At 46.5% G+C, this 69,564-nt stretch overlaps 6 protein-coding genes across 12 annotated transcripts in view; 3 read left to right on the top strand and 3 right to left on the bottom strand.

The window, feature by feature from the left end:
- Positions 1–1,831: 1,831 nt before the first annotated feature.
- On the bottom strand, positions 1,832–26,240 carry hipk3a (homeodomain interacting protein kinase 3a). The gene is made up of 17 exons (XM_047014423.1): positions 26,006–26,240; positions 22,922–24,003; positions 22,411–22,592; positions 16,848–16,971; positions 12,965–13,084; positions 12,646–12,732; positions 11,933–12,117; positions 11,204–11,363; positions 10,852–10,975; positions 10,514–10,626; positions 10,060–10,169; positions 9,378–9,545; positions 8,755–9,135; positions 8,024–8,176; positions 7,719–7,927; positions 6,024–6,145; positions 1,832–5,792 (listed from the first exon to the last, which is right to left on the bottom strand). The coding sequence occupies exons 2-17, from the start codon at positions 23,984–23,986 to the stop codon at positions 5,313–5,315; spliced, it is 3,783 nt and encodes a 1,260-aa protein (XP_046870379.1). The 5' UTR covers positions 23,987–24,003; positions 26,006–26,240; the 3' UTR covers positions 1,832–5,312.
- A 249-nt stretch (positions 26,241–26,489) lies between these two features.
- Positions 26,490–30,688, bottom strand: tcp11l1 (t-complex 11, testis-specific-like 1). Of its 2 annotated transcripts, none has more exons than XM_047014424.1 (10): positions 30,360–30,688; positions 29,937–30,050; positions 29,703–29,835; positions 29,451–29,571; positions 29,108–29,334; positions 28,791–28,927; positions 28,409–28,587; positions 28,024–28,205; positions 27,704–27,876; positions 26,490–27,574 (listed from the first exon to the last, which is right to left on the bottom strand). In XM_047014424.1, exons 2-10 carry the CDS (start codon positions 30,025–30,027, stop codon positions 27,363–27,365), a joined length of 1,455 nt encoding a protein of 484 aa, XP_046870380.1. In that variant the 5' UTR covers positions 30,028–30,050; positions 30,360–30,688; the 3' UTR covers positions 26,490–27,362. The 2 variants fall into 2 exon arrangements, with proteins under 2 accessions (XP_046870380.1, XP_046870381.1); XM_047014425.1 differs by having other exon boundaries at positions 29,703–29,831; positions 30,360–30,682.
- A 397-nt stretch (positions 30,689–31,085) lies between these two features.
- Positions 31,086–34,652, bottom strand: LOC124462780 (DEP domain-containing protein 7-like). Its single transcript, XM_047014418.1, has 10 exons — positions 34,586–34,652; positions 34,161–34,332; positions 33,794–34,042; positions 33,459–33,577; positions 33,056–33,245; positions 32,542–32,831; positions 32,152–32,294; positions 31,825–31,950; positions 31,384–31,459; positions 31,086–31,291 (listed from the first exon to the last, which is right to left on the bottom strand). Exons 1-10 carry the CDS (start codon positions 34,650–34,652, stop codon positions 31,086–31,088), a joined length of 1,638 nt encoding a protein of 545 aa, XP_046870374.1.
- A 2,617-nt stretch (positions 34,653–37,269) lies between these two features.
- Positions 37,270–46,237, top strand: LOC124462779 (coiled-coil domain-containing protein 73-like). The gene is made up of 16 exons (XM_047014417.1): positions 37,270–37,360; positions 37,660–37,746; positions 39,386–39,457; positions 39,595–39,666; positions 39,770–39,805; positions 39,920–39,994; positions 41,416–41,551; positions 42,299–42,378; positions 42,537–42,656; positions 43,670–43,774; positions 44,423–44,533; positions 44,911–45,051; positions 45,153–45,297; positions 45,586–45,630; positions 45,706–46,152; positions 46,194–46,237. Exons 1-16 carry the CDS (start codon positions 37,313–37,315, stop codon positions 46,235–46,237), a joined length of 1,764 nt encoding a protein of 587 aa, XP_046870373.1. The 5' UTR covers positions 37,270–37,312.
- Positions 46,120–48,811, top strand: LOC124462781. Its single transcript, XM_047014419.1, has 4 exons — positions 46,120–47,037; positions 47,200–47,324; positions 48,250–48,341; positions 48,635–48,811. The coding sequence occupies exons 1-4, from the start codon at positions 46,305–46,307 to the stop codon at positions 48,786–48,788; spliced, it is 1,104 nt and encodes a 367-aa protein (XP_046870375.1). The 5' UTR covers positions 46,120–46,304; the 3' UTR covers positions 48,789–48,811.
- Positions 48,812–64,934: 16,123 nt separating this feature from the next.
- Positions 64,935–69,564, top strand: part of wt1a (WT1 transcription factor a) — a 14,544-nt gene continuing 9,914 nt past the window's right edge. For 5 of the 6 annotated variants that reach the window (XM_047014410.1, XM_047014415.1, XM_047014411.1 and 2 more), the window contains exons 1-3: positions 64,935–65,343; positions 67,814–67,936; positions 69,359–69,461. In XM_047014410.1, the coding sequence (XP_046870366.1) occupies positions 64,935–65,343; positions 67,814–67,936; positions 69,359–69,461 (635 nt within the window). The remainder of the gene's footprint in view (positions 65,344–67,813; positions 67,937–69,358; positions 69,462–69,564) is intronic. The other variant, XM_047014412.1, reaches the window with a different exon arrangement.

Here is a 69,564-nt window from a genome sequence, read left to right on the forward strand (position 1 = left end):
GATATTTTGGGGGTAAGGGAATATCCACTTAGCGGGTTGTAATATTGCATATTGACTGAACAGTTCACAATAACCGATTTGCAAATCGGCTTGCCACCTCAGGGCATTACATAAATATATCCAGAATGTTTTCTCCCGCTTGACATTGTGTTCATTTTATACCGGTGTCTAGTAGGGGACTGTTGTTCCACCATGATGCTCCAATAGTACAGCAGGTTTACTTTAGTTAATACGATACATTTTACACCATGGCCTAAAATTTCCCAAGTCATAATGCGAGGTCATAGTTTGGAATCTGTGATTTAATTAACAAAACAAAAAATGACTCGAACAGGTTGTCAACAACAACCAAATGTAAAAATCTTACCATCAGCCGCCGTGGCCGACTGCATCACCAACAGAACTAAAGCGACTGGCAGAAGCCACTTGGACAGCATTCCATCGAGCCCCAGTGTCTTTCCGTGTTTGGGAGAACAGAAGGTGGCTCTCATCCCCACAACTATCCATTCAGTCGAGCCAAGCGCGCGAGCAGCAGCATTGTTTTTCCCACCAACAATCAAATCGCCGGGGCTGTCGCGCGCATGTTTCAGAGCCATTGGTCGTCAGGTTAATCCTTGATTCATCTAACGGTCTTGTTTTGTAAAAGGCATTTGATCAATCCTTCACTGCGGACTGACTGATTCTTCTCCATGAGCCCGTCTCCTCCGAAGGAGGCTGGCAGAGGAAGACAGCAGTGGAACTGGGTCCCTAACGCGCCTTCAAAGCGCACTGCATCTCCACCTCTAGTGTAGCAGCGCGTTTATTATTTGAGGTCTGAGGTCATATTACTTTAGCAGATCTTTCTTCTGTGCAGGGATGATTAATTCCGATGGTCACCGCTCCACCGCAGAGAGGTAGTGTGATAAATAAGATTTCTCCCCCGTTTACTGCCTGTACAGTTATTTCATTATGAAAAAAGATCACGTCAGAGACGTGCAAGCGTTGCTTCCTGACTGCAAAAAAATATTTGGCAAAGCTTACAGTGCTTTGCGACCCCTTGTGGATAAAAATGGCGCATGGACCCTTCCAAAAACAACAAATTTGTCCAAAACCTAAAATCGGTTTGTAAATGAGGCTGGTAAGCCAACTGATAGGTCTACTGGTATCATCAATGTTGCTCTTGCTGACCCGCCTCTTCGCATAGTTGTGTTGATTTATATTTAAATCGTCAAAAATGCTCAGTCAGACAGACCCAAGGCCTATCTAATGTCAGACCCTACACACTAGCCACCTTCAATGAAAGTTAGCCAAGTGACTACAATAAATGTTAAAACATTATGCAATTCAAATGAATGTACAAATGGTGGCCACACACTTTCAACAGGTGAGAGGAGTCAACTTCGTTTTTATTTGTTTAGCCTTTTTTACAACCGATTCTCACATATGCCCATAGATCTGCCCCTCAACAAACCTAAACCTTCAAGGACGACGAGGAAAAACTCCCAAGAAAACTCATGAGACAAAATGGATGAAACCTTAGGAGAAGTAGCTCAGTGAGGGATCCCCTCCTCCAGAGACGGTTGGTGAAAGAGAGGTGCAGAACACAGGCTAAACATAGTCACACAAGTGGAGATGGATGTTGAAACACAAATCCAAAGTTCAACTCGGGTCAGAGTTGTCGAATGTCAGTTTAAGCAGTGTTAGCCACAAGGCTGGGGGCGTGTGATCGGCGCAGCACTACAGGACAGCCAGGTCGATGGATGGACAGGAAGGGACCAGGAACGTCAAAGGAGACCGATGTCCGCGACTAGGTTCATGACTAGGCCGTGTTTACCAAGTAATAACAAAGATGAATGAAGCAAGGCTTTTTTTTTTATTCAAAGTGAATCTTGACAATAGTACACCATCAATTCTCAATTTGACACTCACCAATATAGTCACCAGGAAAAACCCGCTTTTGTGACAAAGTACATAAGGCTTGGTCACATTGAAATCACTGAGAACTACTAGAGCAAAATACAGCCGCAAACTGTAAGAGACATTACATCCAAAACATTTGACCCCAGTCCTCATATCATATATATTGCACAGTGCAGTTGCTACATGGTAAACTAGCGTAGCATAAAATCAAAAGCAAACAAATCATGATCATAAAGCCACAAAAAAATACACATTAAAACAGTAACAGGTCAATTTTAGCAATCAAGTCTACATGTTTGTGTAGTCTACATATATTATCCAATACCTGAAGAGTGTGGTAGCTATCACTTTCACTAAGCAGGTGAAATTACTGCAAACCAGATCCAAAAGCAATCAAACCAAGTGGTAAGGATTAATAATTAATTCAAAAGAGCATATTAGAAAGATTCATGAAAGACCCTGAATTAAACATAGCAAATTCAAATCGTAAAATCATAATACAATAAAATAATACAATACAGATTACATACGGAGACCGATGAATATTGAGTAACTTTGGACCTAATCTTTGTGTACTTCGATGGTTGAAGCAAGACACCAACAAATGTTACCTCACCCGAGCGGATGTTGCTATAGCGACAGCTGCATACACTTACTAATAGTTGTCTAAATACAGAAATGGATTATCGGCTTAGCCATCGATCACAGCAACAAGACACGAAGACGCTTCTGAAAACCCAACACAGTTCAACTTCAACAAATACATTCACAGTGTACATAAAGCATTTGCATTTGTGTAAAGCTGGGTTCACATCCCCACAGTCTGGAAAGGGAAGCAGTTCTAGAATCTTTCAGGTTTTTAGAACGTCTCTTGGGAGTCTTGATTCAAACATCCCGTTGTAAAACTGCTCAAAAGACAGACGTGTTGTGTGTGTGTATATGTGTGTGGAGCATAACGTGTCTTTAGTAAGGAGTGTACAAATATTCCCTGACTTTGTATCTGTGTAGGAGCCTATAGAAAAGTCATGTGGCATCATTAAGACCTCATGCAATCTAATTCGTCTCAACGGGGGGAGGGGAGACAGATGATCGGCAACTAGTCTGAACCAGTCACCTTGAAAGGCACTAGGTTAGGATACTGTGGGAAGGTTTCTGATGAATACCAGTCCTGGCTGCTGGGATGACAGGTGGGATGGAAACCAAGACCAGCCCTGATCTGGGTTTAGGAAACATGCTCCTGAGGGTGCAGCCAAGTGCTTGTTATGTCAGGTGAAGGCATCTCTGGAGCCAGTTTAAAGGACAGGTCCAGCTGGAGAGGTGCAGCTCTAGAAACGGCATGGCGTCAAATGTTCAATTCTGCCAATCACTATGCAAATGCTGCCTTTTCTTCTTTTTTTTTACTATCTAGAAAGAACTGTCACTGAAATAACTAAAAGCGACATAGGTCAACACATTGGGTACTGTATGCAAGGATGAGCCCAACTTATAGTCAAGATAAAATACTGATGCTAAATTAAATGCACACACACCAAAACAAAATAATAAGATAAACAAATAAAAAAAAACACAAATATGTCAATAACTTGCAATACAGTAGTTACAATCACACTTCAAACATCAAAGCAAATAGAGGCACTAACATCCTAATGCCTTTCAATACTAAAATAATACCCACTTCTATTTATTAGATAATTACGCGAGAAATAAAGAAAATTAAGAAAGCACAAAACAAACTAGATTCACCCCCTAAATTCACAGCTATTAGAAGTGGCAATCAGTATATAGCAGCTCATCTATAATAATACATTCCAGATACAACTCACCAAAAAGCTAAAAAATAAACCTCAACCATTTTAAAATATATTTCTCTTAATATATTCTGTCTACAACTACAGTATACTTGAGGTCAATAGAGAAATAAGGATTAGCTACCACCTTGCTTAGGAAATGATTTACAGTCTTTGGTGCTAAAACAAAGCATTTCTGTTTGACATTTTCCTACTGCTCAAACACTAGCAGGCGAAATAAAAACGAATACACAGAAACACAAACATTTCCTCCCTGACGGAATGTATGAAATGAGCAGTTGACGTGGACTATAAGCGATGGTGATAGTACTGCAGGCAGGTCAATAGATGATCATTCAAACACTGAGGAGATGGGAGATCAGAAAGGCATTCCGCTCAGGTATGAACACGATACCTGACACCAGTCAAACTAAACACGGGGAGCAGTAGAACATCAACACAGCAAACCAACGCCCGATCTAGATTGTACTGCAGTTTCAATCAACAGTGTCAATACTGTTAGTAATTAAGTACTCATAGTGACTAGAACTATCGATTATCAAATATGACGGCGTTCATGTTTCGTTTATGTACACAAAACTCATGCGGGGGAGTCAACACCCAATCATCAGGTTGCCGAAGCGCACCATCCCCAAACAGTGACATTAAACTGTAGTGAAGACCCATGTCTTCTCAAACACAACAGGCTGAAGGAAGAAGGGCTTGGGTGGGGGGGGGGGGGGGAGATTCTCAGATCTTGTCTGAAGTTCAAGTGCTGTAGTACAGAGCTGTTCCATACTGAACTTTATACCTCTGAAGTCATCAACAACAATCCCATATATAAGGCACTAGTAGGTATAGGGACAGGTGTGATGCATGTACAGATAGCTGTGTGTGTCGGGGACGACGACTCATAACGTTACATTTACAGATAGCTGGTAAGGGGGGGCAGGTTATAATGTTGCACAGAGATAGCTGTGGGGTTATAGGTTACAGCGTTGCACATGCAGTTCGCTGGGGGGGGACATGTTACAACATTGCACACAGATAGCTGTGGAGACTGGGATGAAGAGTGGGATGGAGTAACAGAGGATGGAGTGGGCAGAGATGTGACTGGGATGAAGAGTGGGATGGAGTAACAGAGGATGGAGTGGGCAGAGATGTGACTGGGATGAAGAGTGGGATGGAGTAACAGAGGATGGAGTGGGCAGAGATGTGACTGGCTAGCACAGGTGCTAGAAGGCAATACAGACAGTGATGACCGACAACACCCCCATCACACATTTAAAATCAAACCCTATTTATAGGTGGGGCATTTGATCGAATATGACAAAATATAGCAAATGTGTAAAAAACACATTAAAGTGATTCTCTCCCTCCCCCCTCATTCATTCCTATTTGACGATGGATAGTTTTGTTTTAAAGCTTCTGATTGAATTGATGGTTCCTCTTGCCAGGACAGACATGTTTGTCAAACAGTCCTGTACGTTCCACACTTGCTGTGTCATGTCCTGACTCGGACATGATGGCAGATGAGTATGCCACGTGTCCTTGTCCTCCATCCTCCTCCTCCCCCTCCTCCTCAGCGCTGGCCAGCCAGCTCAGCCCAGGACCTGAGCTCTGGCCTCAGATGTAGGAGTACTGGTGGTGGGTGAGCTTGGTGGGGCTGAGGGGGAAGCCTGTATATCCGGGCGAGGCCATGTAGGAGTGAGGGGGAAACAGGGTCTTGAACGGGCCCTGCGGGGGGGGATGGTGGTGGGGGTGGTGGTGGTGGTGGGACACGGTGGGCGAGGGGAGCAAACGGTGGGGCGCGGTGAGCCCCAGGGTGACCTGGTGCACCATGCCACCGGGGTGGGAGAGCCCGTAGGCGTGCTGGAGGAGGGGCCGCGAGCCGCAGGCTGGAGAAGCCAGGAGGTGGGCCAGGGCGGGGCCGGAGGGAGGGTAGGACAGCAGGGTGTGGGAGGGGGGCGGGCCCGAGGTGTGGGTGGGGCTGGCGTGGGGCAGGGTGAAGGCGTGGCCGTGGGCCGTGGGAGGGATGTAGGCGTGAGGTCGGCGGGGGCCAAAGTTGCCGTTCCACTCTTTGTGACAGGAGCCGTAATGCTGCACCTGGAGAGAAGGAGAGACGCTTAGCCTCCCCCTGACAACATAAACCCAGACTGACTTCGCTAATAAGACTTTCTGGCACACTTGTCTTACACCATCGACGGCTGATGAACCCAGACTGGCTCAACTAATAACCCTTTCTAGCCGCCTTCTCTGCCGTGCTTTCTATCAGCACAGTGTGTCACTTCCGATCGGAGCACGGCTAAACGACCCTCGCGTGTTTCAAGGACGCACCTGGCCGAGGCTCGGAGGCTGCTGCTGGAAAACCATCTTCTGCTGGCGGGGCTGGAAGAGGGCAGGCGGGGGGTTCTGTCTGGGGGCGCAGCGCCCTCTGGACTGGGACGAGGATTCTGAGGCTGGGGGAGAGAGAGGAGGGTCAGATGTGGAGGATATGGAGGGTCTAAGAAGAAGATATTCTGTAGGTCAAAACAAGAACGGGTCAACGGGACACCAGAGCATGCCTTGCTGAAAGCATTGTGGAGATACAGAACACACACACACACACGCACGCACAAACTCTCAGGCTCTTTGGTCGATGCACAGGGAGGGGGAAAAAAAAAAGCTGAAAATAAAAGGTCATAGGTGAGAGCAGTTCATGCTGGATGAAAGGACTGGGCAAATACACAGAAGAGACAAATCCAACCGGCTTGCTGGGAAAACAAGATATAGGTCACACACGCAAGGATTTGGGGATGTTTATGCACGTCTAATGCTGTGACAAGTCTGGAGGTGTGGTTCTGTATTCAGGGCTCCTGTCTAGCGTAGAGATGGACCGTCCTCATAGCCCACCAGAGACGTGCTCTACTTGGCTGGGGATTCCAGGCTGGGCATGGGGGGATAGCATATGGATATGGCATAGCAACCCACGCATGCTCCTCTGACGACAGAAGTAGTGGTGACATATGGTGGGTGTTTTTTGTTGTTGTCGTTGCACAGGGCCAATTTGATCTATACAATAGGAGCGATACTTGGGTTGCCGAGAATAGAATTCTTAGGACAGGCTGTGGCTGCCATTTTAGGAGACGGATCCCCATGCGACTCCAATATGGCAGTTGGACAGTCAGTTTCTGACACGGTGTATTCACACAACAAGGTGGAGAAAACAGGAGGGATTGGTTTAAAGAGATGTCCTTCAGTACGGGGAGAAGACAGGAGCAGACAAGAGGTCACTCAGCTAACTGGACTCCAGCAGAGACACGAGCTGGCCAGGGTGTGTGGTTCTCCATGCTGCCTTCACGTCTCCCCAGAACCCCAGGAAGAGAGTGACTGGTCGATAAGGGGGCAACTTCAGGTGTTGCTGGTTTATCTTCTCTCGTAGAAGCTCTGAATGCTTCAAACCGCATTCAAACCCCTGGAATACATGTGATTCCGGAATGTTCTGAGGAGTGTCCTGGGGTTCTGAGGAGAGCGTGTGAACGCAGCATCACCTGTGATCACCTGTGATAGCCTCTTTGATCAAACGGGGAGTGGAACTCCCTGGCCACACCTACATGACCTGTGGAGCAAACAGATGACAGACTAGACTGCAGACGGCAGGGCTGTCTAGACAGACTAGACTGCAGACGGCAGAGCTGTCTGGGCATAGAGGAATCATCATGGCCTACTGGGGAGGTCACATGTTTTGGCTCATACAACAAATTACACACTGCATGCTTTCCATGGGCACAGCTGTAAAGGGGAAAAGGTCTCTCGTATTAGTGAATACCAGCCCGTTGCTTGAATGACAAATTCAGAGTACAGACTGCACTAGTAGCATTCCACAGAGCAAAAAATCAATAATGGATCGAACTGGAAGCAGACTGAATCTATCTCGGTATTTGCATGCAATACCTACGTACTTTAGCATGGTTTGGGATACACATTCGTTTGTTCTTCAATGGCACACAAGGGTTGCGACATTTCATCGCGGATTCCGAAAAAAACGCTGACCTGTTCTGGAGTTCTGCACCCTCATGGGTGGCACCACCATGGTCCTCACGCGGGGTCTCCCAGGCTGGGTGGAAGGGGCCAGGCGTGCGATGGCCGGGTGGTTGTGGTTGCCCAGGTAATGGGGGTCGAGGTAGGGGCTGTGGGACGAGTCCGGCGAGCCCTCATCCACAGTGTCACAGCCGCTCTCGTGCCCGTCATCCTCTGACATGCTGGGAGAGACAGACAAGGCGGGAGCCGAAGAGTCAGGCGGGCAGAGACAGGCAGACACAGACAAGGACGCAGCTACAGCCCCGGATGTGTCCTACCTGTTGGGCCTCTTGCGGAGCTCGGGGCTGGACTGCAGCGAGGCGGAGGCGGACGAGCCGGAGCTGAGGGTGCTGTCTGGACTGCTGAGAGAACACACCCTCTCCATGTCCAGACCACCCTTACACGCCTCGCAGTCAGGGCTCTCTTTGCACCTGGGGGGGGATGAATACACACAGGTCGATACAGAGATGCAGCGAGCGCAGATAGATAAATGTTGCTCCTGGTAACTTGACACGTTAGCGTCTATGCTGACAAGGCTATCACATAGGCTGGAACACGCTTGTTGTTCCTCTGATTGAGCTACTGTGGTCTGATTCCTCCCCCTCCTCCTCCTCCTCCTCACCTGTGGTATGACTCCTCCCCCCTCCTCCTCCTCACCTGTGGTCTGACTCCTCCCCCCTCCTCCTCCTCACCTGTGGTCTGACTCCTCCCCCCTCCTCCTCCTCACCTGTGGTCTGACTCCTCCCCCCTCCTCCTCCTCACCTGTGGTCTGACTCCTCCCTCTCCTCCTCCTCACCTGTGGTCTGACTCCTCCCCCCTCCTCCTCCTCACCTGTGGTCTGACTCCTCCCCCCTCCTCCTCCTCACCTGTGGTCTGACTCCTCCCTCCTCCTCATCCTCACCTGTGGTCTGACTCCTCCCTCCTCCTCCTCATCCTCACCTGTGGTATGACTCCTCCCCCCTCCTCCTCTCCACCTGTGGTTTGACTCCTCCCCCCTACTCCTCCTCACCTGTGGTCTGACTCCTCCTCCTCGTCTGTGTCGCTGCTGATGCTGATCACGCTGGGGGCGGGGCTGGGCATGTCACCGATGACAACGCTCTCTCTCTGCTGGTGGTGGTGGTGGTGGTGGTGGTTCTGTTGCGGCTGCTGCTGCTGCTGATGGTGGTGATGATGCTGGTGGTCAGAGTCTGGGCTGGTCTTACAGCAGCTTACATCCTCCTCCTCGCCGCGTGGGACAACCGGCTTCACTTCCTCCTCCACAGCCAGCTCCACGGCGGGCCCCGCCCTGTGAGGTAACTCCCCTCCGGCCTGTGGGCCGAGCCCGTCGGCCGTCTTGGGTGTCCGGCACATGGAGATGTGGACGTCGTTATGGTGGGCGGCGTTCACACTCCTGCAGGGAGGGAAGCAAAGACAAGAACTCGTACAATCCTCTACGTCATTCCACTCAAAGTGAAGCAGCCGTTCGATGTCATGCCACTTCTCCCTTCAAAAGAGAGCTCTTTAACGGTTCACACCAAGATCTGGAGAGGGCTTCTGACTATAGTATAGGCCAAGCTCTCTCTCTCGACGACTGTTAACTTGGCTTATGATTCTACTTTTTCAAGCTGGGTCAGGTGGTGGAGGGCTCCTGACCTGCTGTGACTGGCTCGGTTCCTCTTGTTGGACGAGGGCTGGGGCCACACCACGTGTGCCACGCCAATGTTGATTGGCTGCGGCGCGGACATGGCCGTAATCTGATTGGTCAGGAGCGGCTGCTGCTGCATGACAGTGTTGTAATGGCTGCTGTGGGTCCGGACTCTCCTGTAACAACATGGACGCGTTCAGCAGGCCTGCCGGCTACAAACCACCGCTCTACTCATATCCGTGCTGGCACGCCATCGGATCTGCAAATATCAGCCTGGTGCAAAAACATTTAGTCCCTAATTTCCCTGTCAGAACTCGAGAGGGTGAACTTGAGAGGGTGAACTTGTAAGGCGGGAACGTTATTTATAGATTAAGGAAATGATCCCCTACAGGCTTTGCAAAGACGTGGGAAATGACCAACATTTTTGAAAACCGCAATGGAAATTTGTTATGCAAATGAAAATGCTACTTAAAAAGTGTTACGTTTTCCATTTCACAACTTGTAAATGTACTCTTTAAGCAAGTTTAACAATACAGGTTTAATAAAGCGTTTATTCAAACAGAACAAAAAATGGTCATGAGGGTCCTTGGTGCTTCTCCTATTGTTCCAGGTTAACTCCTCTACCAGGTAAAGAAGAAGAGCACATAGCCCCAGAAGAAGAGCAGGCCACAACAGGCAGCTCCAACTCACCCCCAGTCGCTGATTCTCTGCGGGCCGCCGTCTGAGGCCAGGGAGCTGGGAGGGGCCACCTGCTGCCAGGCCGGCACCAGGATCTGCTGCCCCCTGCTGGACCACGGCTGCTGTGGACAACATCAGTGCATCAGAAAATACAGTGAAGTGAACATTGCTCAGGCATTACTGTTACGGCAGCTTCGTATATACGAGATGGGACGTGGCAAGGCTGCTATTGCTACTGTTTACATGTCTAGAAACCGGTTCAAGGACGCACACTTCTCTACAGGAGGTGCATTGGCTATGGGTGCATTAAACTCAGGTAAGAGTGTCACGGTTGCCTTAAACAAATCAAATCTGTTTCGAGAGCCTGTCCCGCTTCACCAATCACATAGAGCAGGAGCTTATCAGCTGAGACCAAATCGGGCATCTTAAAGTTCCACCAGCCAGCTAGCTCCAGCAGGCATCTCACCTGTGCAATGACCCCCGGCCTCATCTGTAAGGGCTGGATGGGGGGGGCCTGGGTCACCAGGGGAATGGTGTTCTCCATCCTGACTGCATAGCCTCCGGCCTGGGTGGGGTTTCCTACAACACACAAGGTGGGGGGGGGGAATGTTTTTATGTAGTATGTTTCAAAGCACCATGGTGTAACCCTGTACAATCACCTGATTCACAACAGCCAGTTACATAACAAACGTGTTTTGTTCATTTGTGGGAGCCTAATATTCCTCATTAGGACAGTGGTAGGAACTGAGTCGTGAAGAAAACATGGTGTACTTTGGTGGTTTTGATGACTGTGGTGCTGCCTACCTTGCAGGGTCGGTGGGCAGAGAATGAGGGCGGGCTGGAAGGAGTCGTTGCAGCCAAACTGGGCACTTCCTGTCTGCAGAGATATCCCAGAGTGCATCACCGAGGGAGCTGACTGCCTCATGGCCTTGATAGAAGGAAGAAGCCGTTTATAACCCAGACATTAAATTAACAAAAGTACACTAGGGAACTCAAGTCCAGTAGATGGCAATATCGATCATATCCCTACAGCGACAGGACGTTATGTAACCAGAGACAAAAACAAAATGTCTAAATATATCCATTTCTTTTGACTTTGCTATATTTCCCTCTTGGAGTCCCCAGGGAGTGTTGGAGCAGGTGGCGTGGGGCAGACCTGGGAGTGGACAGGGGCCATGCTGTTGAAGGCCAGGGGCAGGCCGGAGGTGGAGGAGGGGATGGGAGGCCTGGAGAAGGAGGCCTTGTTGCGGTTCAGGGTGTCGTACGCGTTGGGCCGGGCCTGGCACGCATCCATGATGTGGAAACACAACTGAACGCTGGAGAAAAGGGAGGGGGGGAGAACCAGTCAGTGTCACAACCCAAATCACAGGGACGGAACTGCCGTGACAGTCAAGGAGGCTGTTGTTAATGTACTTGTATGTTTAGTCATCACACAAATATGGGTTTCTGTGTGAAGATGTGTGTATGGTAATGAGGAGACAACATACTGGTTGCTGTGTGTGTGTGTGTCAGAGTGTGGTAACAGGACTCCATACTGGTGTGTGTGTGTGTGTGTGTGTGAAAGAGAGAGAGAAAGAAAGAGGGTGCATGTGTGCGGTAACAGGACTCCATACTGGTGTGTGTGTGTGTGAAAGAGAGAGAGAAAGAAAGAGGGTGCATGTGTGTGGTAACAGGACTACATACTGGTTGAGATGTGTGTGTGGTGACAGGGCTCCGTACTGGCTGCTGTGTGTGTTTGTGTGTGTGTGTCTGTGTGATGACAGGGCTCCGTACTGGCTGCTGTGTGTGTGTGTGTGTGTGTGTGGTGACAGGGCACCGTACTGGCTGCTGTGTGTGTGTGTGTGTGTGTGTGTGTGTGTGTGTGCGTGGTGACAGGGCTCCGTACTGGCTGCTGTGGGGGAAGTCCAGCAGGTGCTGCATGGTGGTGAAGGGGTGGCTGAGGGCGTCAGAGGGGCAGATCCGCTGCTCGGCGTCCACCATCAGCATCGTCCTCAGCAGGCTCACAAACTCCCTCCGGTCGGCCTTCTCAGCCTGCAGGTCCGAGCCCTCCATGTTCAGCAGCAGGTTCACCTGTGGAGACGGGGGGACGCGGTCAGTACAGGGTCAGGACAAACAGATACAAGACAGCTGTGAAGTGGGCAGAAGCTACGTGACGGGCTATGCTGGCTAGCAGAACAGGACAGGTCATGCTGGCTTGCAGAACAGGACAGGTCGTGCTGGCTAGCAGAACAGGACAGGTCATGCCGGCTAGCAGAACAGGACAGGTCATGCCGGCTAGCAGAACAGGACAGGTCATGCTGGCTAGCAGAACAGGACAGGTCATGCTGGCTAGCAGAACAGTACAGGTCACGCTGGCTAGCAGAACAGGTCATGCTGGCTAGCAGAACAGAACAGGTCACGCTGGCTAGCAGAACAGGACAGGTCACGCTGGCTAGTAGAACAGGACAGGTCATGCTGGCTAGCAGAACAGGACAGGTCATGCTGGCCAGCAGAACAGGACAGGTCATGCTGGCTAGCAGAACAGGACAGGTCATGCTGGCTAGCAGAACAGGACAGGTCATGCTGGCTAGCAGGAGGATCTCGTCTCATGGCACTCACGTGGGCTATGTCGTCCAGACAGCTGAAGATGTACTTCCTGGCCTCTTTGGACTTCAGCCTGGTCTCTGTCTCGTGCTCCTCTGTGGTCTGAGGGGAGAGAAACGGCGGCGTGTTCACGAGGCGTGATTTCAGAAGGGAGATATGTGCTGCGTGCAGGTGTCTGTGCGTATTGACGTCTTTAGATTGTAGGTGTGCACGTGTATTTGTAAAGCATGTCTTTAGATTGTAGGTATGTGTGTGTGTGCAGTTATAAAGCAAGTCTTTAGATAGTAGGTGTGTCGGAGTGTGTAAGTGTGTGTGTAAGTGTGTGTGTGTGTACCTTGAGCCTCCAGGCAGCGTAGGGCGAGTCGGATTCCTTGCAGAAGAAGCGAGAGGTCTTGGTTCCCACGTTGAGCAGGTGCTCCCCCGGCAGCCCCTGAGTCTGGGAGATGTAGCGGATCTGGGGGGGGGGGGGGGGGGACAGAGCAGGCGACACCGTGTGAGGAGGAAATCACTGCTACGTCCACGTACAGACCTCACAACGACACACACTCCTCTCCTACAGGCTGGCCAAGACAAAGACAACGTTTTGGGGCCAACAGAATGCCGAGCGGTTCCAGTTAGAGAGCAGCTCGGGTCGTGTCTCAGTGCTGAGTCGAGTACGGCACGGGGTGAATATATCTGTGCAAACCCCGAACCGAACAGGTTGGGGGTTTGCTTTTGCTGTCCAAACACGACCCAAACCCGTTTGACACACGTACAGAAGGGATTTATTTTTGACATGATATTGTCAAGTTGAATGACCAAAGAAGGTTAACCACAACCTTTGTCCTGGCCTCCCAGTATCCACACGGCACAAACAGCAGCACCTTGTCTAAGCCGAACGAGCCCAACTTGACAGGTACAACATGACTGATCGAAGTGTACAGCCAATTAACTGAGTCATCCGTTTTTGGGAGGCGTCAAACCAAATCTCAAACGGGGCCAGCACGCTGTTCCTGGAGAGTAGTCAAGTCTACTGACTAGATGTTTGAAAAGATGATACAGGGAGATAACAGGTAACTGGTTGTAAGGAAGACACTGCAAGCCTTTCGCAACAGGGTTGTGTAACCCAGATCCATTCGATAGCAGTATAAGACGAGGGTGGAGCAGTAGAAGACAAGGGTGGAGCAGTATAAGACCAGGGTGGAGCTGTATAAGACGAGGGTGGAGCAGTAGAAGACAAGGGTGGAGCAGTATAAGACCAGGGTGGAGCTGTATAAGACCAGGGTGGAGCAGTACAAGACCAGGGTGGAGCAGTATAAGACCAGGGTGGAGCAGTATAAGACCAGGGTGGAGCTGTATAAGACCAGGGTGGAGCAGTACAAGACCAGGGTGGAGCAGTACAAGACCAGGGTGGAGCAGTACAAGACCAGGGTGGAGCAGTATAAGACCAGGGTGGAGCAGTACAAGACGAGGGTGGAGCAGTATAAGACCAGGGTGGAGCAGTACAAGACGAGGGTGGAGCAGTATAAGACCAGGGTGGAGCAGTACAAGACGAGGGTGGAACAGTATAAGACCAGGGTGGAGCAGTATAAGACCAGGGTGGAGCAGTATAAGACCAGGGTGGAGCAGTAGAAGACCAGGGTGGAGCAGTATAAGACCAGGGTGGAGCAGTAGAAGACCAGGGTGGAGCAGTACAAGACCAGGGTGGAGCAGTAGAAGACCAGGGTGGAGCAGTATAAGACCAGGGTTAGGGTGGAGCAGTAGAAGACCAGGGTGGAGCAGTAGAAGACCAGGGTGAAGCAGTGTAAGACCAGCAGAACAGCAGGCAGCAGCAAACGTCTGCGTTGCTGTTTCCAAGCAGACGACACAAGAGCACTCCTGACGTGCCCGAGACAGATGCACAGGGCTCCAAAGACGTCATGGCAACCCCTTCCACCCTGCCATGCGAGCACAGAAGCCTTGGACGAGTGAAACGCAAGCACACGGATCTGCACCCCCCCCCCAGCAGCTGAGACAGCCTTGCAGCCCTGATCGCCTCGAATCTCGGAAATGCATCACCATAATCACAAACAGAACACGCACATTTGCATGGTTAACTTCATATTGACTGGGGCTTATCGTCGACAGATACATCAGCTAAGCTGTGTAGGCATTTCCACACCCAATCTAGCTCCTTCACTGATATCCCTTCTCCCCGCGTGTGATTAGAAAACCAGTCTCTCCAACAGCTGATCGCTATCTCGGACACACAAGCTACCTTGCTAGCATTTGCTGCTGACAGTTGAGCCCTTCAGACTTGTCAGCCAACTCAACACACTGTTCCGCGTAGTGAGCACCCTACCCTGAACCATAACTAGCGCACAGGACCAGGCATGCACCCGGTGTGGGTTCCACCCTCCCTCTGTGCCGTGAGGCGGGAGGGGACCACAGACCAGGACTTGGGAACCGACTTGAGAATGGGCAGGTTTTTTTTTTTCCGTTTGTATTTCTTGCGCTGGGCGTCTCTGTGCGAGCGGGTCGAGACCGCCGTTCACAGATAAGGGGCTAAAGTAACAACCACATCCGAGTCTCTCCCTCTCTCCCTCTCTCCCTCTCTCCCTCTCTCCCTCCCTCCCTCCCTCCCTCCCTCCCTCTCTCCCTCTCTCCCTCTCTCCCTCCCTCTCTCCCTCTCTCCCTCCCTCTCTCCCTCCCTCCCTCCCCCTCTCCCTCTCCCTCTCCCTCTCCCTCTCCCTCTCCCTCTCCCTCTCCCTCTCTCCCTCTCTCCCTCCCTCTCTCCCTCCCTCTCTCCCTCTCTCCCTCCCTCTCTCCCTCTCTCCCTCTCTCCCTCTCTCCCTCTCTCCCTCTCTCCCTCTCTCCCTCTCCCAGCCTCAGGGGAGCCGTCGTCCGCCTGGCTCTGTTTATAACATGACGATGTGGGTGTTAGACAGAGCCGACCACGTTGCCACAACGCTGCACAAACACACAGAGAGCACTGGACTGAGAACATGCTGATGATGCACACTCAGGAAGGCAGAGTTGTACAGGACACACAGAGAGAGACAGAGAGAGGGGGGGGGGGGGGGGGCAGAGAGATAGTGTGTGTGCGTGTGTACACTTGCAAGGCATTTTTATTTTTTCCCCTGTATATATGTGCACGCTTGTGTCTGTGTCTAGTCACGTGTGAAGCGTGTGTTTGTGTGTGCGCACACGTGTGTTGAGAGCGTGGCAGCGTCTAGCATCAGGCTTTGGTTTATAAATACATTTTGCTGTGCGGAGTGGAACTGGGCCCAGGCCGGCCATGGTGCAGCCCTGCATCAGTAAAGCACACCCCGGTTTACCGCCTGGTCTCAGGCCAAAAGGCCACACCAGCCAACAAAATGTCCTGACTGCTCATCCAAACTCCCACACCGCCCGGAACAGGCCGTGTCCCGGAGCCGACACCCAGACACGGGTCACACCGGGCCAGGGGTCGAGTTCACTTTGTCGGGGCCTCGACACTACCTTGAAGACCTCCTGTGGAGGTTGTGCTGTTGCTGCCCCACGCTACACCTGATCCGAACCTGATCCGCTCTCTTGCCCCGTGAGCCCTTCTGACTGGCACGGCTTCCCTACTTCTTCAGCAGAGGGTCGGTCAACCGACACTGTAGGCATAAGCACCAGGGGCTGCTCCAACTGTCCTGATGGTTGTTTAAGGAAGGGAGAAATCTGAGTCTGTCTTCTACTTATAGATCAACACAAGGACCTGGGGTGGTGGTGGCGGTGGGGCAGGGGGGGGTTTGAGAGATGGGGGTGTGGGGATCAGAGATAGGGGGAGCTGGGGGGGTGGGGCATGGGAGGGAGTTAAGAGACAGGGGGCTGCGTCTAGTTCCCATGGTCCTCTATCCTGTCCTTCGTAATCTCACGGGACTCGAAACTCAAATCCCAAATAAGTCCCTCGCCCCGTGAGAAACAATTACACATGAGCGGGTCAATTTCCTGTTCCTGCAAAGTCTAGATTAGACTGTTTCGTATCTCTCGGGTGCTCACAGAGAATTAGGCGCAACAATAAGCAGGGCTTCGAACTGAGGCGGGGGTGAAAGGAGAGCTGTAAGCATCCTCAGACTTACAGTGTCAACAAAACAACAAACACTTAAGCACCAAGGATCATGACATAAGGACCCCCCACTACTAAGTCCTGCACCCCCCCCCCCCCCCCCACCACGAGAGCCCCCGGCCCCCTGTGCCGAGTCCTGGCGCCCCCGCCCTCGAGTCCTGCCTACCTGGTCGTACTCCAGGGCCCCAGGGTAGAGGGGCCATCCCAGGAAGAGCTCAGCGATCACACAGCCCAGCGACCACATGTCGATGGCCTCGCAGAACGGCAGACCGAGGATGATCTCCGGAGCCCTGGGGGAGGGGGGGGTAGAGAGACAAAGGAAAGAAGGAGAACGACATGAGTTCTTGTCCCGGGCTAAGTGGCCACCAGTCTGCAGGCTCACGAAACAAATCTCCGGCCTGTGCAGGCATGCAGACACAGGAGCCTGCTTATGCAAGAATGCGCACACACACACAGCTGTTTTCATGTCTTACACGGAAACACAGGGAGGGAAATGAGCTAGCACCCCGAGGATCACATGACCCATGACACACAACACTGCTCTGTAGCCAACTCCGTGGGAAAAGATTTCACCAGTCAGACTCCTATGAAACCTAGTTATTACATCACAGCATTTCAAATTACAGCAACAACAGACTGGGGGGGGGGGGGGTCTAAACCTGGAATTAGAGCAGTGGGGGAGGGATAAGAGATTGTGCTCGTTACTTTTCGCTATTGAACGTGTCCAGTGTCACTATGCAACTTAGCCCTCGGAGATCGACAAAGTTCGACGTAATCTAATCGGATGTAATGAAGGCCTGCGAGGCATTAAGAGTAATGAGCATGACTAATTCATGGCCATCACCGTACACGGCAGCAGTGGGCTCGTCTAGGTGTGCCGGGGAATCACAGTTCGAACGGCGTTGGGTCACGCGGGCACAGGTAGCAGTCGTCCTGCAGGTCGCCTAGCAACCAGGTGAGTGTGGAGTGTGACTGGGCGCCTGGCTGGGACAGGCCCTGGCCTGCTCGCTGTTCCAGGCTAGGTATATGATAACATGTCAGGGTGGAGTTCCACCATGGGTTCCACAGACCCCCCCCCTCCCACCCCCCCGTCTTCAAAGGACAGTGTAGCCACGGAAAACTGACGAGACACTGTGAAACAGGGCCTAGCTCGGCCCTGTCTAGCTCGGGCCGTCGAGGAAGAATGTTGCCGTGTGAACAAACGAACAAACTCAATCCAAGCGACGGATCAAAAAAAGGGGAAATGTGCATTTCCTGACTGCATTAGCAGAGGCTAGTGTTACAGACATGTGGAACACGTCATGGGGGGGGGGGGGGGGGGGGGGGGCGGGGGACGACAATCCAATCTCAGCCAGTAGGCTTCAGCTTGTCTTCAGGTAACTCAATCAACACACCCACCTGGCCTGTCGGGTTGAATTACTAACCCAGCGCAGCGCTCCGTTCCTCTATAGGGCGTTGGAGCTCACTGACAGAAGCCCCTCCCAGTGAGTCCTGCTACAGGCACATCTGAGTGATGACAAGCTAGCTGCTCCCTCAACTCAGCTACTCAAACCCTGGCCAGACAGATTCCTGTCGGCAAACAAGCCACACTTCGAGGCTCACAGATCCCAGCATGTCTGGCCAGGGTGTTGGTGAACCAGAAATATGGTTGAGTTGATATCGAGGGTAATATCGCTACTACTCTGCTGCAACAAAGATAAACACACACACAATTGTCAATAGATAACAGCATTCTTACAATATTGTTGATGACAATGTCAACAACATGAAAGACGAGTCGTGTGTGTGGATTTACGAAAGCATAAACTGACCCTTGTGGCACAGTTAAGGGCAGGATCTGGACGCTTTGCCAACTTCGGCTTTCGTTTGAAAGGATTCAAACCCAAACATCCCACCCTCTCCCTTCAAAGCCACCCCCAAAACAAGTGATCACGCTGCCTGACTACTGCTGGGAAGTGGGTAGACAGACAGCGTTAGTTCCGAATGCCATCCAATCATTATTCCTTCATGGTCGTGTTTATGACAGTCCTGCAACGCCCACAGACATTGGATCCATTTCCTCTTCCTGTCAAACCTTTCGATGTAGCGGTTGATATCAGTATGTGAAGTTTACGTCAGCAAATACAGTGCCCTCCAAAAGTATTGGAACAGTGAGGCCAATTCCTTTATTTTTGCTGTAGACTGAAAACATTTGGGCTTGACATCAAACGATGAATGTGAAACCAGAGATCAACGTTTCAGCTTTTATTTCCAGGTATTTACATCAGGATCTGATGCACAAATTAGAAAATATCACCTTTTTGTTCGAACCCACCCATTTGTCACGTGAGCAAAAGTATTGGAACATGTGACTGACAGGTGTGTTTTGTTGCCCAGGTGTGTCCTATTACATACATTATTCAATCAATAAATACCACTGAATGTCTACACTCAGGTTCAGATTGGGTAAGATAGGTTTTGTCTATGCAGACTGTATTCAGAGGTGAAAACAACATGAAAACCAGAGCGCTGTCTTTGGGTGAAAAACAAGCAATTGTGAGTCTTAGAGAAGATGGAAAATCAATCAGAGCCATTGCAGAAACATTGGCCATAGCCAGTACAACCATTTGGAATGTCCTGAAGAAGAAGAAAACTACTGGTGTACTAAGTAACAGACGTCGAACAGGTAGACCAAGGAAAACATCAGCAGTTGATGACAGAAACATTGTAAGAGCTGTAAAGAAAGACCCTAAAACAACTGTTAGTGAGATCAGCAACAACCTCCAGATGGCAGGAGTGAAGGTATCACTATCTACTGTTCGCAGAAGACTTCATGAACAAAAGTACAAGGGCTACACCAGAAGATGCAAACCACTCATTAGCAAGAAGAATAGGAAGGCCAGGCTGGAATTTGCCAAAAAGTACAGAGATGAACCTCAAAAATTCTGGGACAAAGTTTTATGGACTGATGAGACAAAGATTAACTTTTACCAAAGTGATGGAAAGGCTAAATTTTGGAGAAAGAAAGGAACTGCTCATGATCCCAAACACACAAGCTCATCTGTGAAACACGGTGGAGGTAATGTCATGGCTTGGGCTTGCATGGCTTCTTCTGGGACGGGCTCATTAATCTTCATTGAGGATGTAACACATGATGGCAGCAGCAAAATGAACTCGGAAGTCTACAGAAACATTTTGTCTGCCAATTTAAGGAAAGATGCAACCAAACTGATTGGCAGAGCCTTCATCATGCAGCAAGATAACGACCCAAAACACACTGCCAAAACAACAAAGGAGTTCATCAGGGGCAAGAAATGGAAGGTATTAGACTGGCCAAGTCAATCTCCAGACTTAAACCCTATAGAGCATGCATTTTACCTGCTTAAGAGGAGACTGAAGGGAGGAACCCCACAAAACAAACAACAACTGAAAGAGGCTGCAGTGAAAGCCTGGGAAAGCATCAAAAAGGAAGAATGCAAAAGTTTGGTGACGTCAATGGGTCACAGACTTGCTGCAGTTATTGAAAGCAAAGGATTTGCAACTAAATATTAAGTCTTATTCACTTAAATATGTTTTAAGTATATCTGTTCCAATACTTTTGATCACATGACAAATGGGTGGATTCAAACAAAATGTGATATTTTCTTAGTTGTGCATCAGATCCTGATGTAAATACCTGGAAATAAAAGCTGAAACGTTGATCTCTGGTCTCACGTTCATTATTTGATGTCAAGCCCAAATGTTTTCAGTCTACAGCAAAAATAAAGGAATTCGCCTCACTGTTCCAATACTTTTGGAGGGCACTGTATGACAAAAAGGGTGTCAACATTAGCGACCCTGCCTTTAATAAATGAAGAAACACACACACTCGACTGGGTTATGCTACATGTTGTGGTTCAGTATACCACACACACCTTCACACGCAAGCGTTAACACATGCCTTCACACACACACACACACTGTGGTTTAACCACATGTACTCGTGAGCTGTACCCTACCAAGGGGGATTCCCATTCTGAACAAGAGAAGAGCACTGACAGTAAAACCCACTAGAAAAAACGAAGAGAGGTCACACTCTGAAAGGCGAGCTGGAATCTCCCCGAATCTACAAGTCCGGCTCCGCCACGTACGAACCACAGCGAGCGTCGTCTCTGCCCCCCCCCCCCCCTCTCCAGCGTCCCTATCCTCCGCTCTGCTGATAACACACACCCTTGTCAGCACACGGTCACAGAGACGCACTGTGCCCCGGGACGGGAAGACAAACACTATCTCTCCAGCCGATAGCTCGACCGCCGTGCGTGACCGACCAAACAGACAGGTGAGCAGGTGTGTGTTCACGCTGTGTGTGTGTGTTCACGCTGTGTGCTGGTGTGTGCCCTGCGTGAGGCACACGGCGTACAGGGCAGTGGACTATGAGCTCGTGGGTTTCTGCAGCTTGTTGTGGCTGCGGGGAGAGTGCACTGCAGAGAGAGCATGCCCAGAGTTTCCTGCATGTGCACCATGCTTGGAAGACATGCCACATGGTCTTCATAATAAAGACATTTAGTCAGGCGCAGAATCTAGAGAATCAACTACAAGAGAGGGGGAGGGGGGGGTAGAGGGACACAAACAGTTTTTCCTCCAAAAATGCGTCCTGCAGAGGAGGGAGGCTGGCGTTGGTCACCATTTGGAATGAAAGGAAGATATCGCTCATTTACAACAACAACTAAAAAAACCTAGTTAAGGCTGCAGGCGCGTGTTGCTTGGGCGGCCGCCTTAACTGCAAAGTGCTGCGGGAAACCCTGAACTACGACCATGGAGCCTGCATCGACTTTATGGGAGGGAAGAAGATGCCTGAACAAACTGGAGAAAAAAAAAAATACCAATAGGAAACATGGCAAACGATTTGGAGTAAACATAGGTCTTCTGTAGACTACCATAGAGTCCTGTGTCTCAAGGTGTCTGAAGGAGACGACGCGTCCAGTAACAGAGTACATGGCTCGTGCACAGTGCAAAGCACTTTGTGGGTTAGGGCGTTCACTGTGTTATGGCTGACGGGATGTGAGGGAACCACACGCAGGAATGAGGGCTGGGCTGCATGTTATGCAACGCTGGTTCAATATTTCACATACTTGTCGGCGAGGAGGCGTACGAGCGAGCGGCGCTGCTGGGGGACTGAGACGGCTCAACTCGCTGGCCCCTCACACCTTTAGAGGCCATCTGCCTCGTCTCAACAAACATGCTAGACGTTAGAGGCATTCTTACTGGTGTAAACACTTCCACCAGAGGCTTACGCAACGCGGGCCTGTTTGGGTGCGACTGGGTGATGGTTAACAGAGAGAAAGAGAGGAAGGGCGGGCGGGGAAGAGAGACAGAGAGGACGAGAGAGGACGAGAGAGAATCAGGGAGGGACAGAGGGTTGAGAGGGAGAAAGAGGAAAGGAAAGATTGAGAAAGTGAAAGAAAGTGGGAGGGTGAAGAACGTTTACATGCCACCATTGAGTTTGTGGTGAGAACCTGCTGGTTAAAGTGCTTTGTTCACATGCAATGCCTTAATGGCATAATGGCGTGACTGTTTCTCGATTCAAATCCCATTGTGAAATTCACAGGCAATCCTATACTGTAACGCGTGTGCTCTATCTGAACTGTTCTAATGCACTCCACATTAAGCTAATGCAATGATGTCCCAAATGAATTATCATAATGTGAACAACCGTAACGAACCAACACTCAATCCCTTGACTCAGAGCCTGTAATCGTTTTCGTCCTCACCTGTAGTATCGTGACTGCAGGTAGGTGGAGCACACTGCCTTGGACACATGGCTGGCCGAGCCAAAGTCGATGACCTTGACCCTGTAGGGCTGCCTGGAGGGATCCACCAGCATGATGTTCTCCGGCTTCAAGTCGGCGTGGATCAGGCCCAGGCTCTTCAGCTTCCTCAGCGCTGTGGCCACCTGGGGAACACACACTGGCTTCAACTCAACCCTCAGGCCAAAAACACTCAGGAGCTGGACTGTAGCCCATCTCAAGCTCTATTCATTTTAAACAGGAAGTAGGGGGAAGGAGGAAGAGAGAGAGAGAGAGAGGGGGGGGGGGGGGGGTCCTCTCTCCTTTCTGTTTGTACACCCAGTATTAGTTTGAAACCGAAGGAGATATCCCTATTTAATCGCATGACCGAGATTTAGTCATCTCCCACTTCCATATTCTGCGAGCCCCCCCCCCCCCCCACTCCTATCCCAGGAACAGCGCCTGTAAACGGCCACAGAGGATGTCTTGGGGGTACCTGCTGCAGGATGGGCCGGATCACCCTGAGGGGCAGCGGGCTGAACTTGTTCTGCTTCAGGAAGTCGTACAGGTTCTGCTCCAGCATCTCGAACACCAGGCAGGTGTGGCTGCGGTGCTGGAAGCACTCCAGAGCCCGCACCAGGTGGTGCTCGTCGGCGTTCTCCCCGCTCAGCCGCGCCAGGATGCCAACCTCGATCTGGCCCTGCCGCGCGTACGACGGGTGGTTCTTCAGGATCTTCACGGCCACCACCTCCCCCGTGCCCCTCTTCCAGCACTTCACCACCTGGCCGAAGGTCCCGCGGCCCAGGAACTCCAGCACCTCGTAACTGTTCTTGGTGGAGCATAGCACCTCGTGCTGCACCAGCTGGTAGTCTCCGTCCCCGGCCCCGGGCCTGGAGCAGACCCCGGTCCCCGGCACGGTGCCACCCTGCTTGGGAGCTCCTCCTTCCACGTCGACAGCGTTCGTGTTCCCAGCGGTAGTTTGCAACATGGCAGCAGGTAGCATGGACACGTCCTCCACTATCTGCATGGCTCTCCCTCCTGGGCAATCAGCCTCACGTTTCCGCCCACATGGCAGTAGGGAGCAGTCGGACAAGTATTTATCTCCGCTGTCCTCCTTCACGTCCTCCTCCCTCCTTCCTCCGTCTCGAAACTTATCTCGCTGCCAACAGGGACTTCCTGGGGCACCTTCTGCCTTGCTGGTGTCCACCCACCGCCCCCTCTCTTCTGGGCTGTGGTCTTCCCTCAGCTGGCCTCTGGCCTGGTTCTCCGACGGCCCTCCTGGTAGCTCGCGGTGCAGCTCTGTCAGAGCGACCGAGCCCCGAGGCAGCAGTGACACTTCTGCTTCCTGCTCACTGAGAGTTCCACAGGAAGTGCGGGTGACTGCTGGCCTGAATGTGGGGCTGATAGTGGAGGGGTGTGCAAGGCCAAGGTTGACTCCAATTACATAGGTCTGCTGGTAAGGGGGGGCTGCACAGCTGCTGCTGGGGTGCTGGTTGCCAGGTTTGTTAGCGTTGCTAAAGGCACTTGTTTGGCTTTCGTCAACATATGTTGAGTAGACCATAACTTATAAGGCCATACCTGCATTGAGATAAGAATATACATAAGGTTAGTAAACTCATTAAAACTTGAATGCTTAAATGTTTAGCACACGAAACCTCATTATTTATTGTTAGTCAGATTTTGTCCCTCCTGCTCTACATTAAACACATATTACTCATTAAAATTCAACAAATGACAGGTCACCTAAATGCTACGCCCATTAAAACTGTCACGTAATTCATGCCTTTCCATAGTACAGTACACAGGTCTGCAGCAGTAACGGGAACTGACACGATTCAGCCTATTAAAGGGAGAGTCCCATTCCATCATGGGGCTCTCTCTAATGCACTGAACTAGGTCTGTTTCAGTCTCACTCGAACCATAGCATCCAGCAAAACAAACACACAGTAGAGCAGCTACATTAGATGGCTTTATTCAACCATACTCGCTGTGCCAAATTGATCTGAGACACACACGGCAATTCATCATCTGTGACAACGTGTCACGGCAGAGAAGGCACATAGCCAAGTTGTTGTTTGTTTTATTAAGACTAGTGTTACTTTGAGGAAGTAAGCTGTGTTCTCTCACACACAAGGGAACTCAGTTGACATGCCAGCTCATGCCGCAGGTGTGTTTTCATGTATAAAAGAAAGAAAAAAAGAAAACTTGACATTCTCTCTGAGTTCTGATCCAATCAGAAACGGAACATATGTCTTCAGCAGTCTGTGAACTTGTCAGGTCATTCGTTTAATGCCAACAAGCAGGGCCAGCTGTGAGACCAGCTCTCTCTTCCTTTACCAGCCTGCCTGGCCCTTTGGCCTGACAAGCCCAGTGTTGAGTTTCACAGCCTGCTAACCATGACAACTTTGTCAGAGCGCTGGAGGCAAGCAGCTTTTTACACCAGTTAAGACCAGTCTGGTCGCCGTTACAAGTCACACCGTAAAAAGACGAACACAACGAACGCAATGACGTCACACAAGGTGAAAATACATAACTATAAATACACATAGGCATATCTAGATTTGTTATTATAACACTATGTGAGAGACTATAAGAGACAATCAGCCATGTAGCTGCCTAAATTTAAACCACTCATTCCAAATCTGTGATTAAAAGTGAGGTATATTATATTTCTACTAAATATGCATGCAAATTCGGCTCATTGCTGCCATTGATGCTCGGACGCAACACAAAAATGATCTGGAAAAATAAAAGACAAGCGAGTACTGTCGCTAAGCTACAACTGTAGCCGAAAACTACTGACCATTAGCTCCCTAAATAACCATCAACAACTGGTTGAACCATTATCCAGATCTATAAATGGCTAGCAGTAGAATATTCTGGTGCATGCAGCTAATGACAATTAGCTAGTGGCGTAGCTACGTTTAAGAAGTTAACTAGTAGATAAGCTAGCTAATTATTACATAACTGCTGCTAGCAAACAACTTTGTGCTAGCCAAACCCAAAGTCTGCTTCATATTCTGATAGGAAAGTACTTTGCTAGCCTAGCTAGGCTCACTAGATGTAGCTAGCCATCTTGCTAACCCAGCTAACTCAGCACTAAGTTTTTCTACATAAATAGGGTGGATCAAAGGTGTGCGTATACTGTGTTAAACAGATAACTTTATATTGTTTTAACTTTTAGCCGGGTAGAATCTAGCTAAACCTATATTGACAACAATGTTTGACAGATAGCAACAAAGACTAACTTAGCCTAAGTATTTGGCTACTTTAAAAGAGGGCATCCGTTCAAGATTCTATACTCTTACAAAACAAACTTAGAGCTGTTTATAATGATATAGCATCCCATTGTGGTATACACGCCTTTACATACTGTGCAGCAGTAAATAAAATACACAGCTTATCTGAACATTAGCTAGCTAGCGACTATACGGTATACCACACCATGCTCAATTTGCTTGCGATGCTGCCATCTTGTTCGACTAGAAAACGAGGAACATTGCATTCGATAAACCCACTACTTGCTAGCTAGATAGCACATTCTCAATCTCATATTATCAACTCCTCGTAACTCACGTACCGTATTACACCATCTTATGAGACCAGTCTTCGTTTAGAGCGTACTTAAAAACTTTCCGTGTCCGAAAAAGTTTCTCTTATATTATTTACATGGGGTAGGAAGCCCATTTTTCTGCACGCGTCGAATTCGTCTGACTCGCTGCTTCCACACTTTGCTTGCAGTTCGTTAGAGGCTGGCTGTGAAGTACAAGCAACAGTATCGTATGGCTATTTTCGTTTTGGTTGCCCGGGCCACACCACGGAGCATTAAGGTGCTGATTGTATTCGACGTTTCCTATTACCTGGGTTTGGTTTCCCTCTGCCGATACGATTTTCGCACTGCACTGTGCTTGACGCTTAGTTATTAATCCTCCTTTGATACACAATTTGTAGGTCACTTAGGAAAAAGAGTCGGCTAAATTTATAAACTGTAAGGTAATATTCAGCTGTTATTTGTGTGTGCCCCCCCCCCCCCCCAAATACGCATTCACACATTGTGTTCTGGCGATGGCTTTATTAATTTAAGGTTATCATTAGTGCTAAACACTTTTGACTAAACATCGAATAAATAACAGTAGCTGGCTTGAGTCAGAGGGTCACATATCCCTGCACCAAAAATCAATAAATTCAATAGATTGCGCGACAACATTTATAACTCATTTAGCAAACTAGTGACGTGTGACGTATTTTAACAGCCTTGAAGTGGAATACAAATAAATTAAAAAAACGTTTTTGTTAAAACATTTACAAAAATATTGGTCCTCAACAAAATGCTGTTTTCTCTAACATCATCTTAACTCTTTGTAAGGTGCGTCATTCATCAAGGAACAATACAGTGTCGAACGTGTTTCTTCTCTTGCCCTTAGCACTTGATCTAGGAGGCACATCTCAAAATTGTGTAGGATTAGAAAACACATACACTAGTGCATTTGGACACAAACCCGACTAAATCTGTTGTAGAGATGCCTAATTTTTAAGACATCTCTATAAGGATCCTGGTTATAACCATATACTAGCATCTGTATCTCACAAGTACAGGCCCCTATTCCTGGTTTTTCTCAAATTGCTGTAGTCATACCAAGACAAAGAAACATGCAGTTGCTCTACTAGTTGCTGTTTAGGCTCAAAACATTGCTCAGAATGGGTGTGATATGTTTCTCATACTGGGATTCTGCAACTGTGTGGTACACCACTGGGGATGGCATTCATTGACGGCAAGGCTAGGGAGAAAAGTATGCTGATCAATCTTTTCAATTATTTATTTCAAATGCAGCTGAGGAGATCCTACAGTTGATTGTGAACGTATGTAATACTACTAAGGTACATTTACTAATAACAGCCACATCCTTATCCTGGTGTCTGAGGCATCTGTTCAGTGTTTAAGCTGTGACGTCATCTTTAAGGATTTTTTGAAAGATCTGCTGGTAGAATGGAGAGAAAACTAGCTTGTTGAGGTTAACCAGACGACCAAACTTTACAGCCAACTCTTCCAGCTCTTTGCTGATAGGTGCTAAACCTCCGGGCAAGGAGGGGGCGCTCTTGTGAACGCTGGACTCCAGGACCCCCAACAGGTAAGTCTGGATACGAGAGTCTAGAGGAGAAGAGTATGAGGCGAGGGGAGCAAAAACACAGGAAGTAAAATTAGATACTTAGACCCTACTCTCTAAACATGATACCGTGAGTTTGATTTCAGTAATGGGGAGCACTCCAGGTGACTTACCTATGACCTTGCGTACGGCGTTGTCGGAGTGTGCCACTGCAGAAATCTGTCCCTTCAGCACCCTCTGACGGTCAGAGGAGAATGGGGTGAAGCCATGTTGAGCCAGAACCTCACCCAGATCCACACACAGCCGTTCTGCTATGGTCGCTAAAGCATCGGCAGCCCTGAAGGAGCTTCATACAGAGGACACCGCTAGTTAATGAAATGCAACACGTTCTCCACCCGTTCCCTTGAGAACGTTCTCAGTCACACTCATGTTTCAAGACACACATTTCCATTGGATATGAGGGAAACTACATAACATGGTGTTTAGTTCTTACGGCTGGTGGAGGTCAGTGAGTAGGGTGTGGATGGTGTTCTTCAGGGTGTCCATGAGGCCCGGTAGACCAGCAATGGCCTCTCCTGAGGTGTTGTACACAACCAGCAGCACTGTGGCCACCAGTGCCAGCCTGTCCACATCCCTCTTCATCTCCTGGAAACGCACCTGGTCCATCAGCACTGTCTGGAGAGCAAAGGGGGGAGGAGAAGGGAGGTATGGGATTTGAGTATTGGGAGAGAAAGGGGGTGATAAAAGTCATGCAGAGGGGGGAGTAAGAGTCAACCATAGACAGAGAAAGGGAAAGAGAACACAGTCAGAATGACCTCAAGACACAAACAGCCTTTTGTTTTGGCAATTGTGTGTGACAGACAGACACCCATGTATACCTCAGGGAATGGTTCTGAGGCGTGGTCCCACTTCAGTAGACAAAGGAAGGCATGGTTGTGAACGTTCACAGGGAGAAGAGGGAGAGGGTTGGAGGCAGCCATACCAGAGCCATCTGCCCCACTCTCTTGTAAAGACCTCACCACATCTTGAAGCCATTTTTCAGTCAGATCTAAGGCATCTAAAAAATAACGTGTTTTCTTTTACTATCAGTGAGTTTCTCTCCTACAAGACCGTAATTGTACAAAATAATAACTTAACAATATTCAATTCATGCATATTTACACACACCAAAAAATGAGGATGCTAAACAGATAAACAAACCATATGATAAACAAACAGAAGCTGAGACAGCTTGAATGTCAAAAGAAAAATTCTTCTTACTAGGTTGTTTATCAAGAAACTCCTGGAATTTGTTCCTCTCGTACTCTACCGACTGCTGGAGGAGATGTGGTCGAATACTGCTGACTGCAAAGTTGGCCATGTCAATCTTCATCTTATCCAGGACTAAAAATATTTCCCTGAGACACCCCGAAAAAAGCAATCAAGTCACAAGTCACAATTACTAACACTGGCCTTTTAGGTTTACAGGAAGGTGCATTGCATGAGGCAGGTACTTGATCCCATACAAGGAGCACAGACATTAAGAGGTAGCAGCTGTAGATAGCACAGACCAGCCTCATCCAGAGTCTAAAACCTACCTTAGCAGTGGCACGAGATCAGTGATATCCTTGAGTGCTCGAATGTCCCCATCCCTGGAAGGGGCGCAGAGAGACCCCATCATTCCCACCACAAACTCCACTACTTTACGGATGTCCAGAGCGCTGTTCTCTGCCTGCTGCTGGATAAGCTCCAGGTCCAGAACCTCCTGGATGAGGGCGCGGAGCCGCGTGTGACCCGGCCCGGTCAGCAGGAAGGAGAGGAGAGTCTACACGAAGGACAGCAAGAGTGGGGGGTGAATCTGCTACATACTTTCCTTGAACACATGCATCTGGAACTGATGACCATAACAGTGATTCATGACAGACCGGCTTCTGTCCTCACTTCTTTGATTTCCGCCAGGAGCTTAATGGCATGGTGATATGATGGCGGCTCCTCTCTCAACTGGCCCTCCAGGCAGTCCCAGAATGCTTTGTGCATGACATCTTTAATTCTTTTCTCCAAACTGAAAACATTTACAGATGGCACAGTCAGCCACATCTTTCTGATTTGTAGAACTTTCCAACCTACAGATCATAATCCCAAAACCACTTCCATTTCTCACTGGAATTACAGTATGTCTTTTTCCTGCTTTACCTTCCCTCCAGTGGCTCCACTGGCTTCACCTGGAAGCCCTGGTTCACCACGATCTCATGGGCCAGCGCCATGTTGGTCACACCCTTGGCAGTCTTCATAAGCTCCTCCACAGACACAAACCTTGGTGGGCTGGCTAGGCAGAGAGGAGGGACAATAATGTGACAAATGCCCATGAATGGAGGATTTAGGATGGATTTGATTCGATCCAACTTCTGATGGATTATAGATCATTACTTCTCTCCATTAGAGAGTCGTCAGATATCTCAGTCCTGTCCTCTGTGTTGTTGTCCTTGCCACACCCAGGCTTGTCGGAGTCCTTAGGCATGATGGTGGGACCAGTACGTGGCTCTGTTTACGGATAACGGGTCAACATTACGGAAGGATGAACAATAGCAAACCTACGCACCATCAGATGGAGTAAAAACAAAGCAAAAACATGGCAAACATCGCACATGCAAATACAGCTTTCACTCTGGGCACATAACGCTAATTGATTATACATTTGATCATACGTCAGATCACATATAAATATGTTTACCAACCAAAAGTGTCGTGTTACAACAAAAACAGCTGACATCAGTTGCCTAGTGCTACACCCTTTTACCTCCGGACATGCACGACATAACATGAACTAGCTTGGTAAAACTGTCGACTTACCTTATATAGTGACTAGTTTGTGACAAGCTACCTACAGTAGCCAGCATTACTTGATCCAAAACTGTGAGGCGATGGAGGCTAGTAGTGCTTGTCGTGACGCAGTTATTTACAAGTAGTCTTGCTAGTCCAAATCGGGCTGTACACGCGTGGTTTATCCAAGTTAACCAACTTGCAGTGGCTGGAAGTACATAGAGCAAGGTAAAATATTTCCGTCCAGATTTGGTTTAATGTGTTCTACGGGACGTACTGCTACTATATTATGCATGGAAGATTCTTCAGGTGTACCAGCGAATTCAGTTCCCCCTTTCCCCTTTGCGCATGCGCATCACGTTTTATCTTGTTGCTAGCAGAGCCATGTAGAGCAGAGCATAGATGTAGAGCAGAGCATAGACATATATACATGTCTATGATGTGTAGAGATTCTCTTTACGGCTCTGGTTGTTAGGTTGAGATGAATGTGATTTATGCGTGTGTTAGCTTTGTTCTGTACAGTTCCTACTTTCCATGAGCATAAGGTACATTTATTGTTCTTAGTTAAATCCAATAAAAAGGCATTAAAGTATAGTATATTAAGTTGTATTTCTAAATCGTTATGTTGGTCGGATGTACATGCAAATTCTAGGCAACGGCAACCTGCCTTCAATATTGTACTTTATTTAAATTTTACCGACAGACAGGGACATTTAAACCATTCTTAACACCAACAAAAAATATTATTTCTCATCTTTACAACATAGTAGACACAGAATCACCAAAATACTGCACAAATATCTCTGGGTGGCCTTGATAAAACTGGCCGAGGAGCCGTTTCTTTTTCTTGGCCGAGTGCATTGGGTCCTCATGGATGCTTTTCAGCAAGGCATGCAGCTCACTGGTGGTTGTAGCGGCGTCCTCAAATGTTTTAGTGGAAATTTGCTGACAGAACACAGAGCCTCAAAGATAACAGAACAAATTATCAGTCAAGGTGGTTTAAACAAAATCAATGAAGTAGGCTGAAATTATTGTTGGTATGGTTGGTGCTTACCAGTGACATCAGGTTGCTTTCCTAGGATGATGCTGGAGAGTTTGTCACTAACCAGCTTGTGAAGGGCACCGGGTATCTAGTAAAGACTGGAGTGTTAATGGCTTCGAAATAAAACCTTCCTTAAATCTGGCTGTTGTGGTTGTTTACAACTGGGTTGACACATGTTTACATTACATTTATGCATTTAGCAGATGTTTTTATCCAACACGACTTCCAAAAGAGAACTTTACTAAAGTGCATAGGTCACTGATCATAACAACAAGACAGCCCCAAACATTGCGGGTACCCGAAACATGAAGCATACATTGTGAAAACTAAATAAGTCCCAAAGGGACAAACCATAAAGGCATGTTGTGTCCAGAAGGGGAACTGTAGATTGGTTACCATCAAATCTCACATGCCATTATGGTTTAGTATTAGTAAAATACTGTAGCAGGTTACCTTAAATATGTCCTCAAGATTGTCCATCATGAACCGCAGAAGGAGATCCACCTTCTCTTTGGAAAGATGCTTGATGTGGATGATAGCTCTGGAGAAAGACCTCTTCACCACCAGTCTGTTCTCAACCTGAGTAGGAAGAACCATGTCAGGTCAAGTGTGACTTCACTCAATCGCTGGGTCATGAAACGCTCAAGTCTCTTCAATTCACTGTGCATCCCTACATTTGCCAACAGTGCATGGCTTAAAGCTCAGCTGAATTACAGCCTTTTAGAAGGGTGTGTGTTGAGAGAGATACTCCTACACACACACACACACACACTCTCTGACCTCCTTATCCAGTGGGAGCTCCTGAGGGTGGGCAGCCAGGGTCATGAAGCAGAGCAGTGCCTGCAGCTCCTCCCTCCTGTGCTGCTGGAGAAGCTTGAGGCTCAGCTGCATGGCCTCCAGAGCCTGGTCCAGACGGCCCTGCACTGCAGCACACAGCGGCCATGCACAACAGATGAATCAATGTGTGTGCTGGTGGTTTGTCTAATGAGCTACATTGTGGTCGGCGGAAGGGGGATGCCCAGTAGATGTGAACGAATGACACAATTAAAAAGAGAAATGGCTATCCAGCTCGGTTTCATTCTACTCACACAACAAGTCATTGTTGCCCCCACATGGCCCATTTACTCGAGTAGGTGAGCATGATGCATCATCCTAGGTCAGAGCTCTCACCCAGCAGGTCAGTGACTCCAGTATAGATGTCTGCCATGTGAGGGGACAGCAGGGGCTGGCGGTCTGGATGGCTGTAGTATCTCAGGAGGGTGTCAAACAGCAGGAGCTTGCACTGCATCATGCCTGGTCTACGAGGCCGGGCCTCTGGGCTCACACCTGGGCAGAGCCCCGGCTCGGTGTCGCCCACCTCGAGGGAAGCACACCTGGGCAGCTCGCGGCTCACCTGGACCAGGTACTGGTCAGGGAGGACGTCCAGACAGTCCAGCGCAGCACAGAGCCAAGGATCCGTCCTGCAACAGATGGAAGATTCATTCGTTGTTATACATCTTGCTCATCTGTCATGTTTTGGGTTGATCAAGGAATTGGGGCAGAATGCTTTTATACTGACAGAAGCCCTTGCACCAGACCAGCTTCCAAAAGTATCAAAAGGGGATGAAATAAATGAGGATTCTGAACACATGAAACAAAAACAGGGCATAATCACGTAGAGGTGATGAACCACCATGCTACGTACTGTGAGTCCCTGAAGGCGCGGAGGACTTCTCTGTCCAGATAGTTGCTGGTGTAGATGAGGTCAGGGTTCCCGTTCCCCAGGCGCTGGGGGGAGGGGGCGTTGACGCTGTGGAGCAGAGTGTCCAGCAGAGGGAGCTCCAGGAGCTGCAGCAGGCGGAGCATGGTCTGCTCCTGCCACACGTCATCCACCACTGGGGGAACAAAACATGGAAGCCCGTCCTTAAAACGTTACTACATCCCTTAATGCCCTTTCATTCATTCTTTGAACCATTTCTCCTTCACAGTTTCGAAATTAAGGACCACATGGGATTGGATGTGGGTGGAAGTATTTGAACTGATGGCTTGGTAGTCTCAAGACTTCTAATTGGTTGGTTTTCCATGGTTGCTTTTGGCCCCGCCCTCACAATACTGTGGTAGTGTTGAATCCATTGATCCTTTGCTTGGGCTTATATTCTCCTCCAGTGTCTTCAAGGGTAGGTTTAATTTAACAGGTGTACTGTGGGTAAAGCCAGTCTCATCTTGACTGATAAAAGAAAAAACAGAAATGGATGAATACATTTACAATGGTATAGGCATGCATCATTATACTGGTCCTGATATATACTGTAACCTCTCAATCAACACTTCCATATAATTGGAATCAAATACAAGTTCATGACAGTGTGAACTTGCATTTTAGGCATGAAAGTTATATTCTATTCCAACAGTGCACATAGGACCAAAACAAGTTCCTTCGTACATGCTGGGTTTAGTCCTGCAGCAGAACATGGTCTGGATCCCTGGATGAAGGACCCTCTCTATCTCCTCCAGAGACGGGTTCTGTGCGTTCAGGAACCTGTAGAGGCTGCTCCTGCCATCATGGAACTCAAGACGTTTCTTCTCTTTGCCGAACACCTTGGTTCCCACTGCCTCAAACACATTGCAGTCCAGGAGTGCCTGACAAACAAACACCACTTTGGCACGCTCAATTTCTACGCCCTCAAAGAACCTGAGGGGAGGAGGGAGTTGATGTGAATTGTAAATAATAAAATAAATTTGTCAAGTTAAGAAATAAATAAAATCAACCAATGTGCCGCTGGAATGTACATAAAATAGGTTTTGAGCACCTGCAATGGAGGATGTGGGTGGATACGACATCCACCGCGTCAGACCCCAGGAAACAGTCGTTGTGTGCCTTGAGATTGACGCGTCTCTTCTTCACCTTCACCGTGGCTCTGAGGTTAGCGATGATACTGCTCCAGATACATGCCTGAAACGGCTTACTGGCCACCCCCTGACCTAAAAACATACAGTATTGGGGGAGGAAGATATTAATGGTAAGGGTAAAACAAACAAAAGGGTTGTTACAATGCGTGATGCACAACCTTCAAAAGTTATGAAATGTAGGCTAGACCTCGTCAATACATTGGACCTACTCTGAAGGGAAATCAAATTAGCTTAATTGACACAACACAAACAATTTGACTTAATTACGTTGTGTAAATGTATATTTAGACATAAAATTACTACCCAGTAAAATCTAAGCCATTACCTGAAGGACGCAGGCACAACTTCTCCGCAAGATTTAGCGCTGCGGCCAACTCCTTTACTGAAGCCATTACTCAATTAACTGTGGTGACGTAATCGATGGTATGGCAGACAAACCTTTTATAGCCTCCCGTGAGCAACAAATGACACAATTAACTCCAGTAGCCTCATATATGTAACAACCTAATACCAGACAAAACGTACTCTCAGTTATCTTTTAAATGAACGCATTGTGTACATTAATAAAGAACAAAGTTCATTTAGTTTGGCTTGCATGGCTTTATCTAAAAGGCTGTGCAAAATTGTATTTGTGTATTTGTTCACCTCTAGATGGCAGCAAATACCCTTAAACTGTCCTCCCAGAAGTCAGTCTGGCACACACTGGCACAAGCTTAAAATTATGTTAAATTTAAGTGGTAGGCCTTTGGAATATTTTAACAGACAATGCTTGACATGTAGCATTTAAACACTATAACACGCATATTGGGCGTGCTGTTTTAGCGCTAGACTTATTGAATCCCCGCCAGTTCATCCTCTGCGCGAGGCTCGAGACCTGTCCGACCCTAAACGCTTTCCCGGTGTTGGGCCATTGCAGGGCTGCTGTACGACGGTTAACCACTGCTGTTTATTTAGCCTACTTAAAATTGGTAAGTTTGTGTCACCGTCAAGCTTAGATAAAGGTTGCTGATGTCATACTTAATTTCATTCAAGTTTGTTAACAATATAAAGCTGTGCTGGGGCTATCTGTGCTGACTAGGTTAACTAGTGGAATTGTTTTAATTTGCCTTGTTAATCGACTACATTATCATCAGCTAAAATTAGACAGCTACTGTACTGTATATAGTTTAGCTAGCTGTCAGTCTCGTTTTGGCTAGCGACTCTCCGCAAACCGTTTAACTAATGTCAGTGACATGGCATTATCGTAATCTTCAACCCATCATGACAATAATGTCTGTAGGCCATATCAATCATAGTGAAACATGTTTTATATCTTACCACTGGTGTGGGCTTATCAAGTACGTTTTAGTATAACGTTGTAGGCCACTACAAGTTGTTGTAGCCTTAAAGGCAGGATAGACGCTTTACAAACCTAGGAAATGTAGCGTAAGTTTGAAAGGATTCAACCTAAAATATATCACTCCCTTCCTTCAAAGCCACTACTCCCAAACAAATGAAAGCGCTGCCTGACAACTGCTGGGAGGTAGACAGACAGACAAACAAGCAGCCCGTCCAATCATTGCATCATTGCATTCGTCCAATCATTGCATCCAATTATTAAGGTCGGTCTAAACTTAATGATTGGTTGTATTTATTACAATCCGGCGACATGCACAGAATTCTGATTGATTGATTTTTTATTGTTAAACCTTTTGATTTATTGGTTGCTATCAGGATGTGCAGTTTATTTGAGCAAGTATTACAAAAAGTGCTGCTCAACCACATTGCTTACCCTGCCTTTAATTGAGTTGGGGGGGCATTCAGTGTAAAGCTAAATACCTGTTACAATAGTAGCTTTTTTGATGAAGGGAAACAAACACATATCAACTATATGCTGTGTTATTGAACAAAATTGTTTCTCCAAATTTAGTTATGAGTTTACCTCTTACAAATGCATTAGTCTGCAATCATTACTGTGTTTTCAGTTAGATCAATTTCTTTTTTCCATTTTAATTGTAATGTTAGTTGCTAGATAATAGTGCTGCAAGCACCAAAGTCAGCCTAGCTTCCATTATAGATGGCTTTGTGATTAAACCCATATTATCATCACCTAAGGGCTAAACTAGATTTCAGTAGTATGTTTCCTCAGAGCATTACAAAAACAATAGTCATATAACTCACAAAAGATAATACAGACATCACCCTGCTGATGGGAATTATCCCGTTTTATGGATGGTGTCCTTTTAATTTTGTCTTTCATGGCTTCTAGAATTGTTTAATACCTGCTCAAGTGGATCAGAGGAGAGGGGAATAGAAAGGCATTTTGAGCTCCCCCACCTCAGCCCCCCTCAGGTCACAATGTCAGTTTATGATAGTAGCAGATTCTAACGGGATCATTTAATTCCTGCACATGATTTATAACAGGGCAGGTTAAATGGAGAAAAGGCACTCTTTTATGAAAGGATCATTGGCAGTGGAGACCTCCCACTTAAAAACCCAGTCATGATGATAAGGAGACTTGGGGGGGACCATCCACAGGTCAAATTAAATAACTTATATAATTTAAGCCAAATGACAGAACAATTTGTCCATTCAGCATTATGGCCCTGACCCCTATTAGACTCTAAGGACAGCTCCATATTCACCTTGATGGGTTGAAGATGTTATGTTCTCGCTCAGAAGTAGGGAGACACTACGGACAGAACTGCCGCGCAAGACCCCCTCACATTAGAAGACTTCTGCTAGGATCGCCTTGGCTTTTAGTCATTAAAGGGTAACGAGTATCTTTTTTTCTTACTAAAATACAAAAATTATCGACAGTTACATGCTTGTGTTAAAGATAACTAACACGCAAGTAATCATATTTATTGTATGTTAGAATTATGAATGTGTGAACATTTTACAAATATACTGCATATCGCTTTTCACGATAGCTCTCTGAATGCACAATTCTAATTTAGATGATATATATTTATTTTAATTGTTGCTTGTATTGCTGTCTCAATGCACAGAAGGTAAAAGGCAGTGTAAGTAAAGGTAGCAAAAGGAGCCAAGCCCCACCCTAAACGTTTTAATGAACATTCAAATGGATCTCGCTGCAGACTCCCCTATTAAACCAGCAGTAAGTCAACTCAGGTTAAACCTGCCTTATCAAAGTAGCGTCTAAAACTGTATCAAAATCAAATTTTGGTATATTTAATTAAATATAATTTTGACCTTACGCACCAGTTTAATAGACTTCTATGTGGCTGTACTGGCCTTGTCCTGAAATCTACATAACCTTAAAGAAATTCGAATGTAATAAAATATTTTATGCAGATGAAACATATAGTAATAATCATGCGCTATTTTTGTAGCATAATTTCCCAGACAGGCAGACATGATGTTGAGTGTGAATATCCGTTGTTATACATCCCACAGGAGGTGGACAGTGGAATCATCTCTCTACAGCTTCTGGAATTTCAAACCATGCTGCTGGAAGCAGTGGAGGAGCTGCACATTCACAGGGTACACTATCATAGATGCTTACAGATCAACCTGGTAACAAAATCATCAACGATAGGAACAAGGAAACAACTTCAGCAACTTTTTTCAAAATGTTCTATCCTTAAGGTACTCACAAAAATAGGAATACAGCGTAAAAAGCCATCTTTGGGAATGTCCACACACCATTACAACGTGCTCTCTCTGTAGTGTGTCACATTATTGACCAAGAGGAGCTCAGACACTCTGGCCCAGTGAGGGGGAGGAAGGGAGGGTCACGTCCTAGAAAAGGAGGCATATTATGGGTTTCACAGAGGAAGCTCCGAGCCCTTTTTGGCAATCGACACGAGTCATCTGTAGTTGCACATAACATCAAAATGGGGGTCATGCAAGCTGAGCACCCTATGAATTCATGTATTTCCTTGTAAAAATGAGAAAATAGCCCCACTACCCTGAAGCAAGCACTTTAAACTTGACACTTGCTGGACATGTTTAAAGGTTATAGGAGAAAAAAAATAAACTATTGTCCATCCTGGGCTTTTATTGTTACGGCCGTGTTTCTGAATCAGAAACACAGACTTTAAATCAGTGTGATCCCGGGGCTCATCATTAAAGTAGCACTTTGTAGTTGTAGCTGTTTATTGGTGTGGGGTTAGAAGCAAGAGGATGTCATGATGTCAGACATTCTTGCTCAGGTCAAATTCCTTAGCTTTTCTTTTGGTATATGTTTTTTTTTTTAAAGCATGGCCCAACATCTTCACTACCACAAAGGGCAATGTGAAAGTCATATTCTCTCTCTCTCTCTCTCTCTCTCTCTCTCTCTCTCTCTCTCTCTCTCTCTCTCTCTCTCTCTCTCTCTCTCTCTCTCTCTCTCTCTCTCTCTCTTGTCTTTGTCTCTTAGTGTCTTTGTCTCTCTCTCTCTCCCTCCTTCCCTCTGTCTCTCTCAAGTAGTCTTTTAAGCCTCATCATTTATCAGTCAATTATAAACTAACGAAATTACAGTAGACAGTGTTTTTTGGGACTTGGTTTTGTATAAGGACGGCTGATTCTAGATTTTCTGCCCTGCCCACACCCACTGAGACACTCGCTTCATTATACCTCTGCTGCAAAGTAACAGCTTTATCTTCTTTCTTGAAGTGTATTCTAAGCTAGTAGCATAGTTTAATGGGAACTTATAAATAAGCTCTGTGAACTGACTCCCACATGCATATAAAAAGTCCCCTGGTTGTAGAAAGCAATTGACTTTTACCTGCCTTCTCTCAGAGAACAGGGAGGATAAGGGCGGCTTTACTCGGATATCACCAGTCTAATGTTCCACAGCTTCTCCAAGATATGCTGGGCTGCACTACTGAAACTTAATGCATACTTTAGTCTCACTTCGGGCAATTTATAGACTTGAGAGACAGAGGGGGGGGGGGGGGGGGGGGGAACTCTGCTGGTGTATACTTCCTGGACTAGAGTTTAATGATGAATGGGAATTGATAAACAGGGATCTGGTTATGAGGACATTCATAAATACCTCTGCCTAGGCCGCTTTAATAAGCACTTTCGGTTCTGTGATGTTTGTAAATCTCATATTTATCGAAGCGTCTATTAAAGTATACATTTCTTATTCCATAAACACATTTAGTGTGGGTTATTGAATTGTCTTGTTCTCCCCCAGGATGCAGAGACTCGAAACGAGGATCAGATGAGCAAGCTGGTGCTGGAGAAACAGGAGTTAGCATGGCAGAAGGTCGGTGCCTGCCTGTTCAGTTTAGTTTACTGTCTATATCGAAGCAACAACAGCAGATCCAAAATGGCGAGGATTGATCTGTCACCTTTGTAATACTTGAAACAGAATGATGTGGGATTCCTTGTGTTTTGTGGTAGGAATCTCTTCAGCGTCAGATGGAGACCCTGGCTAGCCAGCATGCGGAGGCTCTGGCTAGTGTGAACAAGCAGGTGTTTGGTTTCTCTGTCCCTTCTGTCTGCACTCTGGGAATATGCCCTGAAAAGTGAATGCTGTTATTTGAACGTTGCGTTTGATTTCTCCTCTTGAATTAAGTTTCAGATCAAACTCAGGGATGTTGAAGGAGAGAAGGTATAAAGAAACATTTGATGTATGAATGCAGATTTGGAGATCATTTATAAAAATGTATATTATTTGTCCCAATTATGGCATATTTACAGTCTGTTGAAATGACTAACTTTAAAGGGAAGGTATCAGTTGTCTACAGAGTTAAAAGACAAGGAGACCAGCAGTCTAAAGGAGGAATTGAAACAGTTACAGGTATTCAAAACCCACAGAAACACACTTCCACGCGCACAAACCTAAACACACAAGCCTCAAATCCAAAACTCCCAAAAAGCAGACATCAACATCAAGCCTTCGCTCTGTGACGGTTGGGCCGAGCATATCTTATCAGTGTACCAGTTATGTTCTGTAGTTTAGGGGTGCGTCTTATAATGGGAACAACTACCCCCCAGTTGACCTTCTGAATGGGGCTAGACGAGGCTCAGTTTGGGGGGTGACACCACCATGGTGATATATGGCTGCCTCCCTACGCTCCATTGATTTAACAGCCTAACCCTGGGATTGAGACTGGTTTAGAAAGTGGATTTTGATATTCTATCCTGAAAGATACACAATGGAGTCCTCTGGTGATGCATACTAGGGTCATTGTGTTTGACGCCGTCTTATCCCAGAGAAAATGTTTTATGTCTTATTTGGATTGAGTTCTTTTTGATCAACCGACTTTTAGGAACTGCTTTGCATGCTTGTGTGTTTTACTACAAATTGTTGGATGTCTACATTTCTAAGAATCTTATCCCCTAAAAGTGTATATCTTTTTTGTTTCGGTTGCTTACGGCTTAAAGTTTTACTTTGTACTGTTTTACAGTTGTTCAAGTACAGTTTGGAGAAGAAATTAAGCGAGCTGGTAAGGATTCCAATTATATGAATTGTTGACAGAGGATAGTGGGAGTGGGAGTGGGAGGAATTAAAGAGGAGGACGAGGGGGATGGAACAGCTCATCAGGACTAACGGATAGGGAGTGTGTGACACTTGAACCGGCTAGGCCACAGAGAAAATATCACTATTAAAATATTTTATATCTGAGGCTCGCTCTGTTTAACCTTCCGCTGTGGTTAAAGAAGAAATGGGGAGACAAGAGAGAGGCGGAAAAGGAGAGAGAATTTGCTAGATACAGACAATCAAACAATAACGACAGGCTTGACCAATAAAAGGCCGTGAGGCATGCGCTGAGTTGACTGCTTATCTCAGGGAGAGAGCAAGCAGCCAAGATGTTAAACAAAGGTCCCTTCAGCCCAAAGTGACAGCAGACTATACACTGGGATCCTACTGTTCTGCATGTGCTGGACAGAGCATGCTGTTACTGAGAGAAATCACACCAGTTTCAACAACCCCCCCCCCCCCCCCCCCAACCCCTTCATGAGAAACCACATGTTTAGAAGGCAGTCGTAAACTAATACTGTTTTTGAGGGCAGGGTTTGTTCTTTAATGGAGACATATACATAAAATTTGACAGCGGTCTTATAGGACATACTGTATTTGGGGTTTGTTGTTTTTATGTGGACCTATCAATGTACCCCCCCCCCCCCCCCCCCCCCCCCCCCCCCAAAAAAAAAAAAAGAAAAAAGAAAGAAAAAAAAGAAATTCCAAAATGTAAAAATGAAATGTTTTTGCATCAGGATCAGAAGCTGCAGCTGCAGAGCCAGAGCAGGGACAGACACCTGAGCCAGCTGGGCGAGGTGGAGAAACGCTTCGGAGCTCTCTCCAGACAGTGTGCTCTGCTCAAACAGGCCCACGCTAAGCTGGAGCAAAATGGTATCGATCGCATTATCTATTTTATCGACACATGCTCATTTAACCATTAGAAATAGATGGCTACCATTGTAGATTATTGTGGTTGCATTCCATTGCACGGTGCTTTGAATTTTTTCGAACATAAGGCTTGTTTGCTTTTGCAACTAGAATTGTTTGTCACATTTTGTGATAGCTATGGTCTTTGTAACGAGGGACATTGCAAATTGTTATGTTATTGTGAGTGTTGATAACAATGGCAGGCCATACATTATCAGGTAGCCATGTCTTGTCTCATGTTTAACCATCAACAGTGTTGTCATTTCATTGCCATGCTTTTTGTAAATTGGTTTATCGGTAGCCACTAAACCGTTCTATCGCTATTTATTTAAAGTGTGGTGATAAAGTTATGGTTGTCTCTGCAGCTCTGCAGCTGCTGTTAATTTAAAGAAGATAGGACACTTTTTCTTTTTTTTGCTCGGCTTTCATGTGGAATTTGTCTGGAAAGTGTTTTCCCCTTTTCCCTGTACCACATGTAGCTAGTATAGAGAGCAATACATTTAAATACATTTTAATGTCTAATACATGCTGCATATTATACATTTTGACATGCAGTATTTGCAAGATGCTTTGGATAAAAATTCTGCTGAGTAAATCTAATGTATTTGTAATATAGACATGTGATGGATAACATTTTTATATATCGGGATAATGAATGAGTTCAAATCAAAACATTTTAACTCCCACTACCGTTGTATCATTCTCTTACAGTTGACGAGTCCATGAGACAAAACAAGAAGCTGTCTTCTTTAAACAGCAGAAAGGAGTCAACCATTAAAGCCTTAAAGCAGGTGAGCAGAATCTGCTCTGTCATTCATGTTTGGGAATCTTCTGTTAAAGTATGAAGTTGAGGTGGGCGTCACACCTTTGAAAAATGATTTTAGTCAGTTTATGTTCTATCCATTGAGGAATCAGAACAGCTGTGATGTTTCGTCCTCTGTCCATCCAGAGCTTGGAGGAACTGAACAACAAACTGATCAAAGCCAGAATGTCTTCCATGGGCAGGTCTGAGAATAACCACACAGCCAAAGACCAGCTCCTACAGCAGCTTCAACACAGACTGCATGTGGTAGAATAACTCCTTTAATCATCACTGTTCCTTTTGTATGACAGATTACAGATATATCTGCTTTACATATTTGTATAAAAATGTATATATCCATTATTCATATAGATGTTTGTATAATTATGAATGAATGAATGAATTATATGTCATAATATTCATTGTTATGAGATAACACCCGGTTATTTTAAAGGTACAATAGGTATTCAGTTTTCTGAAAATAAAATAAAGGTTTTGTCCCCTGTAAGCATGTTGTGTAAGCTAGCCCTCTGAGATTTGTTTAGCAACACAGACAGCTCAGTGACCGTGGAATGTCAATTACTAATTTTTGCTGCGGCCCCACTACTGTCCAGGTTATGATATCCCAAGTATAATCTTCCAGCTATAAGCCTGGTTGTTGTAAATCCAATTTCAATCAAACTCGAGCTGGAGGAAAGCACGGAAGTTCAACAAGAATTGGGGGCTCTGCTTGGCATATTTTAATTGATTTTATAATGTTTATAATTTGTTACCTATTGCAGCTTTAATTTGTCTTTTTTGTAGGAAATGGAAATGAACAGAAAGCTGGGAGAGGAGAACGCAACTGAGAGAGCTGCTAAGCAGGCGAGTATCATCCTGTACAGTACAGTACAGGACAGTACAGGACAGTACAGTACAGGACAGGACAGTACAGGACAGGACAGGACAGTACAGTACAGTACAGTACAGGACAGTACAGTACAGTACAGGACAGGACAGGACAGTACAGTACAGGACAGGACAGTACAGGACAGTACAGTGTAACTCTGCTGCAGGATGGAAACATGGATTTGTATGAAACGTTGAATACAATTAAATTAGAGGAAGTTGACGTACAGGGAGTCAAGGATCATAGTTGGAGCTAAATATGTCAGAATGAGAAGTGCGTGCACACTTGTTTTTGTGTTGGTGTGTGTCCATCTGTGTGGGTGTGTCCATGTGTGTGTGTCCCCGTGTGTGCGTGTGCCTGTTTGCTTGCGTGTCTGTGTGTGTGTGTTCAGGAGGTGATGACTTCCCTGCAGCACACCCAGCAGCTCCTGCTGGCCCAGACGCAGGCCGTGTGCCGAGCAGAGCAGGAGCTCCGCGCCCAGACAGAGCAGCACCAGGTCCTGCTGCCTCTCTCTATGTCCCTACTGCAGCGCAACCACCGTCTGACCGGCTTTTACCTCCATGTTTTGATTTCAAATCAACCCATTCATTTTGTGATTCGTTCATTTCATGGCTGACACATGGTTTAAATCCCAGGCCTCCTTGGCTCATCGTGGTACAGGCGTTTCCTGGGATCTCTCCATTTGGAACAAAGATTTCTCAGCCTTATTTAAATGATTATAAGGCAAATTTATACAAGGACAGGAGTAAATGATGATGGTGTGCTGCTCATAAAGATGATGGAGGGCATTGTATATCACACTCTGCACATTAGTGCAGTTGTGAAGTGCAACCTGAGGATAGTGTGTTTATTCTCCCTTTACAGCCTCCACTCATTTATGGTGCTCTCCACACTGCCCTGCCCCTACCTCGATGTAATTCACAATCACACTTTCCATTCATTAATTAAAAACATTATGAACACGACACAGCCAAACTGATTTGTATGAGCAGCTCTCTCTCTCTTTCTCGCGCTCTCTATTTTTCTCTTTATCTCTATCTCGCTCTCTCCCTGTGCTGTTTAGAGCCCTCAGTCGAGGTTAAAATAAACACATAAAAATGTATTATTGCATTAAAAATCTCCCGGATGATTAATTTTACTGCAGAGCCTTAAAGGAGAACATGAAGTGATGCGAGCGAGGGTCGATGCTAAAGAAGACAGATCCTTGGTGCTAGAGGAGCAGAGCAGGAACGCCAGGATGATCTGGGGAAACGAGGTAGAAAGCTAGCTAAACCTAGAAGTAAAAAGAGAATTAAAAGATTTTTAAATAATGCTGTCTAAAATCCATAGTTGACACCAAAGATATATTTTGTGTGTGTGTGTGTGCGTGTATAATATGTGATCAATGCTCTGAACTGTATGACAGGCTTTCAAACAAAGACCTAGTTTCAGTAAATTCGGGTACAAAAAGTGGCTGACAAATATTTGAACTCTGGCAGTGTACTTTGCAGATAAATTCTGATAAAATCCATTCAGCGAATCATAGGTTGGATTCAGTTGAAAACTCATCAGCCTTGCCATAACACATACATCTGCAGATCTGCCAAATCAGTTGTGTGATGGTTGGTTTGGCCTCTCTGGGTGTGTGACCAGAAGCTGGAGTTGCTGGAGAGGATCCGCAGTGAGCAGCAGGACCTGAGGTGTGCGCGGGAGGCCTACGACAGCCTCCACCACACGCACGCTGAGCTGCTCTCCCAGGCCGCGCTGGCTGCTGAGCACACACGGGGAGCACAGGTAGACCAAGCTCAACGCCACACATCCACTTCCTCCTACACAGGGAGGGGAGCATTCAGCGAGCGAGGCTTCCTCTATGACCCGTACGTTCCCCTGTAAAGGAGGGGGTTAAAGCCAACCAGAAGGCCGCTGCTGAACGAGGAGGCCTGTCCAGTCACAGTAGTGACGTTGCAGCAGAGGATGTGTTTGGAGAAAAGACTGTGGATCAAACCGTACTATTTCAACCGACCCAGAATGATCGGCAAGGTAAAGATATACTTCGAGGTACATGGATCCACAATATTAACATTTACATGTATTCATTTAGCATTTAGCATTAACGTTTTATGGTTTGGGATATCAAATATATTTTCTCCTGGTGAAGAACGCAGGCAACCTTAAAATCTATTTAAAAATCTATTTTTGGGGTGGCATTAAATACTGTAGTAGAAGCAAAGAGTATCTGTCTCACCATGAGTGTATGTTGTAACCGTAGATGTCAAATCACAAAAGGAGCACAACTTCTTGGTAATGCTAATCTATTGACCCGCATAGATAAACCCAGTGACGCAGTCTCTTCCATGGAATCCCAGAGTGCAGGTCAGACAAGCTCCAGTCAGGTTATCACCCTCCCACAGTCCCCCAGTGTTTACAGCCCAGGCTGTTCAAACCCAGACCCAGGGAGGACCGGAGAGGATGGACGTCACAACGAGGACAAGCCCCGCCCGCAGCTCCCCAGACCAGGCAGCAGAGAGGGCCTGCCCCCCCCACAGGCTGGAGGCCAGCCGGGGGTCACAGACAGTCTGGTCACAGAGACGGCCGCCGTGGTGGACGTGCTAACGAGACCGATCTGCGGAACGCCGGGAGGTCAGCCGGGCGAATCAAACCCCGAACCCAGACGCAACTCGGCCCAGGGAGAGAGACGGGATTCCCATCCTTCCGTGCTCTGCCGATTGCTCGATCGTGCCTGCGGGTCTGGCGACGTGGGAAGCGGTGAAGGTGCTGTGTGGACGCGGCTATCCTGCTCAGACAACAGGTCTGTTTACAGTGGAGCAGAGGGCTCAGGGGCCGCCGTCAAAGGAGCAAAGGATGAGAGGGAAGAGGAGGAGGGAGGGAGGGAGCGTAGTGAAGAAACAGCAAAGCTCCAGACATGCTCTAAACAGGAACCCAGACACAGAGGCGGGTTATCCTCACCCGAGGACGTTGACCGGCGCGATCCCGAGGCTCCAGTGACTGGTCCCCAGAACGCACATCCACACGGGGACGCCAGCCACATGGAGAGGGATAGTGAAGTCAGACTGCATGCTCGTGATGATTCATGTAGCTTATCGCCAGTCGAGGCCCAGGGCCACAATGGGGCTCAGACTCAGCAGGCTGATCCACTGCAACATCAGGAGTCAAAAGACAAGTCGGAGAAACCAGTGAGAGAGAGGCAGGGCGTTGGGAATTCGTCCCAGCATGAGCCCTCAGCATGTCAGAACACCTCACCCGAATCTGTTCCTGTCACTGGAACCTGTCGTATTGGGACCAGCGAGGCCCCCGCAGAACCCACAGACGCAGAATTGGACCCTGACCGACCACCACCACACCTGGCCTCCACATATGTGGACCCGGCTAGTTCGGCAAGAGAAACAGAGTGTGCAGTGATAGTGGCAGGAGTGACCAGACACCAGCATGCTGATGTTGACCAACAAGCTACATCCACCCAGGCTGAAAGTCCAGTTCCTGACCCTGAGAGTGAGATGGTGGACATCCCTCTCCGTCTCAACCAGCCCACAGAGTTGGTGTGCGCGAGCCCGTGTGGAGACATCGACCACCTCGCCAGCAGCAAGAAGTATCGCTCAGCGTTTGATTGGACCGCTCAGAATCATACCAGGAACAGGCTAGGCCCTCCAGACAAGGACCACGGTACTCCAACATCCCAGAAGCCCTCATTGTCTGACCTCAACATCAGACAAGCTCTCCTGGGCCTTCCCACCCTCCTCCAGGGCAGACAGGACTGCAGAGGTAAGATGGTGTCTCCAGAGGACAGTGTTAAGATCTCCTATTCATATTTAAAAATGCATTTGTGCCTAAGACTTGTATACAGCACTGTATATGTAAATATGTCTAGTGCCCAATGTCCAATCCAGCTAACGTCTGATCGTCCCATCTCCCCCGGAGATGCAGTCATGATGCAGTCCGGAGCAGCAGAGGTGTGTCCTGCTGCCAGCCCCCTGTCCTCCCTTCGAGGGCACCAGCAAGGGGAATGGAAGGCTATCAGAGAGGCCTTCTGTGACACCTCAGCGGAAAAAGTATGTTTACAAAACTGTCAAAAAAAATATATAAATGTGCCCTCGCAAGGGAAGAATATAAAGGAAAGAAAAAGCAAGACTTGATGAAAAAGAAAAACTTGCCAAAAAAGAAAACCACTATTAAAAAAATAAATACAACTAACAACTAATGAGCTCACCTCTGAGCTATGCGGAGCGATGAATAGGTCTACAGAAGTGAGCTTCCACTTCCACTTCCAAATATATTTCAGCGCCCCAAACTGCAGCATTTTTCTCAATTAGAGCTTGATAAAGACCAGCAGGAAAGAGTCACAGTGTATCCGTCACGGAAATGGATCACCGACTCCTTAAGGGATTACTGCTACAAGAGGGATCAACCCAAACTTGCCAGAGATCCATTGACCTGTTAACCTCAGAGCATGTCTTTCATAAAATCTCCAACAGTGGGGTGAATTCTTTACCCTAGTACAATAGGGATCCCTCTGATAGCTCCCCCAAATGATAAACACAGGCACAATTTCAAGAGAGCGATATCTGAACGAGCACTTCCAGACAGCCATTTTTCCTCGCTGTCAAGAGGTTGTGGCGTGCGTAGCTTCAGGGGTCACAGGGAAGCTTCCTTGGCGTTGCGTTAAAGGGTGTTAGACGTGTGTCCTGCACAGAACAGGCTCGCAGACAATCGCAGAATGGATAGGCTGTGGGAACAGGTCTACTAATGATCCTGTGCTACCTCTCCTCACTCACACACTCACTCACTCCTCAGTCGCCATCGACGCTGGGAGACTGTCCGCTTGCTTATTGATCCCAGGTGCTTTGTGTCGAGCGAGATGCGAGTCGACGGGCTCAGAGCGAGAAGAAGAGATATCCAGAAAGAAAGAAAAAAGAGATAAAGATTTGAACACGTTGTGCGTCTGTGGTCGAGGCTAACGCTGGTGCGTTTCTGCAGGAGGGCAGAGTCTCTATCTCTGTCAGTTCTCCTCGCGTCCCTCAACACTCGACCGCCACCAGCAGGTTGCCATGGCAGCCGAATAACTCGAGGTATGTTCACCCACCCTACCTGTCACCCGGGGTCAAAATCTAGTCACTGACAATCTTTTACAGAATATCTGCGATGTTTCAGCCTTATAGCATTAAATAGCGGATTTAGTTTTTGTGTGTTCAGTTCCCTGCTGATTGTGTGTTGGTGTGTCTCCTCTATCGGTGACAGCTCTGCCTTCAGGGGGTGCGAAAGGATATGTTCTCTCTTTCTCAGCGTACCTACTGGGAAAAAGGATCGAATCGAAAGCTTAGACTAGTGTTGAAGACCTGTCTGTCCCTCCCTCTCCCCCCAGCTCTGGAGGAGGTTCTGGGCTGGACCTGTCCTCTTCCCAGGACGTAGAAGACACCCAGCAGTCTGACATCCGAGCCCAGATCACCAGGATAGAACAGTTCCTCTCCTCCGACCGGCTCCAGGCGCCCAAGAGACGCAGGACAGACTGCCTGTAGTCCACCTACAGCTCAGCGAGTCCAATGACAAGGATGTTTGTTGAATGATTTTTTTAATGAACATGTTCATGTTTGTGAAGTTATACGTTTTGGAGTGTTTACTGTTTGTGTTGTACTGCGGTTTTTCACTGTTTCACAAATAAATGTGAACTTGACTTGTACGTTGACAGTCTGTGTTTTTACACGGCTTTCAAACTTTTTGTTCTCCAAAAAAGATAATTGAGGCTCGACAGTAGAATGGAACATACTTTTAAGGACAACAAATAAAGTGACCTTAATGTAATGCACTGTGCCGCTGTTCCATGGCATTAAGCCAGGCTGGATCTGATCACTATCAGAAGGAAGGGGAAAGTGCCACGACTTAATTGTTTACAAGCTAATTAATGTTAATTACTCCTGTGCCAATCTGGCTGGGGTCTCGCAGGGACTTTAACGACGGCGGCAGCGCTCACCTCCAGAGTGGAGCTAGATTCACAGTGCGGGGCCGCTATAACTTGGCGACTAATTGGAGTGTACAAGACACGGGAATCAATTAGCGCACATTAACCCAAATTAACAAATGCAAATGAGCCTCTCATTAAGTTTATGTCCCTCCTTATTTTGTGTGGAGGCAAAGGAGACCATATGGACATGTGTTGAGGTGACACAGGCAGTGACATGTGCTGCTCGCAGGCCTTCCACAGTCGTTGGGGCGAGTGGCTGAGTCACAGAGCAGCAGACACACTGCAGCAGGAGGGTTGCATGGGAAGCTACAGGCTCGGGTTAGACAGCAGAGCAGGGGTCCTTTTACCGTTATCGTGTGACTGGCTTAAGGGATCTGTGACGTGATTGATAGAAAGGTTTGCAACCTGCGACCGTATTGTGAACGGAATACTGCTGTTATCACGGTGGTATGTTATCATGCTGTGTTACTAATATCAGCAGAGGTTGAGAAGTCTTGGGGCAGTTGCACGGTTCACTACCATGTACTGTATGTTCCCTTTTGTACTCAAGCTGCAGTTCTCAACTCTTAACATTATTCATCGCTTGCCCCAAATTAATGGCACACCTTTTGATGGTGGCACAAGGTCCATTGAGGTCCATCTTACTACACTTACTCATTATGAATACGTCACAATGTTAATGCCCCCATAAAGAAATCTGATGCGTTTGAGTGTCTCTCTACCCGCGGTACTGACCCTTATCTTTGGGAGGGAGGGAGGGAGTTTGGGAGGGGGTGTGGGGGATACGAGACAATATAGAGAGCAATTTTAATACACACACACGCACACCAATACACACTTGCTCTCTCTGTTCCTCACACACACACACACACACACACACACACAGGATTATGAAGTAGTGGTCCTTTGAAACAGTCAATTACACTTGGGTGCGGGAGGATACTGGGTGTTAATTAGCAGAGGGTTTTTATATAGCGTGTAAATAAAGAGCCTGCTGACATTCACATTCCATCAGCATGTCCTGAGACCCCAGCAAATTAGTGTGTGTGTTTGCTTCAGTGGGTTCTGTGTGCATTCACCTCACTTTAGAATAACACACTCTCCCAACAGCAGTGAGGTATAGATGGTCTGGGAATGAGGGCTATCTTGACCTTACCACTTGGCTGACAAGCTAGGTCTGATGCTCAAGTGTTACCACCCAAAGGCTGTATCCCTAAATTTGTTCTAGATTCTCAGTATTCTACATTTTTTTGTAATTGTAAATGATGACCCAAAATAGATGTATAGATGTATTTTTATTTTTAGACCTGATATGTAATATTCATACGTGGCTAAACACATCAGTCCTGTTCTTGATTCCAACATGTCTTTACTAAAGAAGAGGGTTGGAAATTTGGTGGTAAATGTTTTATTAATTTTTTGCCTCTGGTGGATGTGGTGTTTTTGGTGAGTGGAGAAGGAAGGAATGCCTGTGCCCAAAATAGTCTTTGTGGCTCTGCTCAAGATGCCAGAGCAAGCCTTGGTGGGTAACTTCAAAGTAATTAAAACTGACAAAACAGAAAACGATTTACGCATACCATAATATTGTTTTAAACCATGAAATTAAATACTTATTTAATGAATGTGCATACAGTGTTTTATTTGGCAACTAGCACTCGCAGCACCAATCTATTTTGGCATTTTCCCATCGCAAATAATACATAGCCATGATATTTTGAAATGGGATTAAAAGGTACTGGCGAAAAGGCAAGGGTAGCTAGCCTTTTCACTAACCCCACGTACCTTTTCACAGTGGTCTAAACCATTTCAACAAATCTGTGAGCTACCTTTAAAGGTATGTTTTTTCTCAATGCAGGGAGGGATAAAAAAAACTGGGTTATGAATCGCTTTCGGCATTTCAGAATGTCCCAAATAAAACGTAATAACCCCAACCCTAAACCTTTCAGCTGAAATATTTCTTTTCACAGCTAAAACTGGTTTGTTAACACATTTTTTAATTAGGCTTTTGGTAGTTAGCTAATGCAACATTTCCGGGTTGTCCTAAACAGTAACTCTGCAATAAAGCCACTACTGTGAAGACGACACCTCAACACTACTTCTTCATCACAGGGAGTTACGAGTTAAATTCTTGCCTGATTTACTGTCCCATGTTATTGGAAATCTGTAAAAGCTAAAAATAAAAAAAGAGAAAGAAAATAGTTTTATTTGGCATTTTTCTGCAACCTTCAACTAAACGATGGAGCCTTTTAAATAAATGTCTGATGCTTGTTGGGAGATATATCCTGAGGTTATAGAGCAATGTTTTGTCATATTATGCCTCTTTGCCTCAAAAGCCATCACAGTAAATCTAACAGGAGAATCTTATTAAAGTGAAGAGAAAGCGTTGTGTAAGAGTGCAGTTCTGCCTCTCTTAGAGCCTCATAAAGAGAAATACTGCAGCTGCTGAACTATGAAAACACTTACATGAGTGCGCTACACTGTTGATTCAGGCAAGATGGCTCCCACTCGCCATGTACAGTAAATACATTTTTTGAGCAGTTTCTGATGAGTAATCAGCTTAAAAAGCCTTGACTAGAATCATTAGAAATGACTCTATATAAAACCAAAGTGGTTTTACCTTTCCGTCTATCCCATAGACTAAAGTATTTTATGTTTGTTTGTTTTTTGAATATTTTGAGGAATATTATGAGTTTTATTTTATCGGTCCTCCACTTTTGTTTTACGTTACAGTTGTTGTACTGTAGCGTATGCGGCCAGAAGTGTTTGCAACAACCACGGTCTCCTAAACATACTAACTTTTACCACCTGATGAATAGATGGCTTTACCTTTCCTCACCGGGGCTTTACATGACTGACTACACTTTTTAGTCCCGCTTGTGCCTGTTCACAGCTGTGAATCACTTCTGTAACCCTCCACCCCTACATACATACACACGCACACACACACGCACACACACACACACTAACCCACCATGGAGAATTGAGAAGACAATCTCAGAGACGTCCCCCACTGTCAAAGGTCACCAGAGTTTAAAGTTCACACTTCACATCATTTATATGCTCTTAAATAAGCCCTGTACCCTGGCCCCTAGTGTCCCCGCCGCCTCGCATTTTTTTCACACAGTTATCAGACTTTTCAAATTATGAGGTACTGTACCACTGACCCCCCTCCCCCCTCCAGCCCCCAGCCCTCTACAGATGCGGCCAGGGAGAGATAGTGAAGAGAGGGGGGCTAATACTCTCCGGACGGTTCGCTTGATTGAATTATACTCCTTCAGGACCACCACAGCAGCCAGCATACGTTTCTGATTTCAGCTGCGAGGTTGTGAACATCACATGGGGTACATGGTCCTCCCACAGACGGGCGGTATGTCACTGATGCCTGTATATACGGTGGTGTGTGTGTGTGTGTATGTGTGTGTGTTTGTGTGTGCGCTGTCTGCCCCGTAAATGATGAATTTTGGGGTTGTGATTGAGGGCTTGGAACTGGAGCTGGGTCTTAACCTGTACGCCGTCTTGCATTAGCTGGGTCCCCCCATTGAGGTGTCAGCCCATATGTCTTTCACTGCGGTTCAACACACACACACATACCATGAATTGGCACATACACTGTTTCAACACACACCATATCACATACAATACATATACACACACACACACATACCATGAATTGGTACGTATACAGTTCCAACACACACAAGCTCAAATACTTATATATATATACACACACACACACACAAACACACACACACACATACTAACACATCTCCTAAGCCCTGAGCACGTGCAGAGACACACACACATGATTGAAAACACTTTTGCACTCCAGGGGATCTAGTAAAAGTGCCCTGATCCTCCCCTCCTGGCCTGGCGTCCGCATCACACACTCTGCATGCTCCACACAGGCCCACTCCTCTAAATCACTCCCTCCAAATGGCATGCCAACATCCATTAGGCTACAAATGTCTCTAGTTACCAACTTGTAAATGTTGTAGAGTTAGTGGTGTTGTGAAGTTAATGGTGTTGTGGAATTTCAGAGTTGGTGGTGTTGTAGAGATAGTACCGTTGTCGAGTTGGGTTGGTGTAGAGTTAGCTGTGTTGTAGAGTGTTTAGACAACAGTGTGTTGATGCTGGTAATCGCAGCATGGGGATTGTAGGACTGCAGGTTTCATCTACACAATGCACTGTGGGAAATGACCTCAATCGTTGACCTTCTGCAGTTTTAAGACATACATTTAGTTATTTAGAAGACGCTCTTAACCAGAGCGACTTACAGTAAGTACAGGGACATTCTCCCCGAGGCAAGTACGGTGAAGTGCCTTGCCCAAGGACACAATGTCATTTGGCACAGCCGGGAATCGAACCAACAACCTTTTGATTAATAGCCCCTACTCCCTAACCGCTCAGCCATCTGAAATGTAATACACATACAGAAAGGACAGGGATTGTCTGCAGTTTTACTGCAGTCTACCGTATGAATAGTGATTGTTGTATTGTTCGTAAAATTACGCGCAGCATTTCAATCTGCTACTTATATCTCAATCCCCCTTAGGTTAGACAGGACTGTATTTACTGTAGTTATGTTGCCCTTTGACTCACTGTAAATACACGTAATCCATATAATCGCTGTTCTATGTTGTACATCACCGCCGCTAAAAATGTCTTTCTCGAAGGCTTTGTGGAGAGTGTGTTTGTGGTTGCAGCCAACCAGAGCGCTCCCTGATGAGACTTCAATGACACGCTCCATTACCCCCGGCCCTGCCACCCCAGCCCTTACCTCTCTGACTGACGGATGGAGCCACAGAGCAGGGGGGAGGGGGCTGTGGACGAGGTGGGGGGTGGGGGTTGGAAGAGGCGGATGGGAGGGGGGGGGTAAAGAGGGGGAGAAGGGGGGGGGGGGGGGGGTAGGTGGGTTGCCAGGTTTGCTTTCCCTTTTTTCTCCTTTTCTCACTCTGTATTCTTGTTTTTTGACATTGTCATTGTGTTTGTGTCTCTCTCGATATCCTACTCTCTCTCCCATCTTCTTCTTTCGCTCTCCATCTTCTCTCACCATATCCTCTCCTCTTTCTTCATCTCTTTCTTCCCTTTGTTATCTCTCAGTTCTCTCATCCTCCCCCCTCCATCTCTGTTAACTGTCCGGGTCTTTTTCTCACCCTGAGCGGGGTCTGTTATTAGCAGGGCTCGTGTCGGTTTTCATCCATGTGGCCCCGCTCCTCTGGTTCCCACTACCCAGGGAGGAGCCCATCTCCCTGGGACATGTCTGGCTGAACAGCTGGTATGCTTGAGGGAGAAGCACCAGAGATCCAGAGACCCAGGCTGCTCTCTGAGGGTCGACATCAGGAGGGCTCAGTGGTGAGGAACATGGATCCATTGCAGGTGGTCTCCATCACTGCCCAACCCAAGCGTTCACACACTCAGTCACATGCCCCTGCCCCAGACCTAAAGCTCCGGACGTCTTGTCTCCTGCTTGTGTCCATGGCCCTGCCCCTGATCCTACCCCTGCCCCTGCTCCTACCCCTGCCCCTGATCCTACCCCTGCCCCTGCTCCTACCCCTGCCCCTGATCCTACCCCTGCCCCTGCTCCTACCCCTGCCCCTGCTCCTACCCCTGCCCCTGATCCTACCCCTGCCCCTGCTCCTACCCCTGCCCCTGCTCTTACCCCTGCCCCTGATCCTACCCCTGCCCCTGCTCCTACCCCTGCCCCTGCTCCTACCCCTGCCCCTACCCCTGCCCCTGATCCTACCCCTGCCCCTGATCCTACCCCTGCCCCTGATCCTACCCCTGCTCCTACCCCTGCCCCTGATCCTACCTTCGACCCTGATTTGTATCTTCATCCCGCTGGCCTGTAATGATCGATGTTTTGAATCAAACATTAAGACAAACATTTTTTATGAGGAAATCAGGCCCTGCCTGCCTATTCTTAGCCTTTCAACCTATGCAGAAAGATGTTAGTGCAACAAAGCTATCGGGTGATTGTACTTGATAAGTAGATTTGTTGATTAATGCCTTTTCTGTAAATAACTTTCTTGTAGAAACAATGATCAGATTGTTATCCTTTCTCTCCAGATTGATGATGTTCAGTTCAGCGTTTAATGACCTGTCAGATTGGAGGAGAAATGGGGTCAGAGGTCACCAGATAGGGATCAGTGTAGTTCCTGGTTCAGCGATGCCACTGTATGCATTTTCCAGTCCCCAGCAGTGATAATCCCCGTTTGTTTATTTACATGTTTGGTTTGTGTTTCTGGTCAGTGGTCGGAAGTGGGAAAGAAAAACAAAAAAAACTTTGGTTGACTATGAATCCATGTTACTATGAATAACCCCTGATACAGTACTGGACTCCAGGCATGCAAGCTAGTCATAAAGTATGCCTGTGATCTACCCAATACAAACGATCTGCCAAAGACTAACCATCGTCTGCAGCACACAGTGTTATTGTATCTAAAGCCCGTTTAATACTTCACCAGAATAAACAACATCTCAGCGTGTATATATGAAGATCTGTACGTAGTGCATCGATGAAAATTCCTCCGGGCTCATTAAACTATAACGTCACAATGTCGCTTGTTACCTCATTCATTCTTAGATGTGGAGGAATGTGGGCTCTCTTTATCTCCATGTGCCGGGCCCAGCCGGGGCGAGGACACAGCAGGCAGGCCGGGGCGAGGACACAGCAGGCAGGCCGGGGCGAGGACACAGCAGACAGGCCGGCAGATGATTTAGCTGGGCCTGACCCAGCCTGTCCCCTATAGGTTGCACTGGCAGCCATGAAGGATGGGGCTGGTGTCACTAGGTGGTATTTGTGTAGTGGCAGTGGCACTCTCGCTGACTCAACCACAAGCCAAGGGGATTGGATTGGTGAGGAGTTGCAGATGATCCAGTTAGAACGTAATCATGTCCATGAGACAGATACAGGCAGAGTCAGAACCAAAGAGAACTGAACTCTCTCGAAATCTTTCTTTGGTTTCAATGTTTCGTTTTTCCTTCCAAATGATTTGTGCAGCTAGACCCTCTTTATTGCAACACCTTACAGAGGGTTGCCTCTATACCTTTGTACTAACATGACCAAAGTGCCACTTTGGAAGAACAACAATAACAATATTTGGTCAAGATAAAATACCACTTGTAGGGTTTGTGTTTCCTCTGTCAGGAATAGTCAGTAATGACCAGCCAATGAACTTAGCTGCTGCCCCACACAGACAGACAGATCCTCTCCTTTAACAGTCTCTCTTCTCTCAGGTTTCCCGCCAAGCGCTGATCTTGCCAGAAATGTCCTTGGGCCGCCGAGTCGTAGTCCGTCTTAGTAACTACTGAACACTGCCTTATGAGCAGGTGACAAGGATGAGGTGTCCAGAGGAAAAGTCTGTAGTAAAACCACCCCTCTCAGGACTCCAACCCGGGTCGCTCGCTCCAGACGAGAACTATTTCTCCAACTACAAGACCTTGGCCTTGAGAACAGCCCTTAACTAAGACTCCAGCCACCACCCGACACGGAGGAAAGCAAGTTGATAAAAGTGTCATCGCCATCTTTATCTGCTCGCCATGCTCTGACCATGTCCCTCCGGACGACAACCGCAGCATGGCTGGGCCCAGAGATCAAAACTCACCTACAACAAGCCTGCCGCAATCTGCCACGCAATGAACCCATGCCCTTGACTGGGATGTTTCCAGGTGCACAAAGTGAAACATTCTGACGGTTGTTACTAAAGAGATACGTTCCCTGTTCATGACCGGCAGATTTGTATTCTGGGCCTGACATGAAGCTGAGTTTAGAGAGTGCATAGGAGTTCAGCTGTGTGGATTTGGCTGCAGATAAGCAGGGCTGCGAGGTGATTTGTAGGCCTGATATTTGGTTCCTTCTAGACTGATGCTGTGGCTGCTCTTACATCGGAGATAATATCTTGGAAGAAATTTCCTGACCAAACATAATTTCTGCTGTCTCTTGAATCTCAGCCAGCCAGCCAGCCTGCTCTCTCTCTTTCTCTCTCTTTCTCTTTCTTTCTCTCTCTTTCTCTCTCTATCTCTCTCTCCTCTCTCTCTCTCTGCCTGTTTATTTTTCTCTTTCTCCATATTATTTGACATTATTTCTATTACGTACTCTCCACCTCTGAATCTCTGTATAGCTCTCTTCCCTCCTCACTTTCTTCTTTTCTATGTCTCTATCCTTCCCACTATCTCTTGCTCTTCCTGTTTGACTCTGGTGTTTGTATTTCATTTGGAGATGTGCTTGAGGACGGCATATTCTTCCATTATTTTTAAGAAACACTACCACTCCTCAAATCATTACATTATCTCATTATACAACGAAGGATCCCGATTACTCCACTTCATACTTCTCTGTTTCTAAAGGAAAGTTTCCATATTCCCCTACCATAGTTCAGTCAGACTGGGGTTTTTGACATAGATTCAAGGTTGCCTCCCCTCTCTCTCTCTCTCTCTCTCTCTCTCTCTCTCTCTCTCTCTCTCTCTCTCTCTCTCTCTCTCTCTCTCTCTCTCTCTCTCTCTCATCCTCACTCTAGCAGCAGCATACAGAAAGTAGTAATTAACAAAACTGCAGCTGGTGGTACCACTCTGATAGGACGTTCTCATCTCCTTCTCTTCCTCTCTCTCTCTCTTGCCCCTCCTCATCGCTCTCTCTCTGTGTTTAGGTAACATTGGACGCCTTCCCACATCCTCTAAGTCAGAGCTTTCTCCACCAGTCCTTTTGAAGGCTAGCCAGTGTTTTGGAATACTTGAGTTGAGAGACTCTTAGAACAAGTTTTAGTCTTTAAACCTTATCACCCACTGGCACTGTGCAGACCCAGCACCAACTTCATCTGTTATCCCACCATCATCCCCTTTGCCTTGTAAATCAACTAGGCCACATCCTAGAACTGAAAGTTACAGTACAACGGATGTTTCCTTGCTGATTTGTGCAGCACCGACTTTACCTTGAACATGGTATTGTGCTCTGTCAGACTAAAGATATTACTCAAGTTATGAGTTTTTTGTTGTTGTTGTTGTACTTTTATGCTTTACCAAATACGTGTGAATGTAGGAGGTTTTAAAAACGATGGTTCTACGCTTTGTCAGTCTTGAAAGGCTATTGTAACACCAGTTCAAGGCCTCGCCTGCCTATGGATCCCCATTAGTAACACAAACGGTGCTGTTTTACTGTTTAGTGTTGTTAGTGTTTACAGCCATCATTAGCTCTGCTCAAGATTAGTATATCTGAATGTTGTCCTCAGACAGCAAGGATGCCCTCTTGGTCTAATAGTATACTGAATGCTTGGGTATGAGTTCCAGTGTGCTATGTGACAGCCTAAGCTCCAGAGAGACTCCCTGAGTGTGGGACACCTGGGTTGGGGGTGGCTGGGGGTGGAGGGGGGGGTTTGAACTGTGTCCATGCAGCAGAATGGGCCGCTTGGCTGATGCAAGCCTGTTATCAGCAGATAGACTGGAAGGGAGTGATCAGGCCTCAACGACACCAGCCTCCAAACCCAGAACAAAGGAGCGCTTCATTCCCCAGAACAAGGTTGCTCCCCCTGGAAACCCATCTGCTGTACAGGAGGTTATGAGGGGAACGGAGATAGACTAGACAGCAGGGCAAGGGTTTGTTGTGCAGTGTGTGTGTGTGTTGGGCTAGGGTTCTGTATGTGTGTGTGTGTGTGTGTGTGTGTGTGGAAGCCCAAGTATGACAGTGTGTGAGAGAATCTACACGGAGGGTGTGAACAGACAGTTGGACATTGTTTCGTAGCCGAGCAGAGCCCACGGGGGGGGTGACAGAAGCTCTGATACATTTCGAGCGGCCCTGTCTGGGAAGACTGATAAGCGCGATGCGTCATCTGACAAACGCGATGTGTTCCATGTCACTTTGCAACATCCTCGCAGTGTGTGTCAGGTCAACTTAGCAGCTGGCCCCCTGCCTATACTGAAGCCAGGCCTTATTCCCAGAGTGTTTACAATAAATCGCTGCTACAAGTGGTGTCTGTTTGCTCAAGGCGCCAGAAGCGTATTCAACTCTAGTGTCCCCCTGCCTTATGTACAAAAAAAAAGCAACATTTCTCATTTCTTTTAGAGGCTCCGAGTGGCCTTAGACTAGCAGAGATGAATCACTGGGCTGAGAGGTGTTTGGGGCCATTGGTTAGCGCAGAATCCAGCCAGACAGGATCGCCGCTGCACCTTGAAGTCCAGCCCCGCTTGATGAAACGGCGGGGTGTGGAAAAACAAAATATTTTCCGGGTCAGAGGGATCACTGTGTTTCTAGTGACTGCAAAGCACTTGGGTAAAAGGCAGTCAGGTTTTCATTTGAAGATAATTTGTTGTTTGTAGAGTAAAAATGCTTTCTAATGGCCGCAGGGGCTATCAATCCTCTCCGCTATTTTTAAGAAATGCCAGATCGGACGTGTACAGAATGTCTCTTAGGTCCTTTGGGAAGGGAGAACCTTTAGTGCTACTCTGGAGAAATAGTGCCAGAATTGTGTGTATGGGTGTGCACGTGCATATGTGTGTGTACGAGCGTGGGTGTGTAGGCATGTGTGTATGAGCATGTGTGTGTGTGTGCGCTTGTCCCTCTGTGTGTTTGTGTGTGTGTGTGCACAGCATGTGAGCGTGGGTGTGCACTTACGAGTGTGTGTATGTGTGAGTGTGCACGTGCCTGTGTGTGTGTGTGTTCTTGGCTGTATACACAGTATAAAAAGGGACCAAAGTGGTTGATGAGTGAAACTGTGTGCTATTCAGTCTTTGCTATCAAGGGGTGTGTTTAGTGCCGGTCTTCTATCAAACATCAGAAGAATGATCATGATTGATCTGACCTTTTATCCGAGTGGAGACATCAGCAGTACAGAATACTTAATGACCTGGCAGGTCACTGCGCCAAACAGACCAAAAAGAAGGAAAACTACAAAGAGTGACTTATGACTGAGCGTCTAGAACGTAATGTTGTTGAACTGGCACACTCAGTGAGCATGAGCATCAGGCTGGTCTAGACTGTGTGTGTGCGTGTGTGTGTGAGAGCGTGTGTGTGCGCGTGAGCGTGTGTGAGCGTGTGTGTGTGAGCGTGTGTGTGTGAGCGTGTGTGAGTATGTGTGTGTGAGCGTCTGCGTGTGAGCGTCTGCGTGTGTGAGCGTGTGTGTGTGTGTGAGCGTGTGTGTGTGTGTGAGCGTGTGTGTGTGAGCGTGTGTGTGTGAGCGTGTGTGTGTGAGCGTGTGTGCCTCTACCCAGCCCTCTCCAGACGTATTCCAACTCCCCAGTTGATTGTAAGATAAAGGACTTTGACACAGTGACTCTTCCCCACATGACAGCCCCCCCCCGCCCCTCCTCCTCCCAGCCCCACTCTCCTCTCTGTTCCTCTTCTCTGCTCTCTTCTCCTCTCCTCTCTCCTACTCTCCTCTGTTCCCCTCTGCTCTCTCCTCTGCTCTCTCCTTCTCTGCTCTCCTCTCCCTGAGTTGAAGAGTTGAATGGAGGGTCAGGCAGGCAGCTCTTAGCAGAACCCCAGACTGAAATTCCAGATGGTGGAGTCAGAATCTATCTCAGCTCATCAATTTAACTAGAGCTGCTGCTGACTTTCCTCCGGGCCTGAAGGCTCTCGGTCGACTCTGCTCCGCTCCGAGCCCGTGTTTCCGGCCCTCGCCATTGGCCGAGACGTTGGACAAATTGAGACGTATCGTCTTGGTTACAGGACGGTCCTAATGTTTCCCTGGGTAGAGGGACGCCAGAAACTGTTGTGCTGAGAAGACACTTCCGTTAGAAGCCTCAACTCTGACATGTCAGCCTGCAGATAGTTACTGTATAGTTGCAGGGTGTACACCAAGCATCCATTTCAGGCTGTTTGCCAAAATATCAATATTCATTAATTCCCCCTGAAAGAAAGATAATGAAAAATCCTTGAGGAGAACTATCAAGAGAATATTCCCAGCCTAAGTACACTTCTGGCAGCTTAAAACTGCAAAATAATTGCAAAAGTAGGTGATAGGATTAGAGTGTAGTTTTGCTTCCATGTAAACAGAAATCGGGGGGGTTGTGCCAAAGTAGCAGACTGGCTACATGGATGGTGTTTGTGTCTGGGTTGCCATGAGCACGGAGCAGTTGGCAAGACCAGGAGCGGCAGAGAGATAACCTTAAAAGCCGCCATAGATCAAGACTAGTGTGACTGCTCAAGGACGTCATGCAAAGCATTGTGGGATTGAATACAAGAACACATGGAGTTTTTCGCCTGGAAGGAAACTGACTACATGCAATGTTGTCATAGGTGGAAGCCATCTTCAGTAACGTCCATTCACTATTGTTGTTTTCATCCATTCCTTCTGCCACACGGATGACTGTTTACGCCAGTTCAGTTATAGTCGTTTTTTATTCAAATTTGGTTATGGACACTACGTGGAAACCACACATTACTGTATGTCTTCTGTAAATGTTTTGAGTATTTCTATGAATTAATTGGATATAAAAAGATAAGTAACCACCTTACACCCTCAGACTTCAGATGTTAGCAAGCACAAATAAATTCAAACTTAACACTCTTCTGAAGTCATTAACTCTTCCAATTTTACCACCACTAATCCACACTAATAAATATGTATTTTCTTACCAATGTAGTAGTCAGTAAAAGTTCTTATAAGGTTACATATTAAGCTTTTCACACTGCATATTCCAGGGCTATCCTTAGAGCTGACCCTGGGATAACTTAGTCCCTTTTCACACTGGCACCTTTTAGCCCCATGTTTTCAGGGGATAAAACTTGGGGCTAACCCTGCTTGGAGCAGGGCCAACCCCTGGGCTAAAGTTGGGGTTAGCCCACTAAGGAGTGTGCAAGGATTGTGCCAATGTGAAAGCGTTGTTAGCCTGGGGCTAACACTAGGACTGACAGGGTCACCCCGACCATTTATTATGGAGTAAACTCACTGAGGAATACACTCGCGCGCGTGTGCAAACACATATATGCGCTCATTCACACGTGCAAACGCATGCATGCATGCACACACATGTAGAAACACATGCATTCGTGCGCACACACACACGTACAAACGTACGGTCCTGATAGATCCATGACTCTCAGCCTGCTTTTACAGTTTGGAAGTCTGTCGTTCCATGCTGAGTGTGTGGAGGGGGGGGCAGCCGGCTTGTTTGTGGGTGATGCCCAGGGGAGGATGGTCCCCTGTAGAACACCTGTTCTCCCCCAGCGGAAGGTGAGGGAGGGCTGACCATCACCACATAGAAAGACTGTTTACTGTCACAATATTAAGGTTGACTTGGCTCAAAGGGATGTACTATAAGTATTTGATTGCTTTTCACGGCAATTTGGTCTTTGGTCTGGTAAATTGTGCTTTGCGCTTATAAGTATTATTGATATAGATGAGGGATCCAAATAATCTCTTTGAGTTAGATTGAACTTGAGTTAGATATTCGGATTCAAAAATATTTATTTCCGAACTGAAAAGCTGTATATCAAACTTGTTTCTTCAGATTGTCCTTCTATCGTCTACACATTAGGCTATTTTAATGGAAACTATGTAGCTTATATTTGTGTGTGTTATAATATAAATATTTTCCCAGATAAAATAATTTCACTCTTTAAGCCATGGAAAAGGCGTCATGTTATCTCCGTCAGTAAATCATGCTGGTACTGTAAACTACAAGTCAGGCTATTCCGTGTTGGATAGGCTATGGGCCTATTTCTACATCAAGGTCCAAGTCCGCTATGTAACTTATACCTTTTTTGTTTACCAAAACAATGTCACGCGTTCATTTCCCATCAACTGTGAACATTATTGCAAGTAGAGAACGTTATCTGCGTCTCTTCAACCGCTTGCAGACAATTTGCCTATTAGCCGCTCTCAGAGTCGCAATCTAAATTCAACCGGCTTTTCACCGCCTTTTACTCTGAGTTGAGTTCACCCAGAAGTCAGCACCTGTTGGCTCGAGCTGCCCCCTCGGAATAAAAGATAAGAATTGGACTTCTCTAATCGAAACGGAATTCCCATCATTTAAGAACATTAATCACAAGGAGAAGGGTTTCACAGTCAGAAGCTGCCAGGGGAAAACCATAGGCCTAATAGTATAAGACTTCATGGCCGGGTTGTCTAAACTCAGCCTATTTAGAGAGACATTGCCTCAAAAATCCCAATGTAAATACAAAATTGAGCTGAAATACAACGGCACACTTGTGTCCTTGCGTCAAGCAATGCTAATGCTATTCATTGAGAAGTTAAAGTCAGATGTAGAATAAGTAGCTAAAGGTTAAAACATATTTCGTTTGTTAATTTAGGAATGTAGGTGGGGTACATTTTTTGTCAAGCCTGTATCAAAGAATGGTGTTGGAACATTTATTTTTAGTAGGATCACACACTTTACCTTAATAAAAGGCCAAGGTCACCGCAGCTGTTTTGACGGAAATGTACCGGTTCTCATTGTCTTGCACCATTAAAAAGCAGGGCACGCCGATTACATTTAGATAAAATAGCTCACCAGCTAACAAATAACAAACAGCTAATTTGGAATTGTATTATTGTTAATGTTGTTAGACTATTAATACCCAACTATTTTAAAGTATGTTTTTATTGTTTGGTATTCTCCATTGACTGACTGTCATTATATTATTGTTACACTATTTCGTTTCGACCGTCTCGCCATTTTCTGAGATTGTATCGCATACATAGGAAATGAACAGTGATTAAACGAATTACATTATGACAAATGTAGATTCTACATGGGCTGTATGGGGCGACAAATGTGCTATTCGGTCATCTTATTCTCTCTGAAGCGATACTGATAGTTTTGTGGACAAGAAGGTATGTTGTGTTGCGACACAATGTAAACAAAGAACTATGGCAAAAAATATAATAAAACGTATTTTTTCAATTATTAAACCATGTTTGTAAATAAATGTAAATTAAGCCTTTTTCCAAAATATACAGATTTCAGTCATAGTATCACAGATTCTTTCTTTTTTAATTCAGATTTTAAAAAATAAAGAGTGAAAGGATTTTAGGTTTTAAAAGGTAAAGATCAATTGAAGAGATATATTTCTCATAGAAACCCTTTCTATAATTATTTTTTGCCTGAATGTAAACACAACACACACACCTACAGATTTATAAGATGCATTGTTTGAGGATGCGTGGAGTGTATGTGAGTGACAGTAAGTGAGAGAAGGCAGTACTGTAAATGAATGAAACCCAGCTCACTCACTCACGCTCTCTCTCTCTCTCTCTCTCTCTCGCATCTCACTATTCATTGGTCCCTTGCCCCTCCTCCTGCCCCCCTCTCCTTGTCTGGGGTTGGAGCTGCAGCGTGAGGGGCTCCAAGGAAAACAAGGCAGTAGAAGACTACTCCTCTCCTCCTCTTCACTCCTCCTCTCCTCCACTCCTCCACGTCCACTCTCTCCTCTCCATTCACAGAGTAGAGAGCCCTGGTGCCCGTCGGACCAGACCCCACTGCATGGACTACCGACGCTCACCACAAGAAAACGGTTTCAAAACACTTTTATTTGACTTTGTCTCGAGCGAAGATTCGACGGGTTTACCAAGGAAGCTCCTCCACCATGAGGATTTGTTTGTCTTGACTTCTCAGAGAACAGCAGGAGCCAGTGGGTTAGTAAACACTGACTAAGACCTCGTAGCGTTCTCTACCCGGCTGAAAGGCACGATCAGGTTGTGTGTTTTTTGCAGCCAGACCCCAGGGTGGTATCCAGGTGTGTCCCGTTGCCACGTTGCTCCCAAACAGAGAGATGGGTTCAGACGTGCGTGACCTCAACACTCTACTGCCTCCAGTGCCCTCGCTCTCTGCCGGGCCCAACTCCAGCTGCACCGCCCTGCCTGTCACCTCTGCCCCGCAGTGGGCACCTGTGCTGGACTTCCACAGTGCGCCCACCTACAGCTCCCTGGCCCCCCATTCTTTCATCAAGCAGGAACCCAGCTGGGGGGCTCCGGACCCCCACGAGGACCCCCACTGTGGCCTCAGCGCCTTCACTGTGCATTTCTCGGGGCAGTTTACGGGCACCGGGGCCTGTCGCTATGGGGCGTTTGGAGCCCCGTCGGCCCCCAGCCAGCCCACCCCCACCCACCAGCCCAGGATGTTCAGCAACGCACCCTACCTGACCAACTGCATGGACACACAGACGCCCTCCAGAAACCAGGGTAAGATCCCCGCTGTGGTCCTCTTTATTCTCTGTCAGAGGGAGTTTAGATGTCCTGGAGGAATTGGGTTCCTCTGATTCTGTTTGTGTATTTATACGGGGTGTTCTCTGTTGAGGGAAGTCTCTGTTCCTTAATAGAGGTCATCGGTGCCACTGTGGGTACAAATATTTATAACTGGTGTTTAAAACACCTAAAATACACAGATTAATTAATGTTTTTCTTTTGAAATGATGAAATCTGTATTCAAAAATCTGTTGAATATGTTTTACCACGCAAAAAGATACAATGTTATTGTTGTGAAAACTATTTTATTTCTAACAAATAGCTGTTTGTTGTTTAGTTTTATGCTTGTTATTATCAGTATAATTGTTCACTTATGATTAATTAAATAATTATCTGTAATTAGATCAAAACAAGTTGGTAGTTTCTTACCTTCCATATTGTAGGGGTTGTATTAAAAATATTTATTATTGCTCTCAATGTTTTCTAATAGCTTTCACTATTCCATTATGTTATGATTTTTTCAGCTAGCAGCTTTCTGTTTGTAAAAGAAACCAAATCATTACCCAATTTTTTCTTTATACATATATGTATAAAGATTTGTTTTTAAATAATACATATTTTGTATATACATAATACATAATGTATATATGTTCAGAAAAGGTTAACAAATTAAATACATTTATTCCTAATTAAGCGGATCCTGTCCGATTTTATTTAAGTAACTTGCATCTTTATTTTCAGTTTTATTGTACTTAGCATATTATAGTCTGAATACTAGTATGAATAACATAATTTAAATATCCACTGAAACAAACACAACTGAATAGACATTTTTCCAAGAAGGAACCATAAACAAGAAAACAAATGTAGTTTTAAGAGTATCACAAATGAAACATTTTCTAAATGCCGTTAAACTGCCTCATCCGTCTCTCAATACTGATTTCTGTGTTTGTTTTCTATTACAAATTAACTACTTAATAATATCTTCTAATATATTGCCAGCTAAATTGTTGTATCACATCATCAAATACAACCATCTGCTGTTATCACCTCATATCTCTGCATCTTGCATTGTAATGTAGCTGTTCATTCTCAAACTCAATAGTTCAGTTGGAGGTTCAGACGAAATATTTAAAAATAACATGATTACTTAAATTACATAATTTGCTACTGTAACTGGTCAAGTGTTTACAAAACAAACCTTGACTTTAAGTCCACACACTCACACACTCATTCAAACACTAGGTTACCTGGAAATTATGCATTGTTATATATGTATAACCAAATGTAAAGTGAGGCTTTTTTTGTACAAGTATTGTGTCTGATGTATGTCAAGTGAGTCGACAAAACATTTAACTGAAGTAAAAACTGTGAGGTAGCTTAGGATGGACACTGATTACTGAATTGTTAAAAGTCAGCGCACTGACGTGAAATAAAAATGAAGGTATCTTTATCTCATCAATTCAGGTTCCAATTGATTTCAGATCAATTCAGTTTAGAGCTCTTTCAGCATATCCTTTCCAGAATTTACAAAGATATTTATGAAAGAATTCATTTCAATTGGCTTTTATTTTTTGTAAAATAAATTGATTCAGGAGTATCTGTTATTTCATATTTTCTGTATTTGCAATACTTTGTTTGCTAAATCTTCGATCACTTTGAGTATTTCTTTAAAATGCAAGCATCATTATCTAACATTTCCCTTGAGCCACATATGATGTCTCATCCACAAGTGTCTTGCTGCGCAGAACTGTAAACTACTGTGGAAGTAGACCAGTGTCTAACTAAACCAACATCAAGAGAAGCTAATTTTTAATGACTTATATTATTATTATTTTTTGACTTTTAATTAACTTACGCAATACACCTCAAGCACCAAAATATTTCGAGTTGCATCAAAATTGACCCCTTCTCTCTCCACTGCACTGGGAGTTCCCCTTCAGAAGACAAATAGAGACTTTTAATGAGCCCCTGCTCACCTCCTCCGACCCCCCCCCCTCCCCTCCCCCGACCCCCCTTTACCCAGACAGAGCACTGGTTAAAGTGGCGGCTGTAATTAATGGACTTTCTGTGTGTGTGTGGGTGTGTGTGTGGGTGTGTACTTGAGCATGTGTGAGTGTGTGTGAGTGAGTGTGTTCTTAATGACCTAGTGCTCCTCCCTGGGTCACATTCAGGCATGACTCTTGGTGAAGTGGTCATGAAGTCAGACTAAGCTTGACCATCCTTTGTTTGTTTAATTCTTGACACTCACTTTCACTTCTCCACAGGGTGTGTGTGTGTGTGTGCACATGTAAAATGAACATTTGTGGACAGTGGGTTATAGGTAAAGATAGATAGACTTAACTAAATGAAAAGCATCTCACTGTAATTCTTGGCTTACAACCATGAACACTGAACGTTGCATTTGACCAGAGTTTACAGACAGGTTATGGTGGATCGGTTGAGCTTCTGTTTGTGCGTCCTCCAGGTTACAGCACCATGGCTTTCGATGGCAGTAGCAACTACGGCCACACCCCCACACACCACACCCCCCAGTTCTCCAGCCCGGCCTTCAAACACGAAGACGCCATCACACAGCAGAGCAGCATGGGTAAACAACCAACCACTTACATTCGGACACTCGGCATGTGTGTGTGCACGTGTGCGTGTGTATATGAAACATGTTCATAGTAAGGTAGCCCTGTCTCATGTTTGTAAGCCCTAGGACCACAATTCCAATGGTCAAATGTTTGTTAGGTGTTGGTGTTTAGAATGAAGGTAAGTAGCAGAGTTTGGCTCTCTGGATGGTTGCGTGGGTACACATACAGTACATATGAAAAACAAACAATCGCACACACATATGTCAAGCGGACACACATACATGTGCCTTCTGCACAGTGGGCTCACCCTGGGTACCTGGCCTGCCGGTGACTGATAACCTCCGCACCATCCTAGGCATTCCATCCAGTCCCTGACCCCTGCAGACCACTCTGTTAAGCGTGGGGCTCATTATTGGACTGTCGTCATATTTAGGTGTCTTTTTTTTATGTGGGAACGATCACTTGAGGAAACGGAGATATGAGGTGCTTTGGAATGTTCAGCACTGTCCTGGGAGCCATCCAACATGTCCACAGAGAGAAAAGAGAGAAAGAGAGAGAGGACAGAGTGACGTAGAGAGAAAGAATAGGACTTAGTCAAAGAGATGGAAGGAGAGAGGATGGAGTGAGAGAGATTGAGGGAGAGAAAGACAGAGGGAGAGAGAGACACAGAGAAAGACAGAAGGAAAGAGAGAGAGAGAGCTATAAACAAGAAATTAAAGATATCCCTGGGCGAAGGGCCTACTGCAAGCCTTGCTGCTAGATATGTCTCTCAATGTCACAACCTGAGGGACAGTGAACCAACCCTGTATGACTGTTAAAATCATTCTGTATATTAACATGCATTTATGTGTCACTGTTACACTTACTATGCTACTGTTATTTTGCCATGTTATTATTGTTGTTAGACTCCTTGTTAAATGTTATGATAAACATGTTAAAATGTCCTTTCAATATGGACTGCTTTGGCAATACTGCTCAACCCGAACTGTCATGCCAACAAAGCATTCTGAACTGAACTGAGAGAGAGAAAGAGACAGAAGAATATGAAGAGAGATGTGTTTCCGTGGCTTCAAAGAGGCATATGTTGTTGTTCTGGGTCCGTATGGCTACATATCCTAGGATCCTCCACTTAGAGTTATATTCTTGTTTTCCTCGGAGGAGAACTGTCTGTTAGTGACCCAGAACTATCAGTATTAAGCTTTACTGCTCTCTGGAAAGGGAGGGCTTTCTGTAACAGAGTCAGAAATTACAGGCATTAAATTCAAAGTTAAGTTAAAAGTGACGTTTTTTTTGTATTTTGCTTAATGGTGTAAAAAGTTTAGTAATACAATTTCACTTCAGTGTATGTGTGCAGTACACTATGCTGTTAACACCTGTGTGTGTGTGTGTCTGTGTGTATGTGTGTGTGTGTGTGTGTGTATGTGTGTGTGCAGCAGAGCAACAGTACAGTGTCCCTCCTCCGGTGTATGGATGTCACACCCCATCAGACACCTGTACAGGCAGCCAAGCTCTTCTACTGAGGAACCCTTATAACAGGTAGGACGACTGCTACCCTAACCTAGGGAGGGAGTCAGGTGGCTGAGCGGGTAGAGCATCGGGCTAGTAATCTGAAGGTTGCCAGTTCGATTCCCGGCCAGTA

Source organism: Hypomesus transpacificus, unplaced genomic scaffold (assembly GCF_021917145.1).
Source record: "Hypomesus transpacificus isolate Combined female unplaced genomic scaffold, fHypTra1 scaffold_249, whole genome shotgun sequence".
Classification (NCBI taxonomy): Eukaryota; Metazoa; Chordata; class Actinopteri; order Osmeriformes; family Osmeridae; genus Hypomesus; species Hypomesus transpacificus.

Excerpts from the sequence above, each read along its gene's own strand:
- hipk3a (XM_047014423.1), bottom strand. The coding sequence starts at position 23,986 with ATGGTCTACTCAACATATGTTGACGAAAGCCAAACAAGTGCCTTTAGC. Across the intron at positions 22,593-22,921 it reads TCCGGCCCATCCTGCAGCAG|GTGGCCACAGCGCTGAGGAA; the intron begins GTACCCCCAAGA and ends TGTGTTCCCCAG. Across the intron at positions 10,976-11,203 it reads TGGCCCCTGTCCACTCCCAG|GCCATGAGGCAGTCAGCTCC; the intron begins GTCTGCCCCACG and ends CCTTCTATCAAG.
- tcp11l1 (XM_047014424.1), bottom strand. The coding sequence starts at position 30,027 with ATGCCTAAGGACTCCGACAAGCCTGGGTGTGGCAAGGACAACAACACA. Across the intron at positions 27,877-28,023 it reads CTCACTGACCTCCACCAGCC|CTCCTTCAGGGCTGCCGATG; the intron begins GTAAGAACTAAA and ends CTCTGTATGAAG. Across the intron at positions 27,575-27,703 it reads CGCCGTACGCAAGGTCATAG|ACTCTCGTATCCAGACTTAC; the intron begins GTAAGTCACCTG and ends CTTCTCCTCTAG.
- LOC124462780 (XM_047014418.1), bottom strand. The coding sequence starts at position 34,652 with ATGGCTTCAGTAAAGGAGTTGGCCGCAGCGCTAAATCTTGCGGAGAAG. Across the intron at positions 31,951-32,151 it reads AGCTCCCACTGGATAAGGAG|GTTGAGAACAGACTGGTGGT; the intron begins GTCAGAGAGTGT and ends CTTCCTACTCAG. Across the intron at positions 31,292-31,383 it reads AAAGCAACCTGATGTCACTG|GCTCTGTGTTCTGTCAGCAA; the intron begins GTAAGCACCAAC and ends GTTATCTTTGAG.
- LOC124462779 (XM_047014417.1), top strand. The coding sequence starts at position 37,313 with ATGAACATTCAAATGGATCTCGCTGCAGACTCCCCTATTAAACCAGCA. Across the intron at positions 39,667-39,769 it reads TGGCTAGTGTGAACAAGCAG|TTTCAGATCAAACTCAGGGA; the intron begins GTGTTTGGTTTC and ends TCTTGAATTAAG. Across the intron at positions 39,806-39,919 it reads GGGATGTTGAAGGAGAGAAG|GGAAGGTATCAGTTGTCTAC; the intron begins GTATAAAGAAAC and ends CTAACTTTAAAG.
- LOC124462781 (XM_047014419.1), top strand. The coding sequence starts at position 46,305 with ATGGAGAGGGATAGTGAAGTCAGACTGCATGCTCGTGATGATTCATGT. Across the intron at positions 47,325-48,249 it reads GTGACACCTCAGCGGAAAAA|GAGGGCAGAGTCTCTATCTC; the intron begins GTATGTTTACAA and ends GCGTTTCTGCAG. Across the intron at positions 48,342-48,634 it reads TGGCAGCCGAATAACTCGAG|CTCTGGAGGAGGTTCTGGGC; the intron begins GTATGTTCACCC and ends CTCTCCCCCCAG.